Source organism: Vombatus ursinus, unplaced genomic scaffold (genome assembly GCF_900497805.2).
Source record: "Vombatus ursinus unplaced genomic scaffold, bare-nosed wombat genome assembly UNPS02014780.1, whole genome shotgun sequence".
Lineage (NCBI taxonomy): Eukaryota > Metazoa > Chordata > Mammalia > Diprotodontia > Vombatidae > Vombatus > Vombatus ursinus.
In genome coordinates, this window is record NW_020954558.1 from 692,244 (window position 1) to 754,581 (window position 62,338).

At 39.3% G+C, this 62,338-nt stretch overlaps 3 protein-coding genes across 3 annotated transcripts; 1 reads left to right on the plus strand and 2 right to left on the minus strand.

Moving 5' to 3' along the window:
* Positions 1-17,994: 17,994 nt before the first annotated feature.
* LOC114046033 (olfactory receptor 52I1-like) lies at positions 17,995-19,044 on the minus strand. Its single transcript, XM_027866252.1, has one exon. The coding sequence runs from the start codon at positions 19,042-19,044 to the stop codon at positions 17,995-17,997; it is 1,050 nt and encodes a 349-aa protein (XP_027722053.1).
* A 21,162-nt stretch (positions 19,045-40,206) lies between these two features.
* Positions 40,207-41,172, plus strand: LOC114046012 (olfactory receptor 51L1-like). The gene has a single exon (XM_027866229.1). It carries the CDS (start codon positions 40,207-40,209, stop codon positions 41,170-41,172), a length of 966 nt encoding a protein of 321 aa, XP_027722030.1.
* Positions 41,173-50,540: 9,368 nt separating this feature from the next.
* On the minus strand, positions 50,541-51,590 carry LOC114046034 (olfactory receptor 52I1-like). The gene has a single exon (XM_027866253.1). The coding sequence runs from the start codon at positions 51,588-51,590 to the stop codon at positions 50,541-50,543; it is 1,050 nt and encodes a 349-aa protein (XP_027722054.1).
* Positions 51,591-62,338: the final 10,748 nt, after the last annotated feature.

A 62,338-nucleotide genomic window follows, 5' to 3' on the forward strand; every position in this document is an offset into this window, starting at 1 on the left:
TATGAATTAATGCATAAAGAAGTAAACATAACTAGGAGAACAATTAATAAAATGACAATATATTAAAGCAAACAACTTTGAAAAAACGAGGAACTCTGATCAGCATAATACTAACCATAATTCCAGAGGATTCATGATGAAACCAGCTACCCACCTCCTGATAGAAAGGTGAAGGACTCAATGTGTAGAAAAGTGATTATTTTTAAATGGCCAAAGTTAAAATTTGTTTCTCTTGATTATGCATGTTTTAGCAGAGCTGTTGTTTTTCTTTCATCCTTAATTGATATTAGTGGATGTAGTATTGGAAAGACAAGAAAATGATTTTTTTCTGATTAAAATGTAAATTAAAAATAAATAGAATAGTGCACAGATTTTTCTGTCTTTCTTGAAGGGCAGAACTAGGATTTTAAAAAAAATTGAATTATAGTGAAACAAATTTATCACAATAAGAGCGTGTGGGGCAGTTCCTAACAATGGTAATTATATATGATTGAAATAGGCTGCTTCAGGACAGAGTTGATTTCCCAGAACTCAAGGCTCTTATGTATAGACTGAATAACCTTTGCAAAGATTGTTACAGAGAAAATTTCCCTTCAGGTTTAACTTTGGAGAGATTCCTTCCAATTTAGTTTTCACAAGCAAAAGTGGTAGGATGGAGTGTGATAAGATAGAAAAGGCAAAGAATTTGTATTCCCAGAGGATTAGTGTTCAAATGCTAAATCTGCCACTTATTACCTGTGTGTCCTTGGGCAAATTACTCCAAGATTTGTGTGAATTGATGCACAATGAAGTAAACAAAGGAAGCTCACTCCCTCTAACATCATCCATTTCTATAGTTGGAAAATGCAGCTATTTCAAAATTATTCCTATTATTGAACTTAAATTGGCCTTCAAGTAAATTCAATCTATTAATGATCTAGCTCTTGTCTCTGGAGCTACATGCGGCAGGTGGCATAACAACTTATCCTAAGTTATCTCTTTTCCATGATGTCATAGCATAGAAAGATTAGATTGACGCACCTGGATCCTGTTAATAGTCACTTTATTAGGATAAAGGTTTAAATACAAGACTTTATAGACCTTGGAACATGTTATAATAGGGAATTAGTTAACTTTGCAGGAACAATCACTGTGCCTGTGTCTCATTTTCTTCACCTGTAAAATTAAGAGACTAGACTCAATGTCTTCTAAGGTCACTTTTAGCTCTAAATACATGATCCTATAAAACTACATTGGAAACCTCACACTACATAATTGTGAGTTTTTATTATAACTTTACAAATCATTTTAGTTGTGACATGATTAATAATTCATTATAGAATCTCAAAACAAGAGTCTTGTTAGAACATAAAAGACCAGACTCTGGGAAGATGGAAACATGACCTTTTAGGGACATAAGTTTCTAGTCTTAAGAGAAGGTCCTGACTTCCAAAATAGAGAACCAGCCAAAAACCCCTTATGTAAAATTCAGTGCAAATAATTTAACAAATATCAGCTGAGCGCTTACCAAATGTCAGGCAAAGGGTGAGGTAGTAGGGATACAAAAACACAAACAAGATAACCCTCTGCCCTGGAGAAGTGTATGTGGAGGAAGAAACATTTCAACTGGTGGGCTTTTCTCTTACTTATCTGTAATCTAATGCTTGCCCTGGGGACCTACCTGCTGTGAGTGTGCCTGACTTAGTAAGCTGCAGACAGACAGTGCCTAACTAGGCCTCAGAGCAGGACAGATGTTTCTCTGGCAGGGATTTCTAAACTTGAAAAGAGTATGTATGGTAGAAGGGGAGGGTGGCATATAGCATTGACTCGTGGGTAGAGCACATGTCTAGTAGAGCATGAGGAATAGAATTTCTGATCCTCACTCTGCCACTTACAGAGAAATTGAGTGACCCTGTGCAGGTCACTTCATTGTATAAATTTTCTCTTTCTTCATATACAGCATGAGGAAGTTAGGACTGGAATGGCTCTTAGAAATCACCCAGTCTAACATTTTAATCTATATAATCTCCTCAGTCACTTTTCTGAGCCCTTTTTCCTCCATGGACGAATTCAGTAGCAGTTATTTCAACAAATTTTACTCACCCCATTCCAAACTTACCTTCTGTCTTACTGGGAATATTACTTTGAAAAAGTCCACTTAGATGAGTATGTTAGCCAGTACATAGATAAAAAGAGGGAAGGAAAAAAGAAGGAAGGAAGGAAAGAAGGAAGGAAGAAAGGAAGAAAAGAGGGAAAGAAAGAATGTAAGGAAGGAAGAGGGGAAGGGAGGAAAGGAGAAAAGAAGGGACAAAGGAGGGAGAAAGGAATGAAGGATAGATGGAGGGACAAAAGAAAGGAAGGAAGGAGGGAGGGAGGAGGGAAGAGGGGAAGGGAGGGAGAAAGGAAGAAGCATTAATAAACACCCACTGTATACCAAGCACTGAGCTAAAGGCTCTATAAATATTATCTCCTTAATCCTCACAATAGCACTCTGAAGTAGGTGTTAATATTATGCCCATTTTATAACTGAGGAAACTGAAGCAAACAGAGGTAAAATGACTTGTCCAAGGTGACATGCTAGTAAGTGACTGAGGTTGCATTAGAACTTGGATCTTCCTCACTTCAGATCCATCATCCGCACTGTGCCACCTAGCTACCATTACGGTGTAGAAGAATGGAATATGAACTCACCCTTCTTATAGGAAATTTAGATTTATGGGCACAGTTATTGTTCCTTCAAAGTTAACTAACTAATCCCCTTGTATAACATGTTCCAAGGTATATAAAGTCTTATATTTAAACCCTTATCCTAACCTAGTGGCTATTAGCAGGATCCAGGTGTGTCAATCTAATCTTTGTATGTTATGACATCATGGAGAAGAGATAACTTAGAATAAGTTGTTAGGCCACCTGCCCCATGTACCTTCAAAGTCAAGAGCTAGATCAATAGTTTGAATTTACTTGAAGGCCAATTTAAGTTAAATTATAAAAATAATTTTGAAATAGCTGCATTTTCCAACTATAGAACTGGATGATGTTAGAGGGGATGAGCTTCCTATCATTGAAAATACTCAAGAAATAGCAGGACACCTATCTAGGTGTTGCCTATTCTGGATCATCAGACTTGGAATGGGAAAAGCCTTAGTTAAACTCCTGCCTCAAAGATTTACTAGATCTGTGATTCTGGAAAAATCACTTAAGGTCCCTTAGCCTCCGTTTCCTCATCTGTAAAATAAGGACAATAATGGCACTCACTTCACAAAGTTGTCATGAGGCTCAAATAAGATAAAATATATGAAGTACTTTGCCAATCCTAAAGGTCACCAGTCTTACATTTCCACCTATTACATTGTTATTAGTCTGTGGCTCTAGTCATGTAACCTCTCAGTCTCAGTTTCTTCATTTGTAAAGAGATAATAGAACCTACCTCACAGGGAAGTTGGGAGGAAATGACAGAAAAATGGGTATCATTTTGAAGACCTTAAAATACTACCTAAATGTGGGTTAATGTCATCATTCTCTTAATCAGGTTGTCAATCCTCCCCACAGCACCACAAAGGGCCCTTCCAAAACTAAAATCCTATAATTCTTTACCTACTGTGAATATGTCCTACTTTAAAATAAACCCATTTCCTCTTTACATTGAGTCAGTTGGATGAGATCACTGCTGAGAGCTCCTCCATTTCAGAGATTCTATGATTTAATGACCCAAATCCCTTTTGCCCCTTCTCTCCCTCCATCATGGCATAATGTCATTGAAGTAGAGTCACACCTGGAAGGACCCTTGCAGGACATCTAACCTGAGCTCTAGACAGGTAAAGGGACTTGCACGTGGTCACACAGCTAATATGTCAATAAACAAAGGTGGGACTTGAAGTCAGGTCTCTTCATTCCAGATTCAGAACTTGTCCTTTCTACTGCATCCCCATTGCTTCTTCCTTCACCTTGAGGCTTGGCCTTCTTCTGGGGGAATTAATGAGAAGCCCAATGCTCCTCTTTGAGGAGACCCAAACCCCATGTCTCTCTTAGCCCATCGACTAACTCAGTGACCCACCTTCCTGGCTGACCTTTGCCAGTTTCCTCAGAAGTGGCCCCTCACTACCACTCCATGCTTGCCCTGATCCAAGGGAACAAGATCTTTAATGAAGTGTCTTAGCGGTAAAATGTGTGGTGACAGAAGGAGAAGAAAATGGATGAGAGATGGAATTGTACCTTTATATGGAAAAAGCAGCTTCTAGATTTGACCCACTTTTGCCCCTGAGGCATCCAGAACACCAACCCCGACCAGTCACCCAATTAAGCCCCAATATCACCCTCTTTTCCAAATACAGCGATTCCTCAGAGGCCTGGTTACTCTTGTCTCCCTAATGACCAGGGAAACAAACATGAAGAGTGATTTGATTTCTCATCCTGGCAGTGTCAATGACTCAATGAGGAATATGTTGCAAGTTCCTTTCCTTCTCTGGGCCCAGTTTTCTCATCTGCGAATGAAAGGCCTTAGGCTAGGTTTTCTCTATGGTCCTTACCTATTCCAAGTTACTATGATGTTATGAATCTTAACTGAGCTCCTTGGGACTGATTAAGCAGAGAAAAGGGAGCCCTGAGCATTCAAAGGACAACAAAGGGGTGCTGGGAAGGCCACAGTAGAACATCAACACTAATGAGGCTGGATGTCTTTGGCCCCCAGAGTCTCCCTTAGGGCCCAGTGAGGAAGTTCTCCTCACAGGTGTCATCACCTTGTCCATTTTCTGGGTCTCATTTGGAAAGGAATACTGAACCATGGCTGACATCCATGTGACCAGAGCCAATGAATAATAGCAGGGTGTGGCACTTTCATTCAGGTTTCCTGGAGCCTCAGCTGTGTTTCCTTCAGGACACTTAGAAAGGAGAGTGATAGAGGCTGTGGAGAACCAACTTAAAACTTATTCCTGTTAGATACTGAGTGACACAAACGAAAATATTACTTCTTACGTTTGCCAGCCTTGATGATACAAAGTAGTTTAACTCAATTTTAATGGCTTAAAACTTATAGTTGTGAGTTCTTTAAAATAGGCAAAGGATCAAAAAAGTTTTATTTGAAGATTTTTTTTAGGAAATTATATAGACTCAGCAACAATCAATGAAGATATTATTAGTTCAATACTTTAGGGATAATTTAATATTAATACTTTAATACTTTAAATTTGATAGGTATGAATTCTACCTCCTCCAATGCTGGTTGCAACCCCTTCTTTAAATTACTAGGAGCTGTTCCTATGGGCAAAACAAATCATAATCCTTCAATCTACCATGTGATTGATGACTCTCTCTGAACATAGCCAGTCTGTTCTTTCTACATCAGACACACAGTTGGTCACTAGGTCAATACTTGAAACCTTTCCAGCTTGAGAGGACAAGCCAGTACTTGAGCTCCACTGAAATAGCTTTTGAGAATTCAGGCCCATCCCCATGCTACAATGAGGCATCTGAATACAACTTTGGTGAATCAAATCATCATTTTATTAGTGTGGGAGCTTCCTCTTAAGAAAATCAAAAGCCAAAGGGCAGAGCCAAGATGGCAGTGTAAAAGCAGTGACCTGCTTGAGCTCTCCCCCAAACACCTCTAAATACCCATAAAATGTCTCTAAACAAATTCTAGAGCAGCAGAAGCCACAAAAAGACAGAGTGAAACAAATTTTCAGCGCAAGACAACCTAGATGGTTGATTGGAAATATCTGTTGCACTGGGCTGGGAGAGGAGCACAGTTCAGTGTGGGCCATGCAGGCTGTGCAGGCAAAGACCTAGCCTCAGTAAACCTGGAACAGTCCTCATGGGATTGAATCAAGCGGAGCTGTGGTGGTTTCCAGACTTCTGAACTCACAAACAGCAAGGACAACTTACAAGGTCAGTAGGAAAGGTATGTTTCACAGTGAGAGAGGATCTTACTACCAGCCCCATTCCCAGTGCAGCCCAGGGGCAGCAGCTGCTTCCAGTAATCTCGGTCCACAGATGGAAGGGGGATAAAGTTACTGGTCAGATGGGGATTGCAGGGATCTCTTTGCTGGCACTGAGGCAGGATTCTCTTCCTTTTCCCATGCTTGGATATTGGCCACAGTTCTGGGGGCAGTCCGGGGGCGAGGAGAAGTGCTGGTGTGGAGGAGCTTGAGATGGCAGTGGAGAGAGAATCCTCCTCAAAGTTCCAAGGCAGAAAAGAGTGCTTATGGTCTCTCATAGACCAGAGCACAGGCCAGGAACGGATCATACCACTTTGGAAGAAGTGAAAAATTATAGGTCCCTAGAAGTATCTCTGAAAATAGCTGCACAAAATCCCCAAAACTTCAGACAGTACATTCTTCACACTGGAAGAAGACCCCTACCTTAATAAAAGAGTTTATAACTCAAGTAATTGGCTGGGAACATGAGCAAATAGTGCAAAAAAGTCAGACCGTATAATCTTACTTTGGTGACAAAAAAGATCAAAATATACAGCCAGAAGAGGACAACAAAGTCAAAGCTCCTGCATCTAAAACCTCCAAGAAAATTATGAATCAGTCCCAGGCCATGGAAGAGCTCAAAAAGGATTTTGAGAAGCAAGTAAGAGAAGTTGAGGGAAAACTGGGAAGGGAAATGAGAGTGATGCAAGAAAATCATGAAAAACATGTCAACCACTTGCTAAAGGAGACCCTAAAAAATATTGAAGAAAATAACACCTTAAAAAATAAACTAACCCAAATGGCAAAAGAGGTCCAAAAAGCCAATGAGGAGAAGAATGCCCTAAAAAGCAAAATTGGCCAAATGGAAAAGGAAGTTCAAAAGTTACTGAAGAAAATACTTCCTTAAAAATTATAATAGAAACAATTGGAAGCTAGTGACTTTATGAGAAATCAAGACACTGTAAAACAAAACCAAAAGAATGAAAAAATAGAAGAGAATGTGAAATATCTCATTGGAAAAACAACTAACCTGGAAAATAGATCCAGGAGAGAGAATTTAAAAATTATTGGACTACCTGAAAGCCATGATAAAAAAAAGAGCCTAGATATCATCTTTCAAGAAATTATCAAGGAAAACTGCCCTAATATTCTAGAACCAGAGGGTAAAATAGAAATGGAAAGAATCCACTGATTACCTCCTGAACGAGATTCCCAAAAGATAACTCCTAGGAATATTATAGCCAAATTCCAGAGTTCCCAGGTGAAGGAGAAAATATTGCAAGCAGCCAGAAAGAAACAATTCAAGTATTGTGGAAACAATCAAGATAACACAAGATTTAGCAACTTCTACATTAAGGGACTGGAGGGCTTGGGATATAATACTCCAGAGGGCAAAGGAGATAAGATTACAACTAAGAATCACCTACCCAGGAAAACTAAGTATAATCCTTCAGGAGAAAAATTGGACATTCAGTGAAATAGAGGACTTTCAAGCATTCTTAATGAAAAGACCATATCTGAATAGAAAATTTGACTTTCAAGAACAAGACTCAAGAGAAGCATGAAAAGGCAAAATAGAACCTACTCACTCTGGCCTAGCTGCTGCATCAGTTGCTTTTCTGGACCAAAGATCTGACACAAAACATTCACTCTTTGCAGTACATTGTGCAATACTGAATGATATAGAATCATTGAATAAAACAAGACTGCTATTCAGCACAAACAAAAGTAGTTGAAATTGGTTTGAGTACTAGTCACTGTGGGTATGTCATGGGAGGCCAAGGAAGAAGGCCAAAAAAGTAAGAACAAGATGAAAAATCCTATAGTTAGCTCAAGAGGTTTTTCTGGCATATGTAGAACCCCTATTCTTATGTAAACTCTGGCCACTTCTCTCATTTTGTGATCCCCATCCCCTCTTTCCACATGTTCCATCTGCAACATGTTTCCTGCTGTTGAATATCAGCCAAGGCAGAGAATAAGCCCTCTGTTTGCTCTTCACAATGTACCACTAAATTCTTTTTTATTAGCAGGCCACATTCTATATTTCTTTCCTAAGCAGAATAATGATAATACAATGGTTTTCTTTCCTTCTCCCCACATGGGGAGCTAGCAAGAGTGAAGTAATTTATCTGAGTGAAAATGGCATGACAGTTCCTGTCTACCTTCCCCATTGCTGTTGACAGCACCACCATTTTACTAAATTCTCAGGCCCAGAACCTAGGGATCATATTTAACTCTATCCTTTTCACACCCTACCCCTAGGCCTCAATCTATTTCACCAGTAAGTCATATGCCATTTAGATATAACAGACCTTCACCTAGGTTGACCCTCATTCTTATCTGTTTCCATTGCTCCTGTCTTTATCATGTCTTAGGACAAATATCATCCTTTCCATGTTGGCCTCCTTGACTTTTGTCTTGTTCACATGCAACTATCTTAAAGAGTCTGTCAAAACCATCTATGCCCTGCCACTTTAACCTCACAGTTTCTACAACAGAAGCCTCTGAACATATGCCACTTTGTTCATGAGCTTGTGTAGACATTCTGGAAGCATATATTATTCCTGGGTTTAAAAAAAATGGAAAGCTTTGTCCTTAACATTTAAATGACCAAAATATGGAAGATAAATATCACTAAGAAGAAAGACATATTGGATACAATATGCTTTAAAAATGTAATATTAAAATATTCCCATGATATTAACTTATCTGGGTAAAAGATTAACTCTTCTTTATCCAACCTTGTAGATTTGGACCTGAAATTTTATTGATGCAGGGAGTTCTGGTTGAGAAAGTCTTCTACCAATGTAAATCAGTAACTGCTATGCAATGCATTATCTTAGAGAGTTACCTTGGGAACTGAGAGTACAGATGACTTATTGAACATCAAGCAGATACTATGTGTCAGTGGAAGGACTTAAACTAAGGTCTTTCTGATTTTGTACATTTCTCTACTCATTTTCCAGTCTCTCTTATTTCAACTTACAAGCAGTAACCTCCTGAGAACATAGGACTTGGTGGTTTATTAAGTTTGTAGCTGCTTTTGGACAGAGATAATTATTACAAGAAAATGGAAAAAAGTACAGAAAATGGAAGCAGGAGCCAATGAACCAATCTGTTCCTACATGGTAACCAAGGTGGCATTTCACTTTTGTGTTCAAGCATAAATGAACATATTTTGGATGAAATTGACCCTGCACAGGGAGTCAAGTTGTTACTCATATTAGTGTATGAATCTTATTAATGAGAAACAAAATTACTTTCCTCATTAAAAAAAATCAAAAGCCATACATAAATTATTAGGAGATAGTATTAGAACCTTCTTAGGCTCAGAAAAGTTGTGATTTTTTTCATGACCACTCAGTGAATCAGTTTAATATGGATGATATGGCTCTAGAGGTCTCAGAATTAAAGGGCATTGCATTCTGCTCCCCAAGGAAGTCTAATATGGGGGTCACATAATTTGGCTTTGAATTCTGGTCTGGCCCCGTAACGTCAGTGGCAGCTTCTGTAGGAGCTTGGTCATAGACCTGGTTCCCTCTCATGTCTAGAGGGAATCCTGGAAGGAGATCAATAACCTCCTAGTTATTTGATGGAGGTGTGTGTGTGTGTGTGTGTGTCTGTGTATGTGTGTGTGTGTGTATGTGTGTGCATCAGGCAGAGAAAAAACAACCATCTTACACAGCAGCATGCACCCTAAATTTCAAGAGTGACCAAATATAGGGTTCCTAGTGGGTGGAGTTCTAGGGTTTTTCTTGATTGGGAGCACATTTACAATGAATCAAATGGTGTCTGTGTTGCTCACCTTGATCCTGTCTACCACGAGAGAGTAAAAGGGAAACTATTGAGTCATAATTGAGTACAATTCTGAGTAATCACATTGTCCCTTAATATTAGCTGTGAAAGAGTCAAAATGATTGCATGATGGCATGGTCAGTAAGACTACCAAACCTGACTTACTACAAAGAGCAACACTCTATCCATTAAGACATGGAAGATCTTAGGGAAGATAGCAGTGTTAGCAAACTAGCATGATAAAAGATAAATTAAAATACTGATGATTTTGTGAGTTTATTACTATTTTTTTAAAAAAACCTGAAGAAGTTTAAGTGCCATTTACAGTAATGATCAATATATTAAGTATTTGGGTATTATTTGACCAATTAAAGCCCAACAATTTGCTATTTAAAAAAAAAAAGAATTAAAACATAAAGATGGATAGATGCAAAATTCCAATTCCTAAACCAGAAGAGTATAAAGCAAAGAAATTAAAATATAGATCAACATCATTAATAAATATTTTAAAAATAAATAAAATCCTACACAAACTATTATGGCAATTTATCTCCCTTTAAATCATTCAATCTCATTTAATTGGATTTCTATGTGAAATGCAAGGATGGTTTCAATGTGAACAAAACAAGTAATTTAACCAATGATATGAAAAGTCCAAAGAATTCAAAATCACATCATTATGTCTGTAGATTGAAACAAAAGCTTTGGTAAAGTAGTATCCTTCCATCTCTTGGTCTCCCTCCTCCTATACCTGTTCTTTGTCCTCATTCTTGGTTCTACTCACCACCATATTCCCAGTCCCTGAGTTGCTTTATTGTCCTTTAGACCTATTGTGTTTTCACATTCATCTTGTCAAAATCTTGAATCCAGAGCTAACCAGTTAAAATATACTCCTTTCTACCCTTTGCTTCCTTGACCCTCCCTAATCCTATCACCATACACACACCCCCAGATTTTGAGTTATCCCAATCCTATGGTACATCTAATGCTTATCCGTTGGTGGAATGGCTAAACAAATTTCAGTACATGAATGTAATGGAATATTACTATGTTGTTAAGTATTAATTAATTTGAAGGATTTAAGAAAGCATGAGAAGATTCATATGAACTGATATGGACCTTTTCTAGTCCTTGAAAAATCAGGATTGTAAGCTACAGAAACAAATGTCTGTCCCATGCATTACCTATGAGAAGAGCACTTGTGTATTTGGGGGTCAAAGAAAGAGTACAGATGAAAAGCATGAATAGGGGAAAGTTGGACTAATATAGATCATCTGAAATAAGATTATAGATCACTGTCTGACTCTTGGCAGTTCAAGGAATCAGAGGCCTCAAACAGTGCAGTGTCCATTTCAGTGGAGAGAAGGGGGCAGATCAGAATGATAATGTAGCAGAGACAGGGTAGTACTAGAAACCTGAAACTGGAATCAGGAAGATCTGAGTTCAGATGTGACCTCAGACACTTACTTGCATGTGACCCAGGACAAGTTGCTTCACTTTTTTCAGCTTCAGTTTTCTCTTCCATAAAACTGAGATGATAACAGTGCATACTTCCTATGGTGGTTGTGAGGATCAAATGAGATAACATATATAAAGCACTTTGCAAATATTAAATTGCTACGTGAAGGTTATCTACTATTATTTATTGTCATTGTAGAGATAGAATCCAAAAGACTTGGCATCTATTTGGATATGTGTGGTAAGAGAGAATGAGGAGTCACAGCAAGGCTGCAAACCTACATGCCTGGCGGGATGGCAGGAGGTAGTGCCCTCAACTAAAATAAGGAATTTAGTTACAGGGTAGGGTTCAGGGGAAGAGAAGGGTTCTGTTTTGGACTTGCTGAGTTTAAAATATCTGAGGGATACCCAGTTTGAAATGTTTAATAGACAATTGGTGATGTGAAACTGGATCTCAGGAGAGGCTAGGAGTAGCTTTAAAGATCTGGAAGTCATCTGCAGAGAGATAATTAAACCAATGGAGAGAAGAGAAAAGGGCCCAGAACAGAGACTTGGGGAACAGACACAGTCAGGGATGTACTATGAATGTTGACCCAGTAAACTAGATTGAGGAAAGATCAGAGATGTAGGAGAACCAAGAAAGAACAGTATCATAGGGTTCAGTTTAACTTTATTTTTCTTCTCCTTTACATTGGCACATACATTTATATATACATATTTTACATGCTTGTATATATATATATATACACACATATATATGTATACTATACATACATGCATATGTGCACGCACACACACATGCTCGCGTGCGCGCGCACACACACACACACACACACACACACACACTTTTGCCAACATTGAGTAGAAGTGGAAGAAATCTGAAAAGCTTCTGGGATGTTCACTCTTCCTTTCCCTTTCAATTTGTGCATATTTGATCCTCGTTTCTAAGTAAAAAAGGGACTTAATTCCCCATCCTCCCTTTAGGTGTTTATACAATCTACTTTCTATTGGGTCAGAAGGAATGGGTAGGTCATTGGGATTGCAGACAAGAATGACAATTAGGTATTGCGTTTCTTCAAGTTGGATGAGTGCAAATTCAGTGCCAACACTCAGAGAGAATCTAGGATGAGCTGAGGGGAAAATCTCATCCCACCATTAAGAATTCAAGTCTGTGCTGATCTCCTCTAGAACTTGCAGAGTGTAAAGCTTGGTCAAAAAAAAAGGTGCATGGAAACTTTTTGTTGAATTATTAACTGATTTTTTTTGTCTTTTCTGAAAATGTACAGAAAGTTTGGCTAATTGCAAGTTTTGTATGTATGTTTGTTTATGCAGGTTTGTACAATGTTGTAAAGAGGGAATTCAGCTCAGCCCCAGGCCTGCTTCTGAAAGTGATTCCAAGGAACTGTGCAAAAAGCAAACAGGCAAAACTATGAATGCCATCAAACTAAATGAGCCCTGAGGACAAGAAATCAGCTTCCTTATCCAATGTAAAAGCTAGATATAGCCTTGAGTCTAGAAATAAGGCTTGTACTTTCTACTGTGAACTTTTAAAGGCATTTTGGTTCGTAACCTCTTATTTTCTTAATCAGTCCTGATAGAATCATACCCTATCTTTGCAGCCTGTGACATTATTAATCATACTCTTTTCTCCTGACCTCTAGATTTGCATCTCCAACTGCTTATTGAACATCTTGAACTGAATGTCACATAGACATCTTGAACTCAACAAGTCCAAAACAGAACTTATCATATTTCTTCCCAAACCCTAACTCTTCTGAATTTCCCTCTTACTGTTGAGGATACTACCATCTTCCCAGTTACTCAGGCTAACCTTGGTGTCATCCTCAACTACTCACTCTCAACCTCCATATCCAATGTATTGTCAAGTCCTGTCAACTTGACCTCCATATACTTTCTCATATACAACCTCCTTCTCTCCTCTGACATTTCCTTCACCTTGGTGGAAGCCCTTATCTCTGTATTTATGCAGTATTATTACAATAGCCACGAATAGGAATCCCTGCTTCATTTCTTCTGACTCCACTCCATCCTTCACACAGCTGCCTTTGACTTTCTTAAAAAGGAGGTATAACCATGTCACTCTTCTTATTCAATAAACTCCAATGATTCCCTATTACCTGCAGTGTCAATTATAAAATCCTCTGTTTGGCTTTTAAAAACTTTTATAACCTATCCCCTTTCTGCCTTTCCAGTCTTTTTATACCTCACTCCCCTCACATATTCTACAATCCAGTGACACTGGCCTCCTGGCAGTTCCTTGTACAAGACACTTCATGTCTCATGCTTTTTCAGTGTCTATCCCACAGGCCCAGAATGGTCCCCCTTCTTTGTCTCCACTCTCTGGCTTTCTTAGTTCCTTAGCTAAAATCTTGCCTTCTGCAAAAAGTCTTTCTCAATCCCCAGAATGCTAGTGCCTTCCCTCTGAGATTATCTCCAGATGTTCCAATCTCCACTGAGCCTCTCTTTATTGGGTCTCTGCTACTGTCATCTGCTGTATAGCAGTTGTTAAATATCTTTCCATGTATGGAAAATTCATTTTAGCACCTTTCAGCACCATTGTGTAAAACCCACAGTCACACCCAGCCAATGAAAAGGGTCTTATGGTTAGTACAGTCCTTTCAAGCATTTTGCTTCTGTGTCAGCTGTTACTCCTTGAATTTTCTCTATTATTTTGGTTAGGTGAATTCGATTCAGCTTCAAACATACTTGTGATTGCTATGCTAAGTCTATGTCAATCATCCCCAGGATAGGGGCTGGATAAAAGTTATCACCACTGTGCTTTCCTGTTAGCAAAGAAATTACTATTCTCTCTACAAAAAAAAATTCTAAATGATAAGATGAATTTTGGCAGATAAAAATTAAAAAAACAAACTTGTTTGTACAAATAAACAATATAACTTGCCTAAGAATAATGGATTCAAATTGTGAAAAACCTCTTTGCTTTAAACAACTCTGATAAAAGACTGAAATATAAAATCTATGTGTGCTTTAACATATGTCAGATTAAGAGCTACTCCCTGGAAGGTAAGTTGTCAAAATAAATAAAAGGGTAGTTTTTAAGGAAAGACAAGAATTACCAACAACCATCTGAAAAAAATGTTGAAGGACACTAATGGACACATAAATGCAAATTAAAGTAACTCTAAATGATCACTTTTGGTGACAAAGGTTGAGACTTGTGATTTTATCAGTGAAGGGAATTCCCAGTAAGGGATCAATACATACTATAATCCACATTGGGAACTTCCGTACAGTTGTCTGGGACACTGAGTGATTAGGTGACTTGCAAAGTATCCAATATCAGCATGTGGTAGGGGCAAGACTTAAATCCAGAGCTTCTTAACATCAACATAACTTCTCTCTAAATGTAAAAATTAGGTGTAGATAGGACTATGAGGAAATAGAAATAATAATTGAGTTGGCAGGACTGTGGATTACTCTGATCATTTTGGGAAGGAGTTTGGATTTGCCCATGTTGCAAAATTATTTATACCTAGAAAATCTATTACAAAGAGGATATTTGACAGGGAAGGAGAAAAAGGCCTATCTGCAGAAAAAATATTTGTAGTACCAGTAGGTGGAATAGAAAAATAGAAGTAAACCACATGTCCAATGATAGAAGCCTGGCTGAATAAATTATTCCAGATCAATCTATTCACCTACAAGCATTTAAGAAGCACCTATTGACTTCATGATTCTGTGCTGGTATGTAATGTAATATAATTGAATCATAATGACAATAGAAATAATTGAAGGAAATGGACTTAAATGAAGTAACATAGAATAAGGCAAAAGATTCAAAGATAATGTATACCAATTATAATATTAAATAGCAATGACACTAAAATAAAAGAATGATCATTAGTATTACCTTGTTAAAGTTAAAAGTATACCTCCTCAAAACTGTCTGCACCTCACTTTCTCTGATTGGAAGTTAGAGACTTTTCCTCCTCTAACTATTCAAAAAGTGTCATATCCTTACCTTCTTCATTTTCTACATATCCTCAAAGGCTCAATTCATACCACCTACTCCATGAAGCCTTCTCTGATCCCTTCCTATTCAGGGTTTAAATAGCACTTTGTAGGATAATAGGAACTACATCTCAACTTATCCATGTATCTAAAAGGAAACTTTCTAAGGTCTTGGGTGAGGGTCAGAGAACAATTCAAGATGAAACTGAACTCATGAGTATTGGCTGATAAATGTATTCTGGTGCATTCGATAAAATGGGGAAGTAAAGAGGACAGGTTCTGAGGGGAAATTGAAGGCTTTTTATCAGAACATCTTGATTTGGGGGAAATCTAAATGTCTTTGCTTATATCTATGCCTTTCATCATGTTGTTAGAAATAGAGAGTGGAGTCCTAGGAAGAGGTTGATGGATGAAGGTATGGATATCAGAGTCATCTGCATGAAAGTGGTGATTGAATAGGAGATGAAATCATTAAAGGAAAATGTATATAGAGAAAAGAGGGCCAAGGAGAGCACTTCAGAGGATACATGTACATTAAAGGTATATAGTGTAGGCACCTAATAAATGTTTGTTGAATAAAAGAACGTTTTACTAGCACCTTAATTCAACATTTTAGAAACTGAACATCTTTCTCAGAAAATATACTCTCCCAATTTCCCTTTTCCTTTTGTACCATTTTCTCCTAATTAGCCAAAGTTGAGGTCTCTGTCATCATTGGATGTGGGAGATGAGAAAGAAAAGTCAATTAATTACAAGTTCTATTGATCCTAACTCCACAATATTTCTATTATTCATACAATTACCTCCATTACAATAGAGACTGCTCAAATTTAGGCCTTCATCTCTCAGCTGGTCTATCACAATGCAATTCTAACTGTTTTTAACACTTTTAATCTCCCCTCTCTCCAATTCATACTCCATCCACTAGCCATATAATGTACTTAAATGCAAGTCTGAAAAGCATTTTTGTGCTCAAGAGTAGAATGATTTGTTACTATGGTGTTAATGTTAATTTACACAGTCTTTTAAACAACTCTGTGACAATTGGTATAGATAGCATGTATTAAGGCATGAAAATAGTGGCACTCTCAGAGCTACTCACATCTGGATAAATGTCCCACTTTCTGGAATTATAGACTAGCCAGTTGTCACATTATAAATTAATTAATTAACAGATGTAAGCACATCATTTTTTGTCATAAGATGACATCACAACTACATAGGAGTAGCATACTCCTTTCTCTCAGGTGTGCTTGAACTCTCCTAAAACTAGGAGGAAAGTCAATTGACACCCAGGTGTAATAGAGAGCTAAATCTGTGATCTGAAATATACCACCAATTAACAAAAATACAATTTTTCTTCTATATGCTCTTTGAACCCCCATCTCATTACTTGGAATCTTCTTTCATTTGTCATGACCCTCCTCATTCAGAGAATACTTCACTCCTTACAGTCAGTCTTCTCATTCATTGAAACAATTAGGCAGGATAAAACCCAAAGTGTTAAAAAAAATACTTTCATGTGGATCCCAGTCAACCTAGAAGTTAATACTCCCCCTTTTCCTTTCAACATCCAGCTCCACTTCAGCTTGTAAAAGAGTAGCAGCAGGAGACAAAAAGGATTAGTTTTTAAATGGGTGTAGATTTTATTAGCACTCTGAGGCAATAGATTTCTGCAATGGCATTCACTATTCTTGTGAACAAAAAAAAATCCAAGTTTATTTTTGTTCAAATCTAACTGAAGTTTAGCAATTCCATCAGTTATGAGTTTTTCAAAAATATTATTTTGAGAAGGAGTCCTTAGGCTTTACCAGAATGCTAAAACACACACACACACACACACACAGAATGAGGGAGAGAGAGAGGGAGAGAAACTCTTGTTCCAGAAAGGATTCCTGGTCAAGAATAAATTGGGATAAATAATCACTAAGGTCTTTTCCTGCTCTAATACTCTTTTTTGATGATTCTCTTACTACTAAGTACATCTATAGGTCCTTTGTAACTTCATAGCCTGTGTTGGGGCAAACACTTCCATTTTCAAAGGTACTCTAAATGTTTTATAATAGATCTGAAAGCTGTCCCACATGTTAACAAAAGAAAATATTTAAACAAAGATTTTGTGTTATCAGTACTCAATGAAACCTAATACATGACTGAGAAAAATGCCTTAATCTTGGAGAACAGTTTTATTCCTTGGCAAATTGCAAAATGCTTTTCTTATATTTCCAACTATCATGTCCTTATGAAGGATCCCAAGCATCCATTGGAGTAACAGATGTAGGACGTAAAGCCCAATACAATTGAGAAAGTGGAAAGTGATTAGCAAAATGAACCCTTTCTCAGGGGATTGGTATTTTAATGTGTTATATCAGTGGATATGGGAAGACTAAAATGCCTTCAAGATGTAGCTACTTTTAAGTCTTAGCTCAAATCCTGCCTTCTACAGGATGCCTTTGCCAATCCCCTGAACTGCTAGTGCCTTCCTTTCTGTGATTAGCTTCAATTTTCTCTGTATATATCTTGCACCCATGACATCTCCCCCATTAAAGTGTAAACTCCTTGAGAGCCAAGTTCATGTTTGTCCCTTTCTTTGTATCCTCAGTGGTTAACACAGTGCCTGGCATAGAGAAGTAGTGATAATTGCTTGTTGACTCACTGGCAACCACCATCTCAATAAATACTTTTTGGTTGAAGACACAAGATACGGAATATAAATGCCAGAGTATCTGAAATGGGATGACTAGTTTGGAAATGATTTAGAAAGGATGGTTTGAGGAGTTCTACAAAATCCCCAGTGTGAGACTAACCCTGCCAGGAATGAATGATAGTCATAAAGACAACATTTCCATATGTCCACTTACTTCTGAGCCTGTGCCTCCCATCTGGATTCACTGTGTTCCATTACAAACACTTGAGTAGATCTTTTCTCTTTTACTGAGTTTTGGCAGACATGGCCAAGGAGGTTGGTAGTCACTGCATTCCACACTTGCTTCCGGATGTGCTTTGTCTTCAGGCCATAGATAAGAGGGTTCAGCATAGGAGGAAGAACTAGGTAGAAATCAGCAAGCAGCACCTGGGTGTGCAGGGGCACTACATGCTGCCCTAACCAGGCCATATAGATGGACAATATGCCTGGTAAGTAGAAGAGGACCATGACACTCACATGGGAACCACATGTGCTGAGTGCTTTGACTCGTGCATCTTGAGAGGGGAGACTGAACACAGCCTGGAGGATCAGACTGTAGGAGGTGGCAATGAAGAACACATCAGTTCCAACAATGATGAAGGAAACAATCAAGCTATAAAGATTGCTGGGCATGTGATCACCGCATGCCAACTTGGCTACAGCCATGTGTTCACAGTAGGAATGGGGGACCACATGGGAAGCACAGTATGGCAGATGGACTACCATCCAGGTCATTGGAGTCATAGCTGTGATAGCTCTTGTTATGATGGCCATGCCCATCCCCATCATGGTCCGTGGAGTAAGGATGGTTTGGTAGTGCAGAGGTTTACAGATGGCTATATAGCGATCAAAGGCCATGGCCAGGAGTAACCCTGTTTCTATTGCTGTGGTGGCATGGACAATGTACATCTGGGTGAAACAGGCAGTAAAGCCAATGATGCCATTGCCTGACCAGAAGATGTTCAACATCTTGGGAGTCACAGAGGTTGACATGACAATGTCCACAGCAGCCAGGACACATAGAAAGTGATACATGGGCTCATGCAGGGCACTGTCTGTCCAGATCACGGTCACGATGATAATATTTCCTAATAGAGCTACAGAGTACATGGCACTCAGTGGGACTGCCAGCCAAAGGTGGGCTGCCTCCAGCCCTGGGACACCCAGAAGGATGAAAGTAGCTGTGTTCAGTAATGTGTGGTTGGAAGGAGAGCTCAGCATCGTAGGGGAGACTTCTTCCCTGCAGATGAAGCCACAAAAGTGATCAGAGAGCAGAGGTCAGGGGCCCTAGGCTACTCATTTTAATCAGTGACCAAAGTCTAAATGTAGTTTTAAGACATGTTTCTCTTACATATCCAGATAACACTGACCCATTTCTATTTGATTGTTCTGGTCTTTCTTCTTCAAGGAGGGCATATAGATGACCATTAACCCATAAAGGCAATAGAGGAACACCATCCCTTACATAGGATTCACCAATCCTGAGCTTTCAAGGTGGACATGTGTATTTTACCAAGATTTGTTCATTTGTGTTCTTGGCCTCTGTCTTTGTGCCTCTGTCTCACTATCTCTCTATCTTTGTCTCTGTCTTCCTCTGTCTCTCATTCCTTCCTTCCCTTTACTTCTTCTTCATCTTCCTCTCACATAATCAACTTGGGAAAGAAGACCTTTGTACAATCAAGGAGGAGGGAGTGGCAAGAGCATCTGATACTTGAACCTCATTCTATCCTGAACTGGCTCATGGGAGTAATAGACCCACATACACATAGTTCAGTAAAGAAATACATTTCATTCCATAGGGAGAGAGGAGGAAAGGGGGAGAAGGGCGAAGGAAGAATTGGAGGGAGGGTAGAGTAAAGGAAGGATTTGTCCTAAGGTTAAGCAAAAGAAACTCTAAGAATGTACCAAAAAAATTAGCTTTTTGAAATCTCAAAGAATATTAATTTTAGAGAGTACTCAACAATTAGAGAACACCTGAACAAATTATAATATATTAATGTTACAAATTACTATTGTGTTATAAGAAATGATGAAGAGAATGTTTTAAGAAAAACTTGGAGTTAGGAGGACCTGGGTTTAAATCCTGCCTCAGACACATGATACTCACGAGCTGTGCCCTGGGCAACTGGGCAAGTCACTTTGCTTTGCAAAACAACAACAACAACAACAACAAAAACTTGGGAAGACTTGTGTGAACTGAAGCATAGTGAAGTAAACAAAACCAGGAGAACAATTAATATAATAACAATATGTTAAAGACAAACAACTTTGAAAGTAGGAGCTCTGATCAGGCAATGAACAGCCATATTTCCAGAACACTCATGATGAAACAAGCTATCCACCTCCTGATACAAACATGAAGGACTCAAAATGTAGAAAAGTGATACTTTATTTTTAAATGGCTGAAGTTAAAATTTGTTTTCCTTGATTATACATGTTTGTAGCAGGGTTTTTGTTTTTCTTTCATTCTCAATTGAAGTTAGTGGGGGTAGGATTGGAAAGGGAAGAAAATGGACTTTTTTCTGATTAAAATACAAATTAAAAATAACTATAACAGAATAGAGTACAGTTTTTCTGCCTTTTCTGAAGGGCAGAACTATGATAAAAAAATTGAATTATATCAAAACATATCAACCACAATAAAAGGCTGGGAAGGGGGTAGAATTTCTAACAATGATAATTACATATAATTGAAATGGGGCCTCAGGACAGAGCTGATTTCCCGGAACTCAAGGTTCTTATACACAGACTGAATAATCTTTTCAAAGATTGTTACAAAGAAAGTTTCCCTTTAGATATAGTTTTGGAGAGATTCCTTCCAGTTTGATTTTTAGCAAGCCAAAGTTGTAGAATGGAGTGTGATAAGGCAGAAAAGGCAAAGGATTTGTAGTTACAGAGGACTAGGGTTCAAATCCTAGTTCTGCCACTTATTACTGTGTGACCTTGGGCAAGTTGCTCTGCCTTCCTGGGTCTCAGTTTCCTTGTCTGTAAAATGAAGGGACTAGACTCAATGATTTTTAAGGCTACTTTTAGCTCTAAATACATGATCCTATGGAACTACTTTGGAAACCTCACACTATATAATTGTGAGTTTTTATTATAACTTTATAAATCATTTTAGTTGTGACATGATTAATAATTTATTATAGAAGCTCAAAACAAGAATCTCCTTAGGACTCAGGAGACCACAGTCTAGGCAGATGGAAACATGACCTGTTTGGGACATATGTTTCCAGTCTTAAGAGAAGGTACTGACTCTCAAAATAGAGAACCAGCCAAAAAGTTTTTATGTAAAATTCAGGGCAAATAATTCAACAAATATCAATTGAGGACTTACTGAATGTCAGGCAGACAAAGTGTGAGGTAGTAGGGATACAAAAACACAAACAAGATAACCTCTGCCCTTGAGAAGCTTATGTGGAGGAAGGAACATTTCAACTGCTGGGCTTTCTCTCACTTAACTTTAATCTAATGCCCTCCCCAGGGCACCTGCCTGCTGTGAGTGTGCCTGACTTAGTAAGCTGCAGAGAAACAGTGCATAACTGGGTCTCAGAGCTTCTGTGGTAGGGATTTCTAAACTTGAAGAAGGGATGAAAAGTAGACCGGGAAGGTGGAATGTAGCATGGGCTTGTGGGTAGAGCATGAGGCCAGAAGAGCAGGAGTCGTGGAACTTCTAAAACTGGCTTTGCCACTTACAGAGAAAGAGTGACCCTGAACAAGTCACTTCATTGTATACATTTTCTCTTTCTTCTAAAACATGAGGAAGTTAGAAGTGGAATGGCTCTTTGATATCACCCAGCCCAACATTTTCTGCCATAATTTTCTCCTCAGTCACTTTTCTTAGCCCTTGCTCCTCCATGGATGAGTTCAGTAGCAGTTGTTTCAATGAATTTCACTCATCCCATCCCAAACTTACCTTCTCTCCTCCTGGAAGTCTTACTTTGAAAAAGTCTATTTAGATGAGTACAGTAGGTGGTAGATAGATAGAATAAAAGAAGGAAAGAAGGAAGGAAGGAAGGAATGAATGAATGAAGAGGGGAAGGGAGGAAGGGAGAAAGGAAGAAGCATTAATAAACACCTATTATATACCAGGAACTGTGCTAAGTGCTTTATAAATATTATCTCATTAATCCTCACAATAGCACTGTGTAGTAGGTGTTAATATTACACTTATTTTACAATTGGGGAAACTGAGGCAAACAGAGGTTAAAGTGACTTGTTCCGAGTGACATCCTAGTAACTGTCTAAGGTTGGATTAGAAAGTGAGTCTACTTGGGTCTTCTTGAGGTCCAGCCCTCTATCCACTGTGCCACTTAGCTACCATTAAGATATGGAAGAATGGAATATAAACCGACCCCCTCCTTTCTAAAGGAAATTTAGACTTATAGGCACAGTAATTTTTCATTCATAGTCAGCTCCCTAACCCCGTTGTATAAAATGTTCCAAGGTCTCTAAAGCCTTTTGGCTAAAACCCCTATTGTAACACAGTGACCATTAATAGGATCCAGGGGTGTCAATGTAATCCCTCTAAGCTATTACGTCATGGAAAAGAGATAACTTAGAACAAGCTGTTATGCACCCTGTCCCATGTAGCTCCAGAGACAAGGGCAAGATCATCAATGGTTTGAACTTTTTTGAAGGACAATTTAATTTTAATAATAGAAATAATTTTGAAATAGTTGCATTTTCCAACCATAAAACTGGATGATGTTACAGGAAGTGAGCTCCCAACCCTTGGAAGGATTCAAGAAATAACAAGATACCTGTCAGGTGTCACCTAGTCTGGACCATCAGATGTGGAATGAGTAAAGCTTTAAACTTCTGTTTAACTTCTGTTAAACTTCTGCCTCAGATAATTAATAGTTCTGTGATTCAGGGAAAATCACTTAACCTCTCTCAGCCTCTGTTTCCTCATCTGTAAAATGGGGACAATAATGGCACTCACTTCACAAAGTTGTCATGAGGCTCAAATAAGATAAAATATATGAAGTACTTTGCCAGTCTTACATTTCCACCTATTAGATTGTTATTAGTCTGTGGCTCTGGAAAGTCATTTAACCTCTCTTAGTCTCAGTTTCCTTATTGGTAAAGGAGATAATAGAACCTATGTCACAGGGAAGTTGGAAGGAAATGACAGAATAAAGGGATATCATTTTGAAGACCTTAAAATACTACCTACTAAAATGTGGGTAAATGTCATCATTCTCTTAATCAGGTTGTCAGTCCTCCCCACAGCACCACAAAGGGCCCTTCCAAAACTAAAATCCTGTAATTCTTTGCCTATTAAGCTTTAAAATAAACCCATTTCCTCTTTACATTGAGTCAGTTGGATGGGATCACTGCTGAGAGCTCCTCCATTTCAGAGATTCTATGATTTAATGACCCAAATCCCTTTTGCCCCTTCTCTCCCTCCATCATGGCATAATGTCATTGAAGTAGAGTCACACCTGGAAGGACCCTTGGAGGAAATCTAACCTGAGCTCTAGACAGGTAAAGGGACTTGCACATGGTCACTCAGCTAATAGGTCAATAAGCAAAGGTTGGACCTGAAGTTAGGTCCCTTCATTCCAAATGCAGAACTGTATCATTCCACTGAATCCCCATTGCCTTTTCCTTCATCTTAATCCCTGGCCTCCCTCTGGGAGAATTAATGTGACATCCAATGCCCCTCTCTGAAGAGACCCTGACCCCAAGTCTCCATTAACCCTATGCACCAATTCAGTGACCCACCTTACTGGCTGACCTTTGCCAGTTTCCTCAGAAGTGGTCCCTGACTACCACTCCATGCTTGCTCTGATGCAAGAGAACAAGATCTTCAATGAAATGTCTTAGGGGTAAAATGTGTGGCAAAAGGAGAGGAAAATGGATGAGAGATGCAATTGGACCTTTATATGGAAAAAGCAGCTTCTAGATTTGACCCACTTTTACCTCCTGCCCCTGAGACATCCAGAACATCAACCCCCACCAATCACCCAATTAAGCCCTAATATTACCCTCATTTCCAAATACAGTGATTCCTCAGAGGCCTGTTTACTCTCTTCTCCCTGATGATTAGGAAAACAAACATGAAGAGTGACTTGATTTCTCATCCTGGCAGTGTCAATGACTCAATGAGGAATATGTTGCAAGTTCCTTTCCTTCTCTGGGCCCAGTTTTCTCATCTGTCCTTTCCTATTCCAAGTTACTATGATGTTATGAACCTTAACTGAGCTCCTTGGGACTGATTAAGCAGAGAAAAGGGAACCCTGGGCATTCCAAGGAGAGTAAAAGGGTGCTGGGAAGGCCACAGTGGAACATCAACACTAATGAGGCTGGATGTCTTTGACCCCCAGAGTCTCCCTAGGGCCCAATGAGGAGGTTCTCTTCACAGGTGTCATCACATTCTCCATTGTCTGGGTCTCATTTGGAAAGGAATACTGAACCATGGCTGACATCCATGTGACCAGAGCCAATGAATAATAGCAGGGTGTGGCACCTTCATTCAGGCCTCCTGAAGCCTCAGTTGTGTTTCCTTCAGGATGCTTAGAAAGGAGAGTGATAGAGGCTGTGGAGAACCAACTCAAAACATAGACAAAACTATTATTTCCTATGTTTGCCATTCTTGATGATCTGAAGTAGTTTAGCTCAATTTTAATGACTTAAAACTTAAGAGCTGTGAGTTCTGCAATAAAGGCAAAGGGAACAAAAAAAGCTTTATTTGAAGATTTCTTTTGGAAAATCCTATAGACAACAAAAAATCAATCAAGATATTATCAGTTCAATACTTTAAGGTTCTATAATTTGATAGCTGTGAATTCTGACTCCCCCAATGCAGGTTGCAACCCCTTCTTTGAATTACTAGGAGTTGTTATGGGTAAAACAAATCATAAGTCCACAATCTACCATGTGATTAATGACTGTCTCTGAACATAGCCAGTCCGGTCTTTCAACATCAGGCATTTTCCCCATAGCTTTGATCCTTAGTACATGCTCCCCTCCCACCCACCCCCCCACACACAGGAGCTCTGTCTTCTAATATTTAACAACCTGTGCTATTAAAGAGTTGTATTGTTCTCCATAACCACATAAATAAGAACTTGGGACAACAAATGGTAATTACAGGGTTTGGGAAGATAAGAGATAGTCTCTTAATTTAAAGAAGAATTTTCTTTATTTCTTTAAGTAATAATTTGTAATTGTATCTCTACAACTATTAGATATGCATTATTTAAGTAACTCAGATATTACACATTTTACGTTTCATAATGCTCTTTATAACTTTCTAACATTTTAAGTGGTATGGCATATAACAGTGGGGAAATGGAGCATTCCTGCTTTACTCCTGTATTTATGAGGAAGGTATCAAATATGTTCTTATTACATATAATTCTAGCTTTTGGTTTTTGGTAAATGCTTTTATTGTAGTAAAAATCCTTCTATGCAAAATTTTCTAATAATCACAAATGTCCCAAAATTGAATTGTCTGTTAGGAATTAATGAGTTCCCTGTCACTGGAAGCATTCAGGTAAATCAGGAAAACCACTTGCTAGAGCTATTGGGAGGGATTGTGATAAGACAAGTAGTTAGACTAGAAAATCTCTGTTTTGGGGAGCCTAAAATCAAAATTCTAGAGTAACAAGTGACTTTAGTTTCAAGATCTATTGGAGAAAAACTATAAAATTTGTGCAATATAGATGATAATGTTTTGAATGTGAAGGTAGGAAGATCAAATTTCACTGAAGAAAGATGGAGGTAGGGAGGGAGAAAAGAAGGATGGAAGGCAGGAAGGAAGTAAAGAAGGGAGGAAGGGAAGGAGAAAGTAAAGGAAAGAAGGAAAAGAAGGAGGAGAAAGGAAGGAAGGGAAAGAGGGAAGAAGAAAAGGAGAGAGAAAAGAAAGACAGAAGGAAGAGAAGGAGGGAGGAAGGAAAGAAGGAAAAGAGAAAGGAAAGGAGGGAGGAAGGAAAGAAGAAAGGAAGGAAGCAATGAATGCAGGAAGGAAAGAAAGAAAAGAGAGGAAGGAAGGGAAAGAGAAAGGAAGGGAGGAAGGAAGGAAGGAAGGAAAGGAGAAAGGATGGAAGAAAAGAAGGGAGGGAGGAAGAGAAGGGAAAGAAGAAGGGAAGGAAAGAGAAAGGAAAGGGAGGAAGCAGGAAGGAAAGAAGGAAGGGAAGGAGGAAGGAAAGAAGAAAGAGAGGAGGGAAAGAAAGGAGGAATAGAGAGATGAAAGGAAGGAGGGAGGAAGAAAGGAAGGGGGATTGGAGTGAGAAAAGAAAGATGGAAAAGGCAAAGGGAGAGAGAAAGGAAAAAAGAAAGAAAGGAGGAAAGGAGAAATGGAGGAAGAAAAGAAGGGTAGGATAAAAGGAGAGAGGAAAGAAAGAAGGGAGGGAAAGAGGGAGAAAGAAAATGGGGAGGGAAGGAAGGAGGGAGGAAGAGTGGGAGAAAGAAGGAAAGGAAATAGTATTTATTATATACTTACTATGTGCCAAACACTATGCTAAGTGCTGAGGATATGAACAGAAAAAAATAAAATAGCCACTACTCTCAAGGAATTTGGTTGGCTGTTGTCCTTCATTCTTGAAGGAGACCAAAATGACATCACTAAGTTAGAGTTAAGTTTCAGTGTATCCAACTGTGGCTGATCAGACCAATATGAGCTTGGAATGTTCTACCACAGGTCAGACGCAACTAGCTCATGTGAACTTTTGGGGTGAATTCCCTAAATTTGAGCATCTCACATTTCTTTTGAGCTGCTCCAATTCTGCTTAGCTCATACAGCACAGCTCCTTCTTTGATGTGGGCACACCATGATTGGTGGTCCTTTCCCAGTGTCACCCATGTCATGCAATCAATTCCAAAGTTCTTCAGAGAGACCTTGAGAGTGTCCTTGTATTGCCTCTTCTGATCATATAGTTTATATACTAATTGGAGGAGATAACATAGAAAATGAAATTTCAGTTGTAAAACATATGGAAAGCTGTGGAAGCCATAAGAATTCAGTCATAGAATGAATAACAAGACCCAGAAGTCTTTAGGGTACATAAATAGGTCATATTTTTAAGGTTTAGGTTTAGGGGTGCTGGGACCCTGAAATGGCAACAGGCAGGTCCTGCCTGAATGAATTCAACCCAAGTCTTCTTTCAGCCAAAGACAAAGTTTATTAAAGTTTTGCCATATTGGACAGACTCTTAAGGAATCTGAACATTTGTGAGCTATAGGCTAGATTTTAAGAAACTGAGCCGTGGGCCAGATTAAATCTCAACACCTTAATGGAGACAAGATGAATCTTATATATAAAAAGACTATAGGAGGGATCTAGGAGTGACCAAGTAGTTTGGGGTGACTAGAGGAGGGGTCTAGGGAATATCTTGATGGGAGTGACCAGTAGTCTGGGGTGCTGGAGGAGGGGTCTGGGAGAAGGGGTCTAGAGAGGGTCAAGGGTGGGAAGTGGCCAGGAGTGATAGTGAGGTAACAGACAATAAAGGTTGGGCTGGGTCAGAGGTAACAGAGATTTGGGAGATTGGGTGTAGGTCATAAGGAAAGGCCAGTTAATAGGATTATAGCCCCAGGTGAATGCAAGAGATGTCCTTGATCAAGTAAGAATACAAGCAGAGTCCAAGGTGGGGTTTTCTAGGAGCAAATGGGACCCAAATTCTTTTTGGGGTAAGGGACAAAGGTCTCAGCTTGGGCTCATACCCCATCTATATGACAGTCTAATGCATGGTAGGACAGAGAGGCAAGGCAGATGACCAGATCTGGAGGACCTTAGAACATAGGGAAAGGGCAAGTGGACAATTCTGGGGGCTCTCCATTTTATTGGAAGGAAGAGTTATTTTTTTTCTAATTTTTATTTAGTGTTTTATTTTCCCCAGTTACATGAAGAAGCAATTTTTAACATTCATTTTTAAAACTTTTTCCAAATTCTCTCCTTACCTTCCTCCCCACACTCCCTCCTCATTGAGAAGGTGAGCAATTCAATATAGGTGATACATGTGTAGTCACGTAAAACACTTTTATAATAGTCATGCTGTGAAAGAACGCATAGACCAAAAAAAAAAGCCTCAAGAAAAATAAAGTTTAAAAAGTATGCTTTGATCTGTATTTAGACATCATCAGTTCTTTCTTAGGGGATGGATGGCATTTTTCATCATAAGTCTTTCAGCGTTGTCTTGGATCACTGAATTGCTGAGAATAGCTGATCATGCACAACATCATTGTTACTTTGTACACAGTACATTTCTCTTTGGATCACATCATGTAAACCTTTCCAGGTTTTTCTAAGAGTATCCTGCTCATCATTTCTTGTAGCACAATAGTATTCCATTATCATCACATAGCACAATTTGTTCAGCCATTCCCTAATTGATGGGCATCCCCTCAATTTCCAGTTCTTTGCCACCAGAAAAGAGCTGCTACAAATATTTTTGTACATCTAGGTCATTCTCCTTTTTATTTTTTTTAATCTCTTTTGGCATACAGACCTAGTAGTGGTATTGCATGGTTTTATAGCCCTTTGGGCATAGTTCCCAATTGCTGTGCAGAATAGTTGAATCAGTTCACAACTCCACCAACAGTATATTAATGTCTTGTTTTTCCCACATCACCTCCAAAATTTTCCATTTTCCTCTTCTGTCCTATTAACTAATCTAATAGGTGTGAGGTAGTACCTCAGAATTGTTTTAATTTGTATTTCTCAAGTCAATAGTGAGTTAGAATATCTTTTGAGCATTTACCAATTGGGGAATGGTTCTTCTTTTTGTAAATTTCACTCAGTTCCCTATATGTTTGAGAAATGAGGGCTTCATCAGAGAAACTTGCTTCATTTTCCCCCCACAGTTACTATTGCAACTGTATTTCCCTCTATTCCAACCCTCCACTGTTTATTCTATTCTCTCTCCTTTCACTCTCTCCCTCCTCAAAAGTGTTTTGCTTCTGACTCCCTCCTCTCCCAATTTGCCCTCCCTTTTATCACCATTCCCCCTTCTCTTATCCCTTTTTCCTCCTACTTCCCTGTAGGGTAAGATAGGTTTCTATACCCAATTGAGTGTGTATGTTATTCCTTCTGTGTCAATTCTGATGAGAGGAAGGTTGACTCCCTCCACCTCAACTCCTCCTTCTTCCCCCTACACTGTAAGTTTTTTCTTGACTCTTTTATGTGAGATAATTTACCCCATTTGACCTTCCCTTTCCCTTTCTCCCAGTACATTCCTCTCTCATTCCTTAATTTTATTTTTAGACATCATCCTTTCATATTCAACTCACCTGTACCCTCTGTCTATATATACTCCTTCTAACTGCCCTAATAATGAGAATGCTTTTATGACTTATAAGTATCATCTTCCCATGTAGGAATGTAAATAGTTTAACCTTATTAAGTTTCTTATGATTTCCCTTTCCTGTTTGCCTTTTTTGCTTCAAGTCTTTTATTTGAAAGTCGAATTTTGTATTCAACTCTGGTCTTTTCATAAAGAATGCTTGAAAGTCCTCCATGTCATTGAATGTCCATTTTTCTCCCTGAAGGAATATACTCAGTTTTGCTGGGTAGGTGATTCTTGGTTGTAAACCTAGCTCCATTGTCCCTGGAATATCATACTCCAAGTCTTCTGATCCTTTAATGTAGAAGCTGCTAAATCATGTGTTAAACTGACTGTGGCTCCACAATACTTTGTTTCTTAATGACTGCTTACAATATTTTCTTCTTGACCTGGGAGCTATGGAATTTGGCTGTAATATTCTCGGGAGTTTGATTTTGGTATCTCTTTCAGGAGGTGCTCAATAGAGTCTTTCAATTTCTATTTTACCCTCTGGTTCTAGAATATTGGGGCACTTTCCCCTGATAATTTCTTGAAAGACAATGTCTAGGCTCTATTTCTTAAATTCTCTCTCCTGGATCTATTTTCTAGGCCCATTGTTTTTCCAACAAGATATTTTACATTGTTTTATTCTTTTTATTCTCTCAGTTTTGTTTAATTGTTTCTTGATTTTTTAATAAAGTCATTAGCTTCCATTTGCTCAATTCTAATTTTTTAAGGAATTATTTTCTTCAGTGAGCTTTGGGACCTTCTTTTCCATTTGGCCAATTCTAATTTTTAAGGAGTTTTTTTTTTAATTCAGTGAATTTTGGTGCTTCTTTTTCCTTTTGACCAATTCTGCTCTTTATTTCTCATTGGCTTTTTGTACCTCTTTTACCATTTGACCTAGTCTGTTTTTTAAGGTGTTATTTTCTTAAGTATTTTTTGTGCCTCCTTTACTAAGCTGTTGACTCATTTTTCATGATTTTCTTGCATCACTCTCATTTCTCTTCCCAATTTTTCTTCTACCTCTCTTACTTGATTTTCAAAATCCTTTTTGAGCTCTTCCATGGCCTGAAAACAATTCATATTTTTCTTAGAGGCTTTGACTTTGTTATCTTCTGAGTGTGTGTTTTAGCTTCCTTGTCACCATAGTAATTTTGTATGGTTAGATTTTTTTTTCTGTTTTTCACTCATTTTTCCAGTCTATTACTTGACTTCTAACTCTTTGTTAAAGTGGGGCTCTGCTTCCAGGGTGGAGACAGCACTGTCCCAAGCTTCAGGGGTTTTGTGCAACTCTTTTCAGTGATACTTCCAGGGACCTGTAAGTTTTCATTTCGTCCAAGGTTGTATGATCTAAGGAGGGGTGTTAACTCCTCTCCTGGCCTGTGCTCTGTTCTGTGAGCAACCATGAGCCCTCTTTTCTGTCCTGGAACTGTGAGGAGGGTACCTGCTCCCCTGTGGCTATAAGCCCTGGTGTTCTAGTTGTTCCTACTCACTCTGGGACTGCCACCCAGGACTGTGATCCAGATCCAAGTATGGGCAAAGCAACAGAGCCCCGCCTAAGTGCTAGCAAAGACACCCCTACAATCTCCTTCCTACCAGTTGTTTGACCCCATTACCATCTGTGTGCTGATAGCTCCAGAAGCAGCCTCTGCTACTGCTGATTCAATGGCTCCCCAAGGCCAGCTCCTATTTTGGCTGGGGCCAGGGATGTGCTGGTGTGCTGGATTGCACCTCTCACCCAGGTGCAATAGACCTTTTCTGCTGATGTTCTAAGTTTTCTTTGGAGTCTGTGGACAGACAGGTCTGGAAACCACCACTGCTGCCAATGATTCAGTTGTCCCAAGGCCTGCTCCTAGTTTGCTTGGGTCCAGTCTGTACTGGACTAAACTCCTCTTTCATTCTGGTGCAACAGATCTTTCCTGCCAACCTTCTAACTTGTCATGGTCTAGAAAGGTGTTTCATTCCATCTTTTTGTTGGTTCTGCCACTCAAGAATTTGTTTAGAGTCATTATTTAAAGGTATTTGTAAAGGTTTGGTGGGGAGCTCAGGCAGTTCAGTGTCTTTTTTTTTTTGGTGATGCAATTAGGGTTAAGTGACTTGCCCCAAGTCACACAGCAAGTGAGTGTTATGTGTCTGAAGTCAGATTTGAACTGAGGGCCTCCTGAGTTCAGGGCTAGTGCTCTATCCACTGTGCCACCTAACTGCCCCAGTTCAGTGCCTTTAATCTGTCATTTTAGCTCTGCTCTCAGGAATAGAGTTTTAACTTCTATCTCATGCAAGACCTGTGAGCAGTTATGCAAGAGAGTAAAGGGGGAAGGTGCCTTGAGTGATGGTTGTCTATTCCATAATTGGCTACAATGATGGTCTCTGGAACAGCTGGAGATCAGGAAAGGAAACAAGGGGTGAGGTCCAAGGAGAGTAGAGATCCCTTGATCATAGCAGGTCTTTCTGTTCTCCATCTCCTTACTACCATGATGGATTGGTTCTGAGACAGCCCACATTACAGGAGGGGAGGAAACAAGTAGAGTAAGGAGCCCACAATATTAACAGATCATGGATCCTTAGCATATTCATGTAATAATATGAATCCCAGAGAGATAAAGTAAGATACACAAATTTATTTAGTGAATTAGTAGCTTAGGTATCCTCAAACCCAATACCCTTCTTCCTGTCCCAGGGCTTTATCTACTGTACCTATGCTGCTTACCAAAGCTCTCCCAGCCCTGGAGGGCATGCAAAACTGCAGATTTTGACAGGAGGCCCTGGGCTAGAAACCTCTCAACAGTAGAAACACACTTTATCTCAGCAAGTCAATCTCCATTCAGATAAAGCTTAATAACCATAGTACTTGGCGCATAGTAGGTGCATTATAAGTGCTTGTTAATCAGCTGATTGACTTAAACTGTGTCTTCAGTAAGGAGAAAAGCTAAATGACTGAAAGTAGGGATTGCTTAAAAGATTATGAACCTATGTAGATCAACCCATGATCATAATGTTTCACTTGAATTATCTGGATATGGCATAAAGACACTCTTACAGGGGTGGGGAGCCTGTACCCTCAAGGCCACATGTGGCCCACTGGGTCCTCAAGTGTGTCCCTTTGACTGAATCCAAACCTCACATAATCTTCTTAATAAAAAGATCTGTTCTATAAAACTTGGATTCAGTCAAAAAGCCACATCCAAGGACCTAGAAGACCACTTGTGACCTCAAGGCCACAGATTCCCCACTCCTGCTAGTATCATAGGAAACTACTGATCTTGGTATCAGGGACATTTGAACTAATTCTTGCTTTGGTACTTCCTAGCTTTATGACCGTGAGCAGATCATTTATTCTCTCTGGTCTTCTATTTCATAGAAATATAGGCTGAGAACTGCAAGGTTTCTCAGAGTTTATTTAGTCCTTCCTCCTCATTTTACAAATGAGAAAGCTGGTAATGTGGGTTCATTTTAATGTTTTGTTTTCTTTTTCCCTCAGTGAGGTTGGAGGAGAAGATAGGAGATAGAGAAGGCATATTTCCATCAACTGAAAAAAAATTAATGTAATTTCCAAACAGGTCAAGAGAAATGAAATGATTTCCCTGAGGTCATACAGGAAGAGTTGAAAAATGAGGATTGGAACTCAAGTGATTTAACCCTGATCTGGTGTTTCATCTCCTCTATCATGCTGCCTCCTTGACAGCTAACCCATAGAGTTGGAGCTTAATAAATATTTATTCAATTGAATTGAATTCCTTACATACAAAACTAGTATAATAATTCTCTTATTATCTAATTACCTGGGTACAAAGTGGACAGAGCTTTATAAGCATTAAAGTATAATATACAACTGAGTCATCATGATGGTGTTCCTCACTGAAATCTGAAGTCTCTCCACAGAAATCAGAATTTTGCACACTTTGAAACATCACAAGGAAAATTGCAAAGCATGTCGGTAATCATCTAGTCCAAAGAAATCTACTCAACAATGTGCTTGACAAATGAAGACCTCTAGCGGTAGAAGCAGTATGACTCAGTAATCAAGGTACCTTCCAGGGAGGTTGTGATGTTGTGAAAAGAACACTGGATTTGGAGACAGAACACTTCAATTAAAACACCACTTCTACCATTTGCTAGCTGTGTGACCTTGAGGAAATTGATTCACCTCTCAAAGCTTCAGTTACCTCATATATAAAGTGAGCAGGATGGGCTACATGACCTCTAAGGTTCCTTCCAACTCTAAAACTATATTATTGAGAAAACTCACTCCATTTTGTGGAATCCCTCATTGTTGATAAGTTTATCCTTTTATCCCTACTCTCCTTAACTTCTAATCATTGCCTCTGATTCTGCTTCCAGGGCCCAAGAGGAAGTTCATATTGGATTTCTATTATGGCTCCTCTAATGAAGTCCAAAATGACATACTTATAAATATCACAGAAAGAATCAGAAGGGACCTCAAAGTCATTTCTGAGTGGTAGCCTTTGATACTTGATGATAGTTATCTTAAGCCTTCCTTTCTCTAAGCTAAATATCCCCAGGTGAATATCTTCCCTTTGGAAAGAGGAAGAAGAAGAAGAAATGTGGACAGGCCCAATCCAGGACAGGGTAAGGAATAAGGGACCAAAGTGCCAGAGGAATGAACATCAGTTCAGAAACCAAGAAGCCTTGATTAGGAATGTTGACTGACTAGATTCATCTAACCCTGAATGGGATAGCCTGGGACTGAGACGGGAGGAGTCACTTTGCCTAGATTTCTCAGATAATTTGGTATATTTTTACTAGAATTATTTATCTAAGTGTGTAATACATTTGAGTCCTCAGACATTTCACTGTCTTGAATGAGTTCTAGGGAATTATGTGAAGGTTTAGACATTTGCCTATCTGTTGGGTCACTGAGGAATCTAAAGAGTAGGCAAAAAGAAAGGTTCTGGGTTGTCCATTGGGAATCATGGCCCTGGTTGGTAACAAAATCATGCTCCTTATTCACTGTTAATCTCCACACACTAACTCGACCCCCTCAACACCAGCTTTAGCCCCACCATGCTGTCAAAGCCATGGATTGTATCTTAGGATAGTATCAATAGAAAGGGGAAACTGAAAAGAGGGGAGGAAAGGCTCAGTCTTAGGTCTTCCGCAGCCTCACTTCTGACTTTCCTCCAACTAAGAAGAGCCTCACCTATATCTCAACTCCCTCTTCTACCTCCCTCTCACAAACAGCCATTAAGGTAAGGGGAGAGGTCCTGGCTCCTTCAGGAGAAACAGATCTAGTGTTGGGTCCCTCAGGTGCTCCCAAACAAAAAGCAACAGGTACTGGTTAAATCCAGCCCTCCCTCGATGCCTTCTTCTGCTACCTCCATCCTCTTCTGGGCCTACTTGGCCCCTGGACAGAACTCTAACCTCAGAGCCACTCTCCCTAACACTCATGGGCTTAAAGAAAATCTCCTGGATTTGCACCCTGATCCCAGCTGACCCAGTTTCCCACCCTCATTACTTCAGCTCAAATTAAGGAGAAGATATAAAGATCCACCTATGCCTGATTCCAGCAAGATATGCTTCTGGCTAACCAAGGGACAGAAAGCAAGACCCCTGGGGCCATGGTGAGTGTGGAACTAAGCTTATGGAAGAGACTAGATGACAGGTGAAAAGATTTCAGGCATTGGATTCACACCTCCTTGACTTTTCATATCAGCAGGTCCCTAAAAAGATAGAAATCTGTAACATGGTAGGAAAATTATTGGATTTAAAATCAGAGGATCCTAGATTTAGGAACCATTTACTCCAGCTCCTCCTTTTTACAAATGAGGAGGCTGGAGGTCCCCAAAATTTATGTGTCATACATATAATAAGTGACAGAGATAGGATTTGAACTCAGACTGTTTGCCTTCCCAGCAAATGTTCTTTTAATTGTACCTGGCTGCCTCTCAAATGCTCTAAGTTCCAATCCTGGCCCTTTTACAACCTGTATTGCCTAAGGCAAATCACGTCCCATCTCTGGCCCTCAGAATTATAGTATTTAGGGCTAGGAAATCTAATCTAACTCTTTTATTTTGTAGTTATAATCTTAGGAACTCAGTCATGCACCCTGACCATGAGCAGAACAGAAGCAGTCCTCAGAAGCAGGCAATCATTCAGACAAATAAAGTGATCTGAGGGTCCCTTGGAGGAGATGGGGTGGCAGTATGTGGGACAGAGTCACAGTAAAGGGAAATCAGTAAGATTTGTCTTCAGTGACTCTGTCTTACTAGATTTTCCAAGGGCTATCCCAGCCAAACTCAATGTCCTAGCATTGCAATGTTACAAAGAATCCCAGGCAAAAATACCCCCTCCCCCAGACCCTAGGACAGAGGGAAGCTTGGAGAATGGAGATTATAGCAGCCCTAAGCTATTATATTAATGAAGGATTCTCTAGGTCTTAGCATCCCCCTTCCCCATCATCTCATGATCCTGTGATAGGAATGGATTGAGCCCTTGTCCCATTCTGCCACTAGGCTTTTGGCAGACCTGTAACCTCCCCATTTACCCAGGAGTGCCCAAATATCTAGCATTACTGATGGGCAGGTGTATCCACTAGTTTTCAGGACACAGATGGTAAATAATGAGTGAGACTTAAATCCTCAAATTCTCCTAGGGAAACAACATAAATAAGGGAAGCTAGACTCTGTTGCCATGGAAACTCTCACAGGCATGACTCATTTGAGCTGTACAGGCTACATTTTCCTGTATGATATCAATGTGGATATCCTGGCTTGGTTGGGAGATGAGTCTATTCTTTTCCTAAGGTCAAAGGTTCCTAAAGCTTGGGTTATTCTGGAAAGGTAGAGGACAAAAAAGAGGTATGAAGAGATGGGTGAATAGGGAATCAGGGCCCTGGTTAGTTGCAAAAACATGATCCTTGGCCTCTGATAATCCCTAAACACTAATTCTGCCTCCCCATCTCAGTCCTACCATACTCACAAAGGCATATTAAGATAGTGGCCAAGAATGATATCAATGGTAGAGGGAGACTGAGGAGAGGGATTTCAGGTCTTCCACAAACATTCCTCTGAGGTTCCTTCAGCCAAGGAAAGCCTCCCCTATATTTCAATTCCCCCATCGACTACCCCTTTCCATCATAGTATCTCTGCCTCTGGAGACATGCCATTCTTGTTCCCCACTCCCACCCCCATCATAATGATAGATATGGCAAAGTGATAGGTATATTTCTATCTTTCTCCAGCCCTCCAGATAAGAGTCAGTGAAAATTGCTATGCTTCACTATTAAAACAAGTCAAACTTTAATTATAGGGATGAAGAGACTTTTTCTCTTATGTTATGAATGGAGAGGTACTGTGGTAGAGTGGAAAGAGCACTAACTAGATTTTAGATCCAATCACCACTTCTGGTACTTACTAATTATGTCACTGGCAAGTCATTTCAGTTTTATGTGACTCAGTTTCCTAAGCTGTAAAATTTTTGTTGACTCTTTGTGACCTCATTTGGGATTTTCTTGGCAAAGACTGAAGTGGTTTGTCATTTCCTTCTCCAACTTTTTTCACAGATAAGGAAACTGAGGCAAACTGGGTTAAATGACTTGCCCAGGGTCGCAAGGCTAGTTAGTGTCTGAGGCCAAATTTCAGCTCACAAAGATGTCTTCCTGACTTCAGGCCCAGTACTTTATCCACTGCACCACCCAGCTGTGCTATCATCATCATAAACAATGGTATGCATTTATATAGTGCTTTGAGATTTTCAAAATGCCTCACAAATATAATAATAGCTAACATTTATGCAGTGCTTACTATGTGCCAGCACTTTATAATTTACTATGTGCTGAGCACTTTATAATTATTATCTCATTTTATCCTACCAACAGCCCTTGGAGGTGCTGTTATTATTACTATTCTACAGATGAGGAAATCGAAGCACAAAGAAGTTAAATAACTTGCCTAGCATCACACATGTGACTGAAGTCATATTTGAACTCATATCTTCCTGACTCCAAATTCAGCATCATATTTAATACATTGCATTTCCAAAGCTCAGATCATGTGTTCTCCCTACAGATTGTGTTCATTACATTCCTCTGGATGGCATCTCAGTTTGTTCATATCCCTTTTACATGGTGGAGTTCAGCGCATGATCCAAGACTCTAGGTAAGTATCTGAGCTCTCTGAGGCTTATGAAATTACACTGCAAGGGAACCATGCCATTCAGGACAAGTTTGGGTTCAGTTTGTGGAGCCCATGCCAACCCCTTGCTCCCCCCACCTTGCTTTTTAATTCCTTTTTTTTTTTTTTGGTAAGGCGATTGGGATTAAGTGACTTGCCCAAGGTCACACAGCTAGTATGTGTCAGGTGGTTGGTCTGAGGCTGGATTTGAACTCAGGTTGAACTCAGGTCCTCCTGACTTCAGGGCTGATGCTCTATCCACTGCACCACCTAGCTGCCCCTTTTCAATTCTTTAGAAAGCACAGACACACAGTGGGCAGGCACCTGAAGTATGTAACTGAAATTCATTCAGAGGTGAAGATTAACTTAGACATCTGGCCATTGCCAGTTAACTGGATCATCTTCTAAAGGTCAGAAAGCAAGGATAAATGTAGCATGAAGTACCTGGAGAGGAAAAGCATTCCCTAGCTAGAAAAGAGTAATAATAATAATAATAGCTTTACTAGCTGTGTGACCCTTAATCTCTCTCAGCTTTAGTTTCTTCATCTGTAAACTGGAGTTAATAATAACACTTACCTTCCCAGGGTTGTTGTGAAGATGAAATGAGATAACATGTAAATCATGTCACAAACTTTAAAGTGTTATATAAATGCTAGCTATTGTTATTATTATAACACGTTTTAAGGTTTGCAAAGTATTTTGCACATAGTATCTCATTTGATCTTAACATCTCTGGGAAATAGGTGCTATTATCTGTATTTTATAGCTGAGGAAACTGAGCCTGAAAAAAAGCTAAGTGACTTACTCAGGGGACACTCAGGTAGTAAGTGTCTGAGGATGGGTCTTCCTGATTCTAGGTCTAATATTTTATACACTGTACCATCTAGCTAGCCCAGAACTCTATATCAGTAATAAGGTGAAATGTAAAATCAACAAATTATGTTTCAGTTTTTATTTCTGTTCCCAAATGTAGGTGATTGAATTTTGGCATGAGAACTTTTGCCTTGACTGTACTTATTACACAGGTACATATGTTCAAAAGAAAAGAATTTTGACAGATAAATTCACAAGAAGGAACCAAGTTTAACTACTCAATTCCTATGCTTAGAAGGCTTTACTAAAAGAAATATGGAAATAGCCATGAGAATACATATGAAGAGGAGATTGTAGAGAGAAGACAAAAAGGTTGTTATCCAGAATCTGCCTATTTATTCCCAAATGATTTTTTCTCACCAATTACCATTATTTGGGAATAAATACATAGCCTCTAGGTAACACACCACAACTTCCCTTCCCACATCCAACTTCTTTTGAGAAGGGCAATCTGTAGCTTCATTGACTATGCTTCTACATGTATGTAATAGCTAATAGTAAATTAGGAATTAGTGAAAATAATGATGTGTTCCTCCCCATAAGTTGTTCCCCCGCCTCTGAAATTCTCTCTGTGCACACCAAATCTAGAGAGAGATCTAATAAAGCATTTTTTCTAGGGAATCTATGTTGGGCATAGAATCTATACTACTTGGAAATATAAAGGAATCCATGAATTTGGATGAAGAAAAAAATCATCTGTGTTTTCACTAGCATCTAATTGAAATTTAAAAGCTCCTTCAATTATGATTCTTTAAAAATTATTCTGAGAAGGTTTCACCTAGGCTGCCAAAAGGGTTCATGACACAAAAATGTTCAAGGACCTCTGCTCTGGACTGATATGGATGCTCTGACTCATACTGTTTTGACTCATTTCTAGTCTTTTCATTACCCATTCCAATTCATTAATGTGATCAATGATCTTAATCTCTTCCAAAAGGCCATTAATCAATCCTTTTACTGGGATAGATTGGGTAATACTGGAAGAGAATTAACAGCCCTTTCTTCACAGGTTGAAGTAAATGTCCAATAACGGAAAACTATTTCCCCTCAGATAAATCTGCTCTGTAAAAAAGGCAGATTATAGAACATTAGGCTTGGAGAAAGGAGACTTGGGTTCTAGATTTATCTCAAAGTCAATCCAACAAGCATTTATGAAGTGCCTACTACATGCCAGACAATTTACTAATTGCTGATGATACAAAAAAAGGCAAACTAAATGAATGAACAAATAAATGAAAGAATGTATAAACAAATAAACAAACACATAAATGAACAAATGAATGAATATAAACAAATGAATGATTGAATAAATTTTAAAAATTAATGAATGAATAACTAGGTAAGTCTCTTCTTAACCAGTTAAGCCACTTCTTAACTCTTCCTAGCAGTCTAATACCAATTTTTGGGTTATTTACATAGATGGAAAGCTTATTTGATGAAAGAGCTTTGGAAAATGCTCACACTGTACAGATTTGAAGGCTTATTTTTAGTGCCATATTAAAAAATCCCTCTACCCCCAAGCTCCCCAACTTAACCTGATGAATTCTGGCATTCACCTTGAGGCAGTGTGGTAGAATGGGCAGAGCAATAGATTTGAAGTCAGAGGCTCTGGATTCCGAACGTGTCTATGCTGTTTACTGTTTATATGACTTTGGCAAAATCCCTTCCCCACAAAAAAGTTATCCTCTTAATAAAAGACTATTTTTTATGCTGGTGTGATGGCAGAAAGGGTACTTTGAGCAGAGATTAGAATGAGAAAGAGACAGTTTTTGTTAAGCTACATCTATGAGGTAATTGTGGGTATGAATTCATATTATGGGCTCAGGACTTAGGTGAAGGGTCCCTAAGTATAAGGCCTTGTGCTGAGTTTTAGAGCCTGTAGTTCTCATTAATCCCATTCTATTACACCCCCTTATCCCTCTGTCCAAGCTCTGAATCCAGAATTTTTGCTCAATGCCTTTGTGAGCCAAAAGAAACAGAGAAGTTCCCCTGAGCAGGAAGAGGTAAAGGAGGGAATGGAGATGCACGAGAAGGGAACAGGATTATTTGGAAAGGGCTCTGAATCAATCTCTTGTCCCTCTTGCCCCTAGGGGAGCAAGGTATCTCCAGACATGGATCCCTCCCTCTTTTCCTGCAATTCCAGCAACTATGATTGCCCAACCTTCTTGCTGACAGGTTTTCCAGGCCTGGAGGCCTCTCACCACTGGGTATCTATCCCCATCAACCTGATCTGCATAATATCTATCCTGGGCAACAGCACCATCCTCTTCCTGATCCACATGGACCCCAGCCTCCACGAGCCCATGTTTATCTTTCTTTCTGTGTTGGCAGCCTCTGACCTAGGTATCTGTGCCTCTACCTTCCCCACCATGGTGCAGCTCTTCTGGCTGGGTGCCCGTGAGCTTTCCTTTGACTTATGTGCAGCCCAGATGTTCTTTATCCATGCCTTTACCTATGTGGAGTCAGGTGTGCTCTTGGCTATGGCCTTTGACCGCTTTGTTGCCATCAGAGATCCATTGCACTATGCTTCAGTCCTCACCCACTCAACTATGGCCAAGATAGGGGCTGGGATTCTTGTGAGGGCAGTTATTCTCAACATTCCAGGTCCTGTCCTGCTCAAGAGGCTGAGTTTCCCTCCAGTCAGTATCCTCTCTCATTGTTATTGTCTACACTGTGACCTAGTGGGACTAGCCTGTTCTGACACCAAGATCAACAGCTTCTTTGGCCTGGTCTCCATCCTTCTCTCCTTGGGCATTGACTCCACCTTCATTGTAGTTTCCTATGTGCTAATCCTCCTCACAGTAATGGGCATTGCATCTCCTGAAGAGAGATTCAAGGCACTCAACACATGTGTCTCACACCTCTGCCTCGTGCTTATTTTCTACATGCCCAAGTTGGGATTATCCATAATGCACCGTGTAGAGAAACACACCTACCCTGCTCTGGCTGTGCTCATGGCTAACCTACATTTCTTGGTCCCACCCTTCATGAACCCCATTATCTATTGCATCAGGTCCAAGCAGATCCGACAGGGTCTCTTGCGACGCTTCTGGCAGAAGAGAGTTGAGACCTCCTAAGGAGGACAGAGCCAAAACACAGAGGGAAGCACATGACCTTAAACAGCTTGATTGTCTCAGGAGAATCTATGGGGATTTCTTGGAGTAACTACATGTTGGGAGACATGAATATATGACATCTTTTTTAATCAAGGAATAAAAGGCAGAGAAAACACAATCTCATTGTCAAAACCTCAAAATCAACTATTTTTTGTTTTTAAACACCTCAAACTCTTGAAAGGGACTTCAAGGGCCACCTTGAGTTTGAGAGTGACTGAAGTATTCCAGTCTAATGGGTGCTCTGAAATATCTTTGCTTGTAAGTCTCTAACAATCTCTCTCTTTCTCTCTCCCCCCACCCTTCTCTGTTTCTCTTTCTCTCTCTTTCTCCATATGTACTACACTTCATTCCTTTCAGTGAATTTTGATAAACAGAGGATACCCTTGAGAAGTTGTTTCCTATATCTGATCTCCAAACATTTAAATGTAAGGATGACTCCTTCTGTCACATATTTAGGGTAGCCTTGTATCCACTGTATTTGTTTCATGATTAATGGTGGCTTGCTGGTCTCTTTGTCAGATAAGCAGGACCCAGCAAAAGAATGACAGCATTAAATGCCATGCTCCAAGTTCAACACCATACATGGTATGGCCAAGATGGAAGGAATATCCAGAGGAAAGCTGGGTATTTCTTACCCCAATTAGGGCCTGGATGTATCAGATCAGTGAGGAGGAAGTGTTGAAGACACTGTTCCTCTTCTATCATCCAAGTACCTTAACCCAAATTTCCTTTCCTAAAACCCAAACATCCTGAAACTTGCTTCTCCTCCCAAGATCATAAGTCTGGAAGCTTAGATCCTGAAAAGAGAGTAGAGAACAAAACACCTAGGTGCTGGGAGGAGATTGGAAGGGCCAGACGACTGAATGAGGAGGCTGCATTAGAGATTTGTCTGGGCTGTGGAACGGTATCTACAAATGTATCAGCATTCCAAATCTTCTTCTGCATCTTGGACAATTACTAAGTGAGTGAGTGAGGGGCAAGATGGTTGGGATCAGTGAAAAAGGGATTGCATATGTCTGTATCTGTAAAGGGGGATATGTAACGCATAAGCATTGGGCAAGTCAGCACCACCTGTGTTCAGGCCTATGTGCTACCGCAGGGTTCATAGAAGGAAAAATGAGTTCTGTTTCCTAGACAGATATTTCTTCTCCCCTCTCCTCAACCAAATTATAAGTTCACTATGGGCAGGAATCATGGTTTCTAAAAACACATATAAGCTATTTGTTGAACCTTTTTCTGTATCACACTTTCCTTTTCTATAAAAATAAGAATATTATTTATGTTGGGTAGTGGGATGGATGTTACGAAGAATCAGTGAAATAGCGGCTTTGAAAGTGCAATGTTCTATACTTTGTACTTTTTAAAGGCAAATACTGTTATCTATGTTATTATTATAACCAGTATCATTGTTATTATTACTAATATTATTCTGAAGTCACATTTATGCATATGAAGACTGATAGTATGCAGTGTTTGCTCTGCTCTGTCACTCCTTTCCCAGTCCTTTTTCCCTACACTACAGTATTTCCAGCCTGGTACAAAGTGGTTAAATATGAGGGAAACCTGGTGCCCCCTCCTAGTCCTCAATTCCTTCATGTTTCTACCTTAGATGGGATAAACATAGAGAAAGGAGAATATTAGGGCTGGGGGCTAGGATGGGGAGAGAAGGGAGGCAGAAGGGAAGAAAGAAATAGGGTTTTCCTCAGTACCTGGTTATTACCCTGATATGGATATAACAGAATCAAAAAATTTCCACTGTAAAAGGCCTCAGAGGGAACAGAATCCAAACCCTACCTGAAGAGAAATTCCCTTTACAACATCAATGACCAGTAATTCCCCCCCACACTTGAATATCATGATAGAACTCACTACCTCCTCAAATAGAACTCATTACATCTTCAGGTAGTCCATTCTGTTGTGGGTAAGATGATTGTTAGGGAAAAACTTCCTCATAGGGAGATGAAATTCACTTTGTCTGTTGCTATTAGCTCTCTCCTATCCTCTCCACTGCCATGCTCATATAGCACCTAGGCCCCTCTCTGAAGCCTCAAGGATCCCTGAAAAATTTCACATTTTTTTTCCAGGCTTCAGTACAACACGTCTGAATTTACTCATAAAAGGGATGATTCATACCAATGTCAGCACTAGCAAAAGGGATACAACCTAAAGCAAACAATATATCTTGTTTTCATGTCCAGCCACCTGCTGGATTTCTCTACCTGATGATCCATTGATACCTCAAAAAAAAATCTCTTTATCTTCCACTCAAAACCTGTCCCTCCTCCCAACTTTCTCTTTTTGTTGATCTATTCCTTCTACAACCAAACCCCCATTTCCCTTAGGTTTGAAATCTCTCTTAGTCATCTTTATTCAACTAGACCTGTCAACTGGGTGAGAAAAAAGCCAATGGCAGTATCTCTTACCTACCTCTCTGAAATGTCTCTCTACTCAAAATAACCCAGATGAGAAACAAAGGCCTGAACTCGAGAAGAGGCAATATAATAGTCTCCTAATTGGCCTTCCTACAGTTGGTCTCTTCCTTCTCTATCATTCCTCATATAATTTCCTAAGTGTAAAGTCCTAATACAAGACTGACCCTGCCACTCTCTGGCTCAGAAACCTTCATTGGCTCTCTATCATGATGTGATACAAACTCCTTAATCAGTCTGGCATTTAAGGATCTTCCTCAATTTATAATTTGCCTGCAGCTTCCCTTTCAAGACTTTTTGCCCTCTTTCATCTTCATGAATCCTATATTTTAGCCAAACTGGACTACTAGTTGTCCCTTAATATTATTGTCTTCGTTTGTTATTAATCGTTTCCAGAGATCATTCAAAACAAATGACATTTTTAAGCATCTATTGCTTGTAGAGCACTATTCGATACAAAATCTATTCATTGAAATTAATGTATAATCCTATACCTAGAGGTAGAAGATACCCACAGAGACCATCTAGCCCAACCATCTCATTTTACAATTGAGGGAATTGAGGCCCATGGAGGCTAAGTGACTCTTTCAAAGTCATACAGACAGTAAACATCAGAGAAAGGATTTGAACCCAGGTTTTCCGACTGCTGGAGGATTCTTTCTAATGTACTATGCTGCAATCTTCCTTCAGGGCTCAGAGCAGGGGCCCCTTCCTCCATGAAACTTTCCCTGATTACCCTGCACAGGTAAAATTGGCCTTTCCCTCAAATTCTCTTGCATAAGCCAACTTAAACTTTCCTACTCTCTGAATGCTCTTCAATCCAACAACACTGGCCTTCTTGCTGTTTCTCAGACACAAAACTTCATCTCCTAATTCTGTGCGTTTTCATAGTCTGTGAATTCCCATGCCTAGAATATTTTCCTTTTTCATGTCCTGGCTTTCTTCAAGACAGCTCAAATCCTACTTCTGCAAGAATCCTTTCCTAATTCTTCCCCGTTAGTGCTTCCCATTTGTACAGTATAGATTTTATACTTTCATAGTTATTTGCCTGTAGATACCTCAAAAAGTATACATTCTGTTAAAATGTAAGCAACTTAAGGACTGGCTTCGTTTTTGATTTTCTCTGTATCTCCAGTGCTTAGCACCAATTTTTTGGCATATACCAAGTGTTTAATAAATGCTTGTTGATAATGAAGATGAACTATAATAAAAGGTAGAATGTGAGAAGGACAAGGAAAATATCCAGACTAATTTTTTAAATCCCTGCCCTCAAGAAGCTTCTGGTCTGAAAGTGGGATATGGTAATCTTGTTGCTTAGTTCTAGATTCTCACTACTTAGCACAATATCTTGTCCAAATGTCAATTCTACTTCATTAGATCTGTCATCTCAACAATACAGATACACCCATCACTGGTTCATGTTGAAACCTTTCACACCTTCTTGTCCCATAGGATTTTTGTATCTCTGTAAATCCTCCACACTGAGTTCAGGCAATACTTTGGTGTCCCACATTTGCCTTTCTTCATAATTTATGAAAAATGGTGTACCATTCTATTAGACTATCTATATTTTATTTCTCACTTATGGAAAATGATCAGCTCACATACATTTCCTGTCAAGAATTCCATCGATAATGGATTGCACATAATGGGACATTAATTAATCCATCAATCAAATAGTAAATGTCATCAGGCTATGTGCTGGGCACTGAGAATAAAAAGGCAGAAATGAAACAATCCTTACCCTCATGGAGCTTACATTTTATTGGGGAAGAGGACATGTACACACATAAGCATGTACAAAATACATTCAAAATAAAAACAAGGTAATTAGGGAAGCACTAAAACTTGAGGTAGGGAAGGGGCAGGAATCAAGAAAGGCTAGTTTTCAAGAAAACTAGAGAGTCTTAATAATAAACATTTGTTTAATTAAATAGTAGAATTTAATTGAATTAGAGAAAAGGTCATATTTATGTGTCCAGTTTTTTGCTTCCTAATTCCTCTCTCCAAGACTTTGACAACATTGAGAGGAGGAAAAAGAAGGGAAGTGAATACCCAGGCCCTTTATGCTCAACAGCAGAAATCCCTGTGATTATAATTTTTTTTTAGGCAATTGGGGTTAAGTGACTTGCCCAGGGTCACACAGCTAGTAAGTGTCAAGTGTTTGGTCTGAGGCTGGATTTGAACTCAAGTCCTCCTAATTTCAGGACCAGTGCTCTATCCACTTTGCCACCTAGCTGCCCCTTATCATTTTTTCAATTAGTAGATTCACAGCTTGCTAACTTTACAAAGCAATTTAAATTACCTTATCCAATAGGTAACTTGATTAGCAGATATTCTTACATGTAATAAATGCCCTGTTTCTCAATACCATGCCTTTGCACTGGATGCAATTAAGGGTGTTGTAGAACTCAAATGAGATAATAGATATAAAACACTTTGCAAACTTTAAAGCACTATATAAATGCTAGCTTTTATCATCATCAAATTATCATTTTTATTTATCGTTATGATTATTGTCATCCGATAGTTACCAGCCCTCCAGTCTGGTGATGACTTCATTCTCTATGCCTTCTATTGCACATTTGCAAAGCTCAAGTAATGTTTATAGGGCTTTTCAGGGGTGCTCTGGTAAATGGAATGGGAGGAAAATACACACACACATACTTTTAAGTTTTATCTGCATTAGTAACACTTTATTAAATCAAGAAAAATCAACAAAACAAAAAAAAGATGATTTGTATTTTCAATTTCTGAAGTATAAATGCTTATAGTGGAAATTTAACAATTAGGTTGCTGATTAGAGCTGGCTCCAACATACACCTGGATGTCTGGAATTCTCTGCCTCCTCATCTTTACCTCTTAAAATCCCTAACCTCCTTCAAAACACCAAGTAAAAGCCACCTTCAGCAAGAGACCTTTCCTGGTTCCTTTAGCTGCTACAGTATTCCCTTCAAAGATTATTTTCTATCAATTCTGTACATATCTTATATGGAACTACTTTTTTACATGTTGTCTTCCCCCATTCAAATGTAGATTCTTTGAAGGCAGGGACTCTCTTTGCCTTTCTTTGTATCCCTCTCACTTAATATAGTGACTGGCAAATGGCAAACACTAAATAAATGCTTGTTGATTGTCAGATGATTAATTTCATATGATCACAGAATTTCAAATTTGTTCTCCAGATATGACCCCTTCATTTTCAACTCACCCTGTGCCCTCTATCTATCTATCTATATCTATATACACATACATATAATTTTTTCTCCTCCAACTACCCTAATACTGACAAAGGTCTCATGAGTTACAAATATCATCTTTCCATGAAGGAATGTAAACAGTTCAACCTCAGTAAGTCTCTTATGATTTTCTCTTTCCTGTTTACCTCTTCATGTTCCACTCGAGTCTTGTATTTGAAAATTAAATTTTCTATTCAACTCTGGTCTTTTCATCAAGAGTGCTTGAAAGTCCTCTATTTTGCTGAATAACCATTTTTTCCTCTGCAGGATTATACTCAGTTTTTCTGGGTAGGTGATTCTTGGTTGTAATCTTATCTCCTTTGCTCTCCAGAAAATTATATTCCATGCCCTGTGGTCCCTTGATGTAGAAGCAGCTAAATCTTGTGTTATCCTGATTGTGTTTCCACAATACTTGAATTGTTTCTTTCTGGCTGCTTGTAATATTTTCTCCTTGACCTGGGAACTCTGGAATTTGGCTACAATATTCCTAGGAATTTTCCTTTGGGGATCTCTTTCAGGAGGAGATTGGTGGATTCTTTCAATTTCTATTTTGCCCTCTGGTTCTAAAATATCAGGACAATTTTCCTGGATAATTTCTTGAAAGATGATGTCTAGGCTCTTTTTTTTGATCATGGCTTTCAGATAGTCCAATAATTTTTAAATTCTCTCTCCTAGATCTATTTTCCAGGTCAGTTGTTTTTCCAATGAGATATTTCACATTATTTTCTAATTTTTCATTCTTCTGGATTTGTTTTACAGTGTCTTGATTTCTCATAAAGTCACTAGCTTCCAATTGCTCTATTCTAATTTTTAAGGAAGTATTTTCTCCAGTAATCTTTTGGACTTCCTTTTCCATTTGGCCAGTTTTGCTTTTTAGGGCATTCTTCTCCTCATTGGCTTTTTGGACCTCTTTTGCCATTTGGGTTAGGCTATTTTTTAAGGTGTTATTTTCTTCAGTAATTTTTTTTGGGTCTCCTTTAGCAAGCTGTTGACTTGTTTTTCGTGATTTTCTTGCATCACTCTGTTTTTCCTCTACTTCTCTTACTTGCTTCTCAAAATCCCTTTTGAGCTCTTCCAAGGCCTGGGACTGATTCATATTTTTCTTGGAGGCTTTGGATGTAGGAGCTTTGACTTTGTTGTCTTCTTCCGGTTGTATGTTTTGATCTTCTTTGTCACCAAAGTAAGATAATATAGTCTGACTCTTTTTGCGCTGCTTACTCAGGATCCCGGCCCATTACCTGAGTTTTAAACTCTTTGTTAAGGTAAAAATCTGCTTCCAATGTGAAGAGTATACTGTCCCAAGCTTCGGGGATTTGTACAGCTGTTTTAAGAGGTACTTCTAGGGACCTGAAAATTTTCAGTTCTTCCAAGGTGCTATGATAAGGTGCGAGGTGTTTCCTCTCCACCACCACAACAAGCTCCACTGCACCAGCATTCCTCCTCGACCCAGCATTGCCCCTCAGAAATGTGACCCAGATCCAAGCACCGGTAAAGGAAGAGATTTCTGCCTTAGCACTAGCAAAGAGATCCCTGCAATCCCCCTCTCATCAACCACTCGATTTCCCCTCAGTCTGTGGGCCAGAAGCTCAGGAAAAAGTTGCGGCCCTGGGCCGTGCTCGAGTCTTGCAACTGAGGCCTAGCTTCTCTTTCACCGTAGACACAGACTTTTCCCACTGACCCTCTAAGTTGTCTTTGGCATTCATGGGTTGAGAAGTCTAGAAGCCACCACAGCTGCCTGGGATTCAGTCCTCTGCAGCTCCAGGGTCGCTGCAGCCTGTGTGCCCACGCTGAGCTGTGCTCCTCTCACCCCACCACCCCAGCATGATATACCTTTCTGATCAACCATCCAGGTTGTCTTTGGCTGGAAATCTGTTTCACTCTGTCTTTCTGTGGGTTCTGCTGCTTTAGAATTTGTTTAGAGATTTTTTTTTAGGTATTTGGAAGGCTTTGGGAAAGAACTCAAGACAGTCACTGCTTTCCCTCCGCCATCTTGGCTCCGCCTCTCAGAATTTCAAATTTGAAAAGAACCTCAGAGCCTGTCTAGTCCAAATATATTTGTATAAGAATCCCTTCACTAGCATACACAATAAGTGACCATCCAGCCTCTGCTCAAAGATTTCCAATGAAAAGGAGCATATTCTTTATTATTATACAAATTGCTGTGCATGTGCTTTCTCCCTTGTTTCCCATTCCCTCTCTACATATGCATTTAGTTGTGCCTATCTTGAAATGCTAGGCTGAGAGATGTATACATGAAGCTGTGTTCTTATATGTGCCACTGATATGATGCCTCATCTTTAGTCATATATGAAGCAGCTCTGTACTTGGTTTTCTTGAATTCATAAGTCCAAAAGCTACCAACCCCAGTCTTCTCTAATTAGCCTATCATACAGAAACTTTAAAAATAAAATTCTGGAAAAAATATTTAAAGCAGCTATTCTAACTCTACTCCAAGCTAAATATATCCAGTTTCTTCCATCATTTCTCATACAGCAAGACTTCAGCATCTTTGTTTCTCCTCCTCTCCAGCTTGTCATTTATTCTAACTGGTGCATAGTTCTTAACACAAAAATCCAAATGAAATCTGACTATGATCAAGTATAATGGGGCTATCAACCACCTTGAACTAGACAGGATGTGTCCCTCATTAATGCCTAAGATTATATTAATGTTTTTATTGCCATGCCATATTATTGATTCTTGTCAACATTTCAGCACATTAGATACTTCAGATTGTCTATTTGATTTTTACTAATCTCTGCAATTACTTTTTTCTTTTACAGTAGAAGCTATAGGATGGACCTCATTTTTAAGTATTATTGGTATCTTTTGTTTTTGTGTCATTTTGCATCATTCTTCATGTCTGAATATATTCCTCCCCACTTCCTCCTCACACAGAGAATCATCCCATGTAACAAAGATAAAAAAAAAAAGAAACAGGGAGAAAAGGGTTGTTCAAAGAAACCAGTCAATACCGCCATCATATCCAATATTACATTTTACATTCCACATGCTTTCTGCCTCCACCTCTGCAGAGAATGAAGAGGTATATTTTCTCAACTTTTAGCCAGGGCCAAGCTTAGTCAATCTCAATTTCTTTTGTTGTCATTCTTTCTGCTTATATTCCTATAACCATTAAGTATATTTTTCCTACATCGGTTAATATGAATCTTCCCACACTTCTTTCACTTCCTCAAATTCATACATAGTTACAATACAATAACATTTCATTATATTTATGCACTAAAACTTATTTATCTATTCCCCAATTTATGGGCATAAGATGGACCATAACAGACTAATTTTTAATATGCCTTTGAAATCTGTGACACATTATGATTAAGTAACAATTTAAATGAACCCCAGCTAAGTCTCCTGTGATAGTTCTCAGAAGTAAAATATAGGAGGACTGGAATGGTGATGTACAATAATTACCAAAGCCCCTCCCAGGAGTATTTACAATTCAAAAGGGACTAGCAGTAGATGTTTGAAGACTAAAAAGCATTCAACATCCAAGACAATAAATCTAGTTATCTCAGTGTCTAGAAATGTTGTCATTAGTGTGAAAAAAAAAAGACAGGAACCATTGTAGCACTTATCTGGATTCAGTTGGCAAAGAATATAGATATTGGGAATTAAGGTAACATTTCAGCATTCCAATTTACTCTTGTGTCTGTGCCCCTGATGTGGATTCACTATGTCCTATAGCAAACACCTGCTTAGGTCTTTTCTCTTTCTTGGGATTCAGGCAATTAGAACCTGTGAAGGTCATGGCCACTGCATTCCACACCCGCTCCCGGATCCTCTTTGTCTTCAGGCCATAGATGAGAGGATTCAGCATAGGAGGGATAACCAAATAAAAATCAGCCAGCAGCACCTGAGCATGCAGGGGCACCATGTCCTGCCCCAACCAAGCCATGTAGATGGATACCATAGCAGGTAGGTAGTAAAGGACCATGACACTCACATGGGAACCACATGTACTAAGTGCCTTGAACCGAGCATCCTGGGAGGAGAGGTTGAACACAGCCTGGAGGATCAGGCTGTAGGAAGTAGCTATAAAAGTCACATCAAAGCCTACAATGATAAAGGAGGCAATGAAGCTATAGAGACTGCTCAGCATATGGTTGGCACATGCTAATTTGGCTACAGCCATGTGCTCACAATAGGAATGAAGGACTACATGGGAACTGCAATATGGCAGATGGACTACCAACCAGCTCAGTGGAGTCATGACCATAATAGCTCTCACCATAATGGCCACACCAATGCCCAGTAATGTCCGAGGAGTGAGGATGGTCTTATAGTGCAAGGGTTTGCAGATGGCCACATAGCGATCAAAGGCCATTGACAGAAGCAACCCTGTCTCCACAGCTGTTGCTGCATGGACAATGTACATCTGAATGAAGCAGGCAGCAAAGCCAATGACACCATTGCCTGAAAAGAAAATAGTCAGCATTTTGGGGGCCACAGAGGTTGACATGATGATATCCACAGCAGCTAAGACACATAGGAAATAGTACATGGGCTCATGTAGGCCTGGGTCTGCCCAGATCACAGTTAGGATAAGGATGTTCCCAAGTAGGGCCACAGTATACATGACACTCAGTAGAACTGCCAGCCAAAGGTGGATTGCCTCCAGTCCTGGGACACCCACAAGGATGAAAGTAGCAACATTTAGTGATGTTTGATTGGAGAGAGAGCCCAGCATCACAGGACAGAATTCTGTGGTTAGAAAGACAAAGTTTGTCAGAGATCAAAAGCTAGACACAGCAGTCTGAGTGTAGTCTTGGTAAATAGCACAGATCTTCTCTATAACCCTGTAATTTTGTCTGACTTCCTTCTGGTTGCTCTGGGACCCTGGTCCATGTAGGCAACCTAAGAATGAGAATAGTTCAGGACTCCTGCCCCTGACTTGTATGCCTCCATCAGTAACCATCGACTGAGGCATGTTCCATTTTCTAGCTCAGCTCTCCTGCAAAACTACCTGGTAGGGCCAGAGAATGGGGGAAAGGAGAAGTATATCTTCTACATATACCTTTCTCTACCCCAAATCACCTAACCAAGTGCCTGTTCCATCCTCTCAGGATTTTGCTTTCTTCTTAAAGTGTTGCCAGTAATATTTGTTGTATCATCTACTTCCAAACCCTCTGAAGGATGGCTTCTGACCTCATTATTCCACTGAAATTGCTCTATCCAAAGTTACCAATGATCTCTTTCTTAACCAATTTTTTTAACGTTTTTATTTACAGCTTTGGGTTCCAAATTCTATTCCTCCCTCTCTTCCTTCCCCCTTCCCCCTTCCCTGAGATAGTAAACAATCAGATAGGTTATACATGTGTAATTATGTAAAACATTTACATATTAGTCATTTTGTACAAGAAGAATCGAATAAAAGAAGAAAAAATGAAAGAAAGAAAGTGAAAATTAGCATGCTTCAGTCTGTATTCAATCAATATCACTTCCTTCTCTGGAGGCAGATAGTGTGCTTCATCATTAGTTCTTTGGGATTCTTGGAATTGCTGAGAATAGCTGACGCATTCACAGTTCTTCACTGAAAAATATTACTGTTACTGTGTACACTGTTCTACTGGTTCTATTCACTATACACAAGCTCATGTAAGTCTTTCCCGGTTTTTCTGAAATCGTTCTCCTTGCCAATGATCTCATAATTGCCAGATATTATGATCTTTTCTCAATCCTCAATCTTTTTATACTTATCTCCAAGCATTTGATGTTTCAGATCACCTTCCTCTGGATATTCTGTCTTCAGTTTTTTGGTGACAATGATCTCCCTTGATTCTCCTCCTACCTTTCTAGCCACCCTTCATTCACTTTTGCTGAATTTCAATCTATGTTATGCTTACTAACTACAAATGTCTCCCCAGGCTGTCATTGGTCCTCTTCTCTTTTCCCTATACTACCTCATTTGATAATTGGTAACTGATTAGACCACACATATGATATGGATATTATCAATATGTTTACATATATATGTGTGTGTACATATATGCATACATATGCATATGATTCCCCAGATTTATGTCCTTACTTTTATTATCTTTCCTGAGCCCCAGGCCCACATCACCAACTATTAATTCAATCTCTTGAACTGGATGTTTCATTGACATCTCAAACTCTACATATCCAAAATGGAACTCATTATCTCTCTCCCCAAACCCTCTCTGCATTCCTAACTTCCCTATTATTATCAAGTATTCCACCATTATAGTAGTCACCCAAGCACCAAACCTCAGTGTCATCCTTAATTCCTCTCTCTCCACATATTCAAGTGATTGCCAAATCTTGTCATTTTTACCTTCACAGCGTCTCTCCTACATATCACCTACTCTTCACTCACCGTACATTATTCTAATTCAGGCCATTATCACCTCTTGCCTGAACTACTGTAATAGTCTTCTAATTGGTCTCCCTGTCAAGACTTTCTCCATTCACAGCTATCCTCTGCATGGCTGCCAAGTGATTATCCTCAAGAATAGTAGGTCTTCCCATGTCACCACTCAACTCAGTAAATACCAGTGGGTCCTTATTACCTCTTGAACCAAATTTAAAGTTCTCTATTTGTAATTTAAAACTCTTCACAACCTGATCTCTTCTTACTATTATAGTCTTCTTTTGTTTTACTATTCTCCTTGTGCTTTATAATATAAATTCCCTTACTTAATCCCCCTTCTCAAATATAACACTCCATCTTCCTTCTTTGTTCTTTTTCACCCACTGTCCTGCAGACTAGGAATAATTTTCTTGCTCACTTCTACTTCTCAATTTTCCTGGCCTCCTTCCAATTCCACCTTCTACAGGAGGCCTTTCATAGTATCCTCTTTGCCTCACTTCTCCCTTCCATGTTTTCCCTCTGAGATTAACCCTACAAAGTATATAATATATACATACACACAGATACACACACACACACACACACACACACATACATATACATAATGTGAGCTTCTTGGGGACATGAACTATGTTTCTGATTTTCCCAGAGTTTAGCATAGGACCTAGCCCATAGTAAGCACTTAATAAATGCTTGCTAACTGACTAGCAAAGACATATGTGGGCCCCACAGTATAGTAAAAAGAGCACTGTATTTGAAACCAAATGACCCAGTTCAAATATTTCCTCTGCTGCTTGCATCCTATTTGTGTATCCCTTGAACAAATTACTTACTGGATTTCATTTTCAACATCTGTAAAATGAAAAGTTTGGAGAGATCATCTCTAAGGTCTCTTATAGCTCTAAATCTATTTTCCTCCCCAATTAACAGTATTTTATGAGATTACTCTTACAGATGCTCAAATTAAACTCTAATGGTGTACTTTCAGTCAAATAGGGGAGGATATCTCTGTGTCAGGGTTCCTTCCTGGCACCTCCTCAATTCTCCTCAATCTTCTGTGCAAAGGCACAGAGAAAATCAGGATTAGAAAATTTCAGGTGGGATTTTTGCTTCTGGTCTGGATTAGAGTCAACAAGATAACACAGAGGAGAGGGGCAGGGATCAAGAAAAGCTAGTTTTGAAAAGAAAATTGGGATTCTTAATAATAGACACTTTTTTTAACTGAGTGGAGTAGAATTAAATGAAAGAAAAGGCCATATTTATCTGTCCAGTTTCCTGTTTTCTAATTCCTCTCCCCAAGGCTTTGACAAAGCTGAGAGAAGGAAGAGGAAAGAGAGTGAATGGCCAAGCTTTTTACACCCAACAGCAGAAATCTCTGTGATTGTCATTTCCCAGTTAGTGGATTTCCAGCATACTAACCCTACAAAGCAATATGTATTGCTTTGTCTATTAGGTAACTTGATTAGCATATACATAAATATTTACTAATCTGTATACATGTCATTTTCTTCACCTTACTAGGTTCTACTGAACTTCCTTGAGGGCAGATACTCTTGTCCTTTTTGTCTTTCTATTCTCAGCATCTAACATAGTAAGTGTCACATTTTGGAAGAAGCAGGTGGCCAGAGACAGAAGACCTGTAATTTCAACGATATAAGGAAACCCTAGGGAAGAACTTTGGTCACCAATGCAAATATCCTACTCTACAATGTATATTCTTACAGAGTTGTGTCAGGCACTTTAAGAGTCCAAAGTCAACAATTTTAGGCATCATTTGGAATATTATTCTATCAATGTACTTCATAACACATGCCGATGTGAAAGAAAGGCTATTGACCAACTTTTCACCATTCCAGTACATGTCTCTTCACTTTGAGTTCTCAAATAATACCAGACCTAGCTTGACTTAGAAAAACATGTACTACAAGTCATTTAAAAAAAGCTTAAAGTGATATGAAATGTCCTGAGGAACTGAAGAAGAAAAAAAGTTATTGCATAAAACAGAAATGGGTATTTGTTGACAATTTTTCATCCTCAGAAGACACAAGAAACACACCTGAATTGTCCCACGTGGTTTCATAGTGATTTCACATGCAAAAATGTCATTAAAGTATTTAATCTTGATGAAGGCTTTTTAGAAATATGAAGGCTACCTCCACTGGTTCCCCAGGATCCATGTAGCAAAATTACGCTGAAATCAAATATGTTAGTTGGTCATGATATCATATATGCAAATTAATGAAGGAACTATGATTTTGTCAGAACAGGGAACTCCTTCCATTAACATGGATCACAATGACCTTTTCTGACTCAATAGATAATTCCTAGGGAGTTTCCTATCTGTCATATACATTAGAACACAATGATCCTGCTGCTCATTACACCATACATCCTATCAACTTGTCCCAGAAGGACATGATACTTAATAATCTGTAATTTTCAAGGTTGCTTCTTCAAACCTTTTTATGAATTAGATAGATATTAGACAAATTGCTAGAGGACATTTATCCATAAAACCAGGTTACACAAAGCTTCCCACAATTCATGTTCCTTTGAATGTAAGAATTCTCTGATGTCACCATTAGCATCAATCTAAAAAAGAAGATAGAGATGAAATCACTGAAACCAAATGGCTTGTAACAAACATTTTCATGTAGGTTTCTTTTCATGAAGTCATGTTACTCTAAAGAGACAATGACATATTTACCTTGCCAAAGATTTAAATAATAGTGGGGGAGGGATTAGTAGTGAGTTAACCTTAAAACAAAGGACTACAAAATGTGTAGTTTTTTGGGGGAGATAGGGCAGAACACATATCAGTGGTGTTATGGGAACAACTTGAAAGAGCTAATGATAACAAGGTCTCAGAGATGGAAAGGCTCTCAGATACCATGTAATGGAGCTCATATCCAAAGAGAAATAAATCCTCTTTGTAGCATCTCTGAAAACTTATCATACCTGTTTGAAGACTTCCAGAGATGGGGAACTTAGCACTTTATGAGATATCACATTCTAACGATGAAGAGTTGTAATAATTATGAACTTTGATCTTTAAAAGAAGCTGAAATCTGACAGTATGCATCTGATACTCACCAGTCCTGCTTTTATTGTTTGACTTAGCCAATTTTTCACATGACATCCCTTCATATATTTTAAAATAATTATCCAATCCAGTATAAATATTTCCTTCTTCAAGATAAGCTTTCCCAGTTCCTTTTAATATTCTTCATATGACATGGTATTAATTTCCCTCCCCACACAACTAGACATTCTCTATATGTGCTTTAGTTTTTCAATACATTTTCTAAAATTACAATTCCCAGACTTCAATATGGTGTCAGAGATTTTCCCTCTTTCGAAATTAGTAACTACATTTCTCCATAAGACTATTTCAGTGTAGCTAGGCAGTCATGTTCAATCTCTATTTTTCACCTTCCTTTGGCCCAGACCTAACATAAGACAACCAGGGACTGAGGCCACACTTTCTTGGACCCTAAGACGAATGATTCAGTAGGAGGAAAACAGCTTTTACCCACCCTCTATCCACAGAACACAATAAACTGCCTCCCAAGACTAGCAGCTGACTCATTTTGAACTCAGAATGACTAATGGTTGCTATATATTATAAGTACAATTGGGAAATGCCTCATGTCCAGAAATCCACTTGCCCCATAAAAGCACCCTTCTTCTCTATCTGCAAATTTATACCTTTCTCTAACTTGACTTGAAATTATGGACAAAATAAAGCCTTTTTTAAAGACTTGTACCCTATATTGTAAACAGTGAGTTTACTTTGTACAATATCCCTCTGTTGCCTCTTGTGAGGAAAGTATATGCTCCTTCTGGATGGCTTAATTCTATCAATGAAATCTAAAAGTAGCTACTTCACACTGTTGAAGCATATTGAGCTTGAAGTCCACCAAGATTCCTAGATTTTTTTTCACAACTGTGGTCTAGCTATATAAGATCCACACCCTCATTTTACAGGTAAGGAAATGACAACATGTAATAGCATATTCTTTACTATTTCTTATACATCTATTCTCATTATTTTTTTTTCAGAGAGGGCATTGGACTTAGAAGGAGGAGAGGTATTGATTCATTCAAATCTGGCCTCTGATGCCCATATAGCTATGTGATAATGGGTAAGTTTATTAATCTCTCTGAGCCACAATTGCCTGATCTGTGAAAGGGAACACAAGCCTATAGTATACAGTATATCTCACAGAGCCTCAAGATGATTAAGTAAGATAATGCATGTAAAGGACACTGCAAGCACCACCAAGTGCTTGATGCAAGTTGTGGTAATGATCATAATAGAAATATAAGAAAACTGGCAGGATGGAGTGTTATTGGTAAGGCCCTCCCTCCACCACAGCAGATAGATAACCATCTATGACTTAGCAGACAAATCCTAGAAAGCAGCTTGAATCGTAGAGAGGTTAAATGACTTGCCCAGCTAAACGGCAGCTAGTAACTATCAGAGGTGAGAGTTGAACCTTGGTGTTCCTGGTTCCAAAATGAGCAGCCTAGCCATTATTCCATACACCTTTCATTATTATTATCATCATCAGTTTAAATAGTGCCATTTAAATAATTTGGGAAATGGGGAATTCTAGGTAGGGAAGCACTGTTACATGAGGCGCGGCTATCGTTACCCGAGGAAGAGAATGAATAAATTCTTCCTTTCAAGTGTCCAACAGCAAATGAGTCAGAAGCTCCAGAGGCAAAGCATTGAGTCTAATATCTCAACTGGATCAGAAGAGATATAATATTAAGTATCCAGCTTGTAAACATTCATCACTCTGCTCCCCATTTTCCTCAAATTCTATGGTTCCTTCTTGATATTATCTCAAATTATTTCCCCCACTCCTAACACACAACCCAGCTAGTGCACTGTCTCTTCTTTACTTCTCATCCTCCTCTCTTTTTCCTAAACAAACTCTTCTACTCTCTGTGGCTATAGACATGTGCTGTGACCTTTCCTCCCTCTCTTCAACCTACTCATCCTGTAAAGTCCAGCTCAAACATCACCTCCGTGTCACTTTTCCTGATTCCCCATCCCAAAAAGAACTTCCCACCTCAGGTAGTAATCTATTACATGCGAAATTAATTGGAGAGGTGCAAAACATTGTACATTGCCTTTTTAACCTGTTGGACCTTGAACTCAATGAGACCAGGATCTTTATATTACCTAAACCTTGTTTCTGCTCCACCACCTTACACAAAGCTCCATACACAAATTTCATAAATATTCATTGAATAAATTAAAGGAAAGGAGGAGGGGGAGGATGGATGGATTCATGGATGGATGGAGTGAGTTAGTCCTGGAAAAGTCATTCAGCCTATGTGACCAAGCTAGGAACTGAGTGGCCACATCAATATGCAAAGCCTGATAATAGAGATAGAAACTCTTGGGGAATCTAGGTGGTGCCGAGGATAGCACACTGGCCCTGGAATCAAGAGGACTTAAGTTCAAAGCTAGCCTCAGGTTTACTATCTGTGTGACCCTGGACAAGTCACTTAATCCCAATTGCCACACACACACCCACATACCCACACACACACACACACACACACACACACACACACACACACACAATAGAAACTCTTAATTTCAATAGAGGTCATGTTAATAATGCACTAGTACTATAGAACGGTATCTGTCATGTGATAGGATTCTGGGAGGTGGCTGACCAGTGAGTCTCACTTTAATCATAGGGAGGTGAGTAGAATTTTTTATAAAAGTTGGGATACCTAAAATTGTCTAGAAACTATTCACTGGATATGGTAAGGAAAGCAATAATAATAATGGTAGGTAGCATTTTAAAGCACATTAAAATTTGTGAAGTGCTTTTCAAATATTATCTCCTTTGATCTTCATGATAACCCTGGAAGGTAAGTGATCCCTTTTTTGCAGATGAGGAAGCTCAGGTAGAGGCTAAATGAGTGACTCAGGGTCACACAGCTAGGAATAAGCTGATGCATGATTTGAATTCAAATCTTTCTGACTCCAGCCTTAGTGCTGTACACTGTACCACCAAGCAAGCTCAAAGAAGAAGAAATATTGTCTAATCAAGTACATTGCAGTCACTGCACTGGCCTCCCCTGCCCATCCCATATATTGCCTATTTACCTCCTCAGAAACTTCTGTTTAGACTTTCAAACCTATTGTCATGAACTTCCTTCATCTTCTCATTCTTGGAAAAATACCAAAAAGCAGGGGCTCCACAAAAAAAGTGACAGAGGGCATGGTAGATACAAACTAGCCACTAACATGTAGAGATAAATACTTACAATGACCCTCCAGCTCACCTCAATGAGTTATTCCATGAGGTACAGAGAGAAGAACTGGGACTGATAAGAGGTTAAAGGAAAACAGATGTGGGCTCAATAGGAAAAAAAAAAACAGTTTCCCACGGTAGCAGCCATCCCAAAGTGGGAAAGGTTGCTTCAGGAGGAACTAGGTACCCCCTCGCTGCAGATCTTTAAAAGAGGCTAAATGACTGCTTCTCAAGCATGCTGCATAAGAAATTTGGTTATGAGGTAACCATGTGACCCTGAGCAAGTCACTTAACCCTGTTTGCCTCAGTTCCTCATCTGTAAAATGAGCTGAAGAAGAAAATGGCAAACCACTCCAGTATCTATGCCAAGAAAACCCCAAATGGGATCATGGAATGTTGGACACAACTGAAACAATACAATAACAAAAAAGTAATAGTTGATATCTCTTCTAACGCTGATTCAATGAAAATCTCTCCTCTCCACATAGTAGTGTTTGCACATGCAGCAATATCTCTGTAGCTTCAACTTTGCATGTGGTAAGAGGTCAGGAATTAGTTGTAGGCCCTGCCTGCTAGGAACCTTAGTGGGCTGTACAATGCCCCTACTTGAAGCACAGAAAAAATGCTTTTATGAGTAGGCTTTCAAATCACTGATGAGTCTGGGGGAAGGTAGCATGGATCAGTGGAAAGGAAACTTAACTAGGGGCTCTAAATTCCTAGGTTTAAGTCCTCTCCACCTACATACTAGCTAGGTATACTGCTACATGTCACTACTTGTAACTAAGACTCAGTTGCTGGATTTGCCACCTGTCAAGTTAGATTAGAGAAGGGTCTTGACTAGAATGTAGAGGCAAAATAGATAATTTCTTTTTCCCCAATTGCTTTCCAAATCTTGAATTTCTCCATGAAACAACATTTTTTCCAAACTGTTTTCATATACTATTACATTATGCCCACTCTATCTTTTTACTCACCCAGATGGACATTTCTCACTGTCTTATTTCACATCCAGCATCATCATGTAAGACATACTCAGATGAAGAAAAGCCATGGACGATATGGTGTCTAAACTGAATTTTTTTTCTTAAAGGAAAAATCAGAGATATAGGAAATAGTGATTGTCTCCTTCAAAGTCACAACACTCCTGGATAAAGTGTTCCAACATCTAGGGACCCTAATAATTAGGACCCACCTTCCTAATGTGTAAGGCATTAATAGGAATTGGGAAAGTAAGTCTAATTTCTCACACATAGAATTCTGAAGATGAGATGACTAAGAATCTATTAATAAGATTTTTCTATGTAGCCTTATGTTTAGTAGGCAAGGGTAGCATTTGGAAATGTGATGGGAGAGAGATTTCAGTTCAACAAGGAGCTCTTCCTGATATGAAATAAAATATTGGGCGATGATCAGGAAAAAAGGGGCAGATGAGTTAAGTATTGTGAGAGAAGGATAACATGTTGGCAATCCTTGGCCAGCGTTGATACCCACATAATATTGAAGGACAGAAGGAAGTTTTCAGTATCAAACATTGATACACTATGCAAAATTTATGGGGAAACATGGACAAAATTTTTACCAGATGAGAAGGTGTAGATAGGTTAAGATCTACACAGTTGAAGCCTCACTATTGATGTCTGATAATGTAAGGCATTGCCTAGAAATAGAATATGTTCCCCCTGACAGCAAGTATTCAAACAATATCAGGATGATTGCTACTCAGGGGTTAGCTAGTCCTACTTCCAACCCAATATGGGAATTGCCTCCATAACATGACTAAGGTCCCTCCTGTCTCTAAAATCCTATAAGTCCATAACTAATATGTATCTCTCTAGCTGTTAAAGATGTTGAATCTTATACAGTGATTTGAGGAAATGGACAAGATGATTCCTATGAACCCCTTCCATTTTTAAGGGTCTGCTGATCCCATGGTCCATAACCTGAATCCCCCTGGCTGTATCAGAAGCACCTTGCTTCTTTACACTAGAGCATACCCTCCTTCCCCTGAACTTCTGGCCTCTTTAGGAGAAGACAACTGGAGATCTCAACTCTGCTCTCTGAGGGTCTCTAAGCCCAGGATCCACATTAGCTCTATCTGCTAGTCCAGTTACCTACTTTCTTGGGCAACCTTCACAAGTTCTCCAAAGCAGCCCCTCACAGATACTCCATGACACAGACACAGACTTTCCACTCTGGTCTAAGGTAAGGAGGTTAGGATTTTACAGGGTAAATGGCAGGTAGGAAGGGGGGAGGGGAAACGGAGGAGAGATAATGTGGGGCATTTACATAATGTTTCCCAGATCTGATCCCCCACCTTGTACTTTGTCCTTCCTTTGTCCCTAAGGCATCATGCCCACTTCTCTCATCTGCCCCTATCCCCCAAAAGACCAATTACTATCACTTACAACCCAAACATCATGATGGCATCCAAAAACTGTAACTTTCCCTGGATTCATATTCCCCTTCTCTCCCTATTGGTCAAGAAACAAACATGAGAGGTGGCATGGCACATAGGGGAAACCTGAACTCTAGCCCCAGCTCTGTCATTGACATTAGGCAAGAACCCTTCCTGCTTTGGGCCCCATTCTTCATCTGTAAAATGAGGGAATTGGACTAGATGGTCTCTAAGGGGCCGTCTACCTCAAAGTTCTCATACTGGGATCCTTGACTGATCTCATTGGGACTGATTAAGCTAAGGAAAGAAGAGCTTTGAGCATTAAGAGTAAAGGTAAGGGGTAATGGGGCTTCCACCTTGGCACATGTCAGAGTCATCAATAATGAGCCTGTATCTTTCTGGCCCCAACATTTTTTTTCTCTTTT

What these genes read in the sequence shown, in the direction of transcription:
- LOC114046033 (XM_027866252.1), bottom strand. Translation starts at nt 19,044, where the DNA reads ATGCTGAGCTCTCCTTCCAACCACACATTACTGAACACAGCTACTTTC.
- LOC114046012 (XM_027866229.1), top strand. Translation starts at nt 40,207, where the DNA reads ATGGATCCCTCCCTCTTTTCCTGCAATTCCAGCAACTATGATTGCCCA.
- LOC114046034 (XM_027866253.1), bottom strand. Translation starts at nt 51,590, where the DNA reads ATGCTGGGCTCTCTCTCCAATCAAACATCACTAAATGTTGCTACTTTC.